General features: G+C 36.7%; 1 pseudogene; it reads right to left on the bottom strand.

The window, feature by feature from the left end:
- Positions 1–35,838: 35,838 nt before the first annotated feature.
- On the bottom strand, positions 35,839–62,295 carry LOC112615217 (annotated as a pseudogene).
- Between the last annotated feature and the right edge of the window lie 9,794 nt (positions 62,296–72,089).

Raw genomic sequence — 72,089 nt, 5'->3', positions numbered from 1 at the left:
TAAAAATCATTTATTACATGACTTTACATGGAGTCAATAATGAAACAAATGTGTATGGATATAATATCCTCTGTATATTAATTCTGTACCATTCATAAAATCATCTTTAAATGCATGTACATTTCTTCAGGCAGCTACACTTGTTTGTTTTCTCCCACTGCTACTGATACTGAGACTCATTTGCTATGGTCTGAATGTTTTTGTCCCTCCAAAATGCATATGTTGAAACCTAGTCACCGATGTGATGATATTAGCAGGTGGGACCTCTGGAAAGTGATTCGTTCTCTTATAAAAGGGGCCCCAGGGAGCTGCCTTGTGTCCTTCTGCCATGTGAGGATGAAGCGAGAAGATACCTTTTATTACCAAGAAAGTGGGTCCTCACCAGGCACTGGATCTGCCAGTGCTTTTATCTTGGACTTCCCAGTTCCAGAACTGTGAGAAATAAATTTCTGTTGTTTATAAGCTATCCAGTTTATGGTGGTTTGTTAGAGCAGTATAAACGAATACACCATTACTGTGTTAAAATGCACAAAACAAATTTTACATAGAAGAGTTTCATATGTTTGCCAACAATTTTCCTTGCAATACAAGTTTGTCTATTATTAAATTCTTTTGATAACCAAATGTCAATGGTACCATAAATTTATAAGATGATACACAAAGCACTTTAATGGACACTAAATAGATTTTCTCATCAACAAGTACGCAGAATTAGTAGCTTATTTTACTAATGAAGGAACTGAGACTTTTAAATCACTAGTTGATATAATATTGTCAATTCAGATATTGTCCAAATAAATGTCCTAAAAAGCTCAGACTCAGAAAATATAAAGTAAATAAAAGATCATGAAAGCATAACTACAAATAGAATGGTAAATCTGAGAAAACACAGAAAAAACAAGGTACAATAATGAATCCTTTCTTTATAAACACAAGTATCTTGTGGCTTGTAAAGCATCTGAGTACCTACTACAATACCATTGATATAGCAAAGGCTCAGTAGACAAAAAGATGAAGGAAGTGTTATAAAATAAATAGACCATCGACCTTACAGACAATCATGGCTTTGCATAAATCCAGCCTGTGTCATCTACTATTTGACACCTAGACACAACACCTGTCAAATCCTGTTTCTTCATTAGCAAAATTGGGATAATGATAATGTTTATCTTTTAATGGTTTTGTGTTTTGTTTGTTTGTTTGTTTGTTTACTTTTAAGTTCAGGCAACAAGTGCAGGTTTGTTATACAGGTAAACGTGTGTCGGGGGGTTTGTTTTACAGATTATTTCATCACCCAGGCATTAAGCATACTACCCATTAGTTATTTTTTCTGATCCTCTCCCTCTTCCCACCCTCCACCCTCTGGTAGTCCCCATTGTGTGTTGTTCCCTTCTATGAGTCCATGTGTTCTCATCATTTAGCTCCCACCTGTAAGTGAGAACATGTGGTATTTGATTTTCTGTTCCCGCATTCATTTCCTAAGAATAATTGCCTCCAGCTCCATCCACGTTGCTGCAAAAGACATGATCTCATTCATTTTTACGACTGCATAGTATTCTATGGTGTGTGTCTACCATATTTTCTTTATCCAGTCTATCATTGATGGACATTTAGGTTGATTCCATGTCTTTGCTTTTGTGAATAGTGCTGCAATGAACATACACATGCATGTGTCTTTATAATAGAATGATTTATATTCCTTTGTGTATATATCCAGTAATGGGATTGCCTGGTTGAATGGTATTCTGTCTTTAGGTCTTTGAGAAATCACCACACTGTCTTCTACAATGGGTGAACTAACTTACACTCCCACCAGCAGTGTATGATGGTTCCTTTTTCTCCACAACCTTGCCAGCATCTGTTGTTTTTTGACTTTTTAGTAATAGCCATTCTGACTGGTGTGAGATGATATCTCATTGTGGTTTTGATTTGCATTTCTTTAATGATCAGTGATGTTGAGCTTTTTTTCATATGCTTGTTGGCTGCATATATGTCTTCTTTGAAAAGTGTCTGTTCATGTCCTTTGTCTAGTTTTTAACGGTTTTTTTGTGCATTTAAGTTCTTTATAGATGCTGGATATTAGACCTTTGTTGGATGCATGGTTTACAAAAATTTTCTCCCATTCTGTAGGTTGTTTTAAGGGTTTAAAATTAAATTAATTAAATTAAATGGCTGTGATTTAGTAAGTGATCAAAAAACATTAGCTCTTCTTACTTCTTGAAGCTAAAGCAAGTAATATGCACAAACAGAAGAATCATCTGCAAATAGTGGATAGTTATCAACCACACAAAAAAGACCTTCATGCATCCAGAATGGATGAAAAAGTTTTCCATACCCTTTGGAATTTTCAGGCAAATACACGAACATTATAATATGGTCAAGAGCATTTCCTTTAATACCAAGAAAAGTAATGTTAATATTTCAAGAAAAAAACATTTCAGTTCAAAAATCCTCACATTTTTTCCAAGTAAGCTATTCAGTTGACTTTGTTTTAAATGGTCCATAGGTAATTTTGTGTAGCTTCATTTTACCATTCATATCATTCCTTAAAATGAAATTATTCAAGTTGCATTTTGATATGCAAACACAGCTACTTTTCTCTTTTGAGCCATCATGATCTATTATCAAGAATTATTAGAGCTTGCTTTATTTTGAAAAGTAACAGATCTCCCCATGATATTTAAATACTTATGTGTAAGTGTAGAATATAGTTTCTGGATTACTCTTTCTCCATGGTTCTCTCATTCATACAGCAAATATTTGTACATGCTATGAATAGTAAACCAAGGTCAAAATGAGTAAGTATCAAAGATGATAACATAAAAATATCCCCATTGGTCCATCAATTTTTAAAATCTATTTCAATCAATATCCCAATTTCATTAACTATGTTTATTTTAAATTGAAGAGTCATTTGGCCAATCTTAGAGGTCAAAACTAAAATGGTAACCATAGTCAATAAATCTTCAAATTGTGATGATTTGCACTCTATAAAACTTGTGATTTGTGCCAAACCTGTAGGGACTATAGGTATATTTCATACCAACATATAATTTATTAATTATACAGGGAGTGCATTTTTGAAAAATAATGATCAGTTTGGCAAACAGCATTATCTGATAAACAGCCTTAAGTTGACTTTAAAACTTTAGGTAAGTTGATGTGACAATGCGCTTTTGTTCATTAACTGGTTTTCAAAGAACCACATGATATCAATACTCACATATGAGCTATGCAGAAAAAATAAGCTTTAACAATTTAATGTCTAGATTAAAATTTTTTCAAAAACAATTCACATATATTTTCTCCAGGCTTTGAGATCTAACATGGCTGTCAGGCTGGATAAAGAGGATCCCTCCTGAGCAGTTGCTTTTGCTCTTCCTAGCAAGAAGAGGGTCCTTAACATAGTCAATCTTGACTTTCACAAGTGATCATATCTGCCTGCTAGAACTCATGGTGAGATGGTCTAGCATGGCTACGCTGGTCTTGTCATGCTAATCCTAGGCTGAAGACTGATTCATTTGATGGGAAAACTTTATCTCTTTATCTCTATTTTCTAAATCATCCAATCACTTTACCCAATTACCTCAGGTGAGCAGTACTTTACAGTGAGTAAAATACAATCATCTTGTTATTCACTTCTAATTCCAGATGCATAACAATCAGAAACTAGGTAAAGAAAGGAGAATTAAAATGGAACTTTGAGCCAATAAGTAATAACTACTCAGTAATGAGTTGTTATTTACATTTTTTAGTATACCAATTCTCCTCATTTCCTAGACAACTGTTAACTTTGAAAGGCAAATGCTTTTATTCTATTTCCTTCTGACTTTTTGACTGCCTTCTGACTGCCTAACTTTGAGGCATACTCTCTCTATAATGAAAGGATGAAATTATGTTTTCTCAACTATTAAATTTTCATTGGTCTGAAAACTGAAAGAGAATCATATCTGGGAATAGAAACTCTTGAGATTTATTTCCAGTATCATTGCTGGTTGTGACACTTAAGACAACTCATTTACATTCTTTTATACTCTCATTTACAATGTGCTCATGCACTTGCAGTTTCTGTCACCAAAATACAGGCAGTAAGAGATTTCCAAGTAAAGAAGATAAAAATGGAAAATGCATTATCTCAAGAGACAAACATGGGCATGTAAACACAGAGACTAGCCCAGGTATTTGGGTCTTCACACAACAAATCATCCATTCTATAAAAATTCTGAAAGTCTCTCAACTACCAAATTGGTCCTCCAGTCCTTGAGCTCATAGTGGAAACCAAGAACAATATAACAACGGTTAACAATAAACATGTTTATTCTTAAAACCACCAATAAACATACTGACTCAAACATTAAAAAATACTATAATCTCTCTGTCTGTCATGTACTCATTTGAGTGTGGTTCAAGGGCATTGAATATTTGGCACTTTGCTTTGTGTCCTTGCTCATTGTCAGAGTGCACAGACATCTTATTCATGTATGGAAAGTGATCAACCAGCCAGATAAATGCACTGAAGGTAATAGGCAAATCAACAAATGAAAAGTAGCAAAAGTTATCCCTTACTGTTCACCAAAATATTGTACTTTTCGTGGCTTAATTGTGCCTCATAACAGCATGCTCATGGACTATATTATGTTTGAGTGAAGGAATAAAATAACTCACAGTTCAAAGGGGAGGTAAGAAGGGACCCAAATTCTTCCTACCAGATGTACAATGCCATATCCACCTAATAGTTAACATTTGTAGCATTTACCATATGCTAAATGCTTTGTTGATATTATTTCAATTGATCCTCACAAAACCCTTATTGAGCAGGTATATTATCATCCTCATTTTACAGCAAAGGTAACTGAATCTAAAATACATTAAGTAACTTGCTCAGGATAAACCAACAGAATTAGGGAAATTTGACTCCACACTCTGTCTTCTCAACCACACTATCACCTCCTTAGCCTTCTTGGCTTTCTGTCCCCATTGCTCCACCTCAGGGGTTTGCAAACTTACGCTTTTAACCACATGGGTTCTGTTGAAACTACTCAGCTCTGTGTTTGTAGAGCAAATCAGCTATAAAAATACTGAAACAAATGCCCATGGCTGTGTTTCAATTAAACTTTATTTATGGGCTCTGGAATTGTGATTTTGTATAATTTTCTGTGTAACATAGCATTATTACTCTCTTGATTTTTCCAATGGTTTAAAAATATAAAAACCATTTTTAGCTCATGGGCCCTATAAAAACAGACAATAGGTCAATGGTGCCCGAAGGCAGTAGTTTGTTGACTCCTAACTTAGCTGCTACAGAAGTGGGTTTCATAATGTATACCTATAATTATGTGTGTGCCCTACCTGCCCTGAAACCTCCTTCCTTATACCTTATGGCCAAAGATGCCATTTAGGTTGGCTTTCAAAGACATTTATTTTCTAAAGCTCCTTTTGTGACCAGTCTCATCTTCTCTTTGACACACAGCCTTCGGTTTCTTAAATTAACACACTTCCCCCTTTAACTATAACATCAGAAAATAGCTCAAACTTTTGATAATGACTTTTTCAAAGGATTTTTGTGTGCCTTTATGTGGTAGGATGGATAAGAATTCTATTAATGGATTGATCAAGAGGAAAAAAAATAGACCCATTATTCTAACTTTGTGCTTCAATGTTTGACATCACCATAGTGCTCCTTGAGGCTCTTCAGTGTCATTAGAATCACCACATACTGAGCTTAAAATACATGTGATTTTAAGAATGCCTCCTAAACGTTCTATAGGTAATAATTGTAGTTTTATAAATAATGATTTAAACCTCAACTATTTCCATGGTAAAGGCTATGAGTAAGGGACATAAACATTACTTGAGAAGAACTGGCTTGTACTACTGTCTCTATCCCTCACTATCATGAGTATCCACTTATTTTGCCTTTTTTGTTTTATTCTTTTGAACTGTTTTCTCTTGAGCCCTTTCTTTTTCTCTTCTTCCATGTCTCTGCTTTGTAACTTTTCCTCTATTATTCCCAGCTAACTTCAGCATGGGGTTGTGGAAGGAGTCCTGAACTTGTACAGTATTGTAAAGAATACATGTGTCGGTCAGAATATTTTCAATTCTAAGAAATAGAAACCAAACCCAAACTAGCTGAATAAAAGAGGGAGGTGGGGAAGGAGGAGAAGCCAGGGGGCATGTTTTTATGCACAGTGAAATCCAGTTGAAATGATAGCATTAAAACTGCTTCTTTTTCAAACTCTTGGCTACAGCTCTGCTTATTTCTACTTGCCTTCTTTCCCAGAGGGTTTTCCCTATGTGGCAACAAGATAGTTGCCTCAAACCCATGTTATTTTTAGAGGTCCCAATCCTAGATAAAATGATAGTGTATTTCTTAATAGCTCTTATAAAGTTCCAGGGTAAGTTCTGATGAGGCTGCATTGCATCACATGGCTATTGCTGAGCTAATCATTCTGGCCAGAGTTATGAGAAACAATTTTTGGCCAGGTCTGGGCTGTCCTCACCCCACATCCCTGTGGAAGACCAACGTAAATGAAAGCACATAAACTTAGCAGAATTATAATGCATTGAGGCAAGAGTGGTTCTTCAAAGGAAGGTTATGTTGAGAAGATTAATACCTGTGCACGAACTATGGTTTGTGAATTACTTCTACTAAAGCAACTGTATGACACCAAATTATTCAAGGTTCACTATAAATTTGGGAAACTGCATATGCAATGGCTCCAAAATATTTATATCTACAACATATACAAGAGATTACTGTGATTTAGACCTGTCAGTGGACTGTAGGGTTATCCTGAGAATTATTTTGCCCTTGGTGAGTAAAGGGATCTAACTTTTATTGGTTGCTTTCTTAGACTTGGAGATATGTAAAAGGTGGGCTATTACCAACCACAAATCTCTATTTAGAGATTAAGTCTATTTCATGTTATCCTTTAAGACTATTATATTAGTATCTCAATTTCATAAATAAAGAAATGAGACTCATAAAGCTAACTAGGTAGTAGAGCCAGGATTCAAACTCATTGTTATTGTTGTTTTTCCTGCATCTGTTTGAATCCAAATTTATGTTCTTCCCTGCTGCTATGTTATCCTGTAATCCTTAGTGTTAAGTGGGGAATTGGCTCCTATAGATGAGTTTTTATAGCATTTACAGACACATATGATGTGTATGCTATAGAGTAACTCTGACAAATATGTTTCTATCATTTATTTGGAGAGTAAAGTAGATGCTTCTATCATTTATTTGGAGATAAAATAAATGATAGAAATATGTTTCTATCATTTACTTGGAGAGTAATGTAGATGCTTCATCAGAACAGTTGCTTGTGATTTAAAAGCTAGAGAGGTTTCGGGGTGTGGGTTCCTGTAATCTACCCACAATGTTTCCTTTCTCCTATTATAGGAAATGTTTGCTGAGAAAGGATGAATAATCAAAATCTTATACAACAACATCTTTCCAGATCTTTATTCTAATCAGATAAGAAGTATATGGTAATAGTCTATTTACACTATACAACAATTCTATCTTCATATCTAATTAACTCCAACTCAGCAATTAGAATTTTCTCTCATGGATCGCCAAAGAAAGTATTGTACATAAATAAAATTATTGAGAAAGCAGAATCTTTCCTGCTTTCTTCCTTGGCCTTAAAACTGGCAGCATTTTAAAAGCATGCTTTTTTAGCTTAGACTTACACAAATGGTATTCTTAAACCAGCAGAAAACTCCCTTTAAAAGTCTTCTTGCAGTCTGCTATATTCTTATAATTATATTCTGAAAAAGATAATTATACTCTATTTGCAGATAATATAATCCTCTCTATAAAAAATTATTTTAAAACACTTAAAAACTATTAGAACTAATAAGCAAGTTCAGGAAGGTTGCAAGATACAAGATCATTATACAGAAAAAATTGTATTCCTACAAAGTAGCAATAAACAATTCAAAAATGAAATAAAGAAAACAATTCTAACATAATCAAAAACAAAATAATTAGGAATAAATCACACAATAAAGATACAAAACTTTGACACCCCAAATGACAAAACATCATTGAAAGACATAAAAGAAGAACTAAATTAATAAAAAGACATCCCCCGCTTATGGATTAGAAAAGTTAAGATTGTTAAGAAACTAATACTCCCCAAATTAATCTGCAGATTCAATACAATCTCTATCAAAATTTCAGCTGCTTTCTTTGCAGAAATTGATAAAGTTATTTTAAAATTTATATGGAATGGAAAAGGACACAGAAGACCAAAAATAATCTTGGAGAACTCAAATGTCCTGATTTCAAAGCATACTACAAGGTTATAGTAATCAAGACTGTGTGGTATTGGCATAAGGATAGACATATAAATCAATGGAATAAAATTAGAAGTCCAGATATAAACCCCAATATTTAAGACTAATTGATTTTCAACAAAAGCGCCAACACAACTTAATGGAAAAAGAATAGTATTTTCAACAAATGATGCTGAACAACTGGATATCCACATGCCAAAGTATTAAGCTGGACCCCTATTTCATACTTTATAAGGAATTAACTCAAAGTGGATCAAAGACATTAGTGTGAGAGCTAAATCCATGAAATTCTTAGAAGAAAACATACCTATGAATATTTATGACCTTGGATAAGGCAATAATTTCTTATGACACCAAAAGCACAAGCATCAAAGGAGAAAAATAGACAAATTGAACTTCATCAAACATTTCTTAAAAACTTTTCTGCATCAAATAAGTGAGAGGACAGCTCCTCAAAAATGGGAGAAAATATTCACAAATCAATACCTGATAAGGTAATTGTATCCAGAATATAAAAACTTGCAACTCAATAACATAAAGCCAACTATGGCAGTTTTAAAATGGGAAAGGAGCTGAATAGACATTTCTCTAAATAAGATACACAAATGATCAGTAAACACATGAAAAGATGTTCAACATCATTAGTCATCAGAGAAGTGTAAATCAAAATTACAATAAGAGACTACATCACATCAACTAGAATGGCTGTAATAAAAAAATGACAGACAATAACAAATGTTGGTGAGAATGTAGAGAAATTAGAATCATCCTACAATGCTGATTGGAATGTAAACTGGCACAGAGGCTTTGGAAAATAGTTTAGCAATTCCTCTAAGCTAAAACATATAGTTACCACATGACTCAGAAATTCCCCTTCTAGGTATATACTCAAAAGAAATAAAAATATACATCCTGGCCAGGCACGGTGGCTCATGCCTGTAATTCCAGCACTTTGGGAGGCCAAGGCAGGAGTGTCACTTGAGACCAGGAGTTAGAGATTAGCCTGGGCAACATAGTAAGACTCCATCTCTACCAAAAAAATAAAATAAAATAAAACTTTTTAAATAATTAAAATAATTCATCCACATGAAAACATGTACGCAAATGTTTATAACAGTATTATTTATAATAGTCAAAAAGTAGAAAGAACCCAAACGTTCATCAATGTGTAAATGGATCAACAAAAAGTGGCATATTCATACAAAAGAATATTATTTTGTAATAAAAAGGAATGAAGTACTGATACGTGCTAGAACATGGATGAGCCTTCAAAACACTGTGTTAATTGAAAGAAGTCAGTCACAAAAGGTCATATATTGTATGATTAAATTTATATGAAATGAATAGAATAGGAAAATCCATAAAACATAAAGTAGAATAGTAGTTGTCTAGGATAAAAGGAGAGCAAGGTTACAGGAAAATGCAGAGTAACTGCTAATATGTAAGGGATTTCTTTAGGGAGTATTGAAAGTGTTCTGAAATTGATTTGGTGATGGTTGTACATTCTGTGTGCATACACTAAAAACTATATACTTTAAATGTGTGAAATATATGGTAAGTGAAACATATTTCCATAAAGTTGTTATTTTTAAAAATGTAATCATAATTAACTTGCACAAGTCATATTTGAGTTATTTTGAACTAAATATTTTTAGCACTCTGAAATCTCACTTAATTCAACGTATGCTTATTGAGTACCTCTGTCACAGGAGATATAAAGATGAATAAGGCCTAATATTTACCCTTAGGGTAATTTCAATCTAAGAGTGAGACAAGACAATCAAATAAATAATATAAGACAAGCTAATATAAGACAATATCTGGTATACTAGTTAGGGTCATACTAGCTGCTTTAGCAAACTCCAAAATTTCAATAACTTCACACATTTATTTCTGCTCATAAAATAATCCAGTGCAAGCATCAACCTTCAGTACAATTATTTCGGCACTCCAGTACCTTTCTCTTTGTAGCTCCAGCATTCCCTAGATCCCCAGAGTCATCTGTATTCAGCTGATAAAAGGTAAAAGAGAACAAGCAGAGAAGGTCTACCTGTTGTATTCCTTCCATTTGCAATAACTGGTCCCAAGGCCCTACTTAGATATGAAAGTAGTTAGAAAATACAGTTTCCAGCTAGACAGCCACTCCCAAGTGATAATTGTCTGCAAACGACAAGTTTAATCCTACGGAAACTAAAAAGGGAAATTACTGGTTTATATAACTCAAATTTATGAGTTTGAAGTCATCCCATTAGTCTATTTTTGCTTTCACTGATTCCACTTTCAGGGTCATAGCCAAAAAATCATTATCCAAACCAATGGTGCATAGCTTTTTCCTAATGTTTTCTTCTAGTAGTTTTATAGTTTTAGGTCTTATATTTAAGCTTTAACCCATTTTGAGTTGATTGTGGTATACAGTGCAAGACTAGGTTCCAACTTTATTCTTCTATATCTTGATATCCAGTTTTCCCAACACTATTTATTAACGAAACTATTGTTTCCCCATTGTGTATTCTTGACACACAAAATATTTGCAAACTATACATCTGATAAGGGATTAACATCCAAATTATATAAGGAACTCAAATAACTCAATAGCAAGAAAATAAATAATTATATTTTTAAAAAAATGGGCAGAGGACCTGAACAGACATTTCCTGAAAGAATGCACATAAATGGCAATAGATTAGTGATAAATGCTCAGCATCAATAATCAAAATGCAAATTAAAACCACAGTGAAATGTCCCTTCACACCTGTTAGGATGGCTTTTAACAAAGAGATGAAAGATAACCTTTGGTAAGGAAGTGGAGAAAAGTGAACTCTTGTACATTGTTGATGGGAATGTAAATTAGTACAGGCATTATGGAAAACATTATATGGGTTCCTCAAAAAAACTCAAAATAGAATTACCATATGATCCAGTAATCCCACTTTTGGGTGTATATCCAAAGGAGTAAAATTAGTATGTTAAAGGAATATCTTTACACTCATGTTCATTGCAGCATTATTCACAATAGCCAAGATATAGAATCAACCTAAGTGTCCATTAACAGATAAACAGATTTTAAAAAATAGTATATATACACAATGGAATACTCTTCAGCCTTAAAAGGAGATAAAATCTTGTCATTTGCTACAACATAGGTGAATCTGGAAGACATTATGCTAAGTGAAATAAGCCATACACAGAAAGACAAACACCACCTGATCTCGCTTATACTTGTTGATAAAAGGGTACAAAGTTTCAGATAGACAGGAGGAATAAGTTCTGAGATTTATTGTACAGCAGGGCAACTATAGTCAATAATAGCATATTATATATTTCAAAATAAGAATACATTTCAAATGTCTCACCATAAAAAATGATAAGTATGCAAGATGGATATAGTCACCTGATTTAATTATTCCACATTGTATACATATATCAAAACATCACACTGTACCTGATAAATGTATATAATTATGATTTGTCAATTAAAAATAATAGTAAGTAAAATAAATAGAATTTATAAGGATAGTCTTCCTTCAGGTGTGGCTGGATCCCAGATGCTCCAGCAACAAAATCAAGATTCAATTTCTCTCTTTTTAATCTCTAATTAGCTGTCCATTAGATTCATTTTGAGATAAGCTGTCTTCACAATATGGTAAAGATGTCCCCTTGCAGTTCATGATTCACATACTGTTTAGTACTCACTATCTTAGAAGACTAGAGACCTACTTTCTATCAAAATCCATACCTACAAATAACTTTCATTGGTCTGATTTGTGTCACATAGCCAATCTTGACTTGATCGCTTTTTCTATGGTGACGAAGTGCTCTCATTGGCCAAGTCCGGCTCCTGTGCCTACTTGATTGCAAGTAAAGGAGGATCCCTTGATTGACAGTTTCACCAGGTAGTGGGAGGGATCATTCGTAAAAACCAAAATGGGATTCTTAACCAGGAAAAACAGAGAAGGAATGTAGATTAAAAAATAAAAATTTGTATTCACTTTAGGTTGATGGCTTAAAACAGTGTATGAGACCTCTGGCAAGATTAACTGGAAATTATATTTTAGACCTGATTAAAATCTAAAGTTGTAACTCTCAAGATCTAGAGACTTACTAAGTAGAACATGAAAAAGTTTTGAGGTTTAGAAGAGACAAAACCATCTAGTCTAGTGTCAGGGACATTACTGTGGTTCTTTGCCTTAGACAGAATAGGCACTGGCTATTCTACTTAATAGTGATCTCCAAAGTGGAGCACATAACATGATCCTTGGGGATGCAAGAAGAAAAAGATTTCACTTATAATTTACAGGATGTCATTTATGCACTTAAAAAAAAACAGACCAATACATGGTGACATATCTTCAATACATATATGGTGAGTGACACAGAAACTATTTTGTATTATGCAGAGGTTCTTTGATTACCTTGAGACGAAGTACTTAAAGAAGTTTTAGAACTTAAAGATGCATTAGGCATTTTTCTTTTACTAAAAGGTAAGTGTTTCAAGTGTGCTGACCTTTACTCTGATGACAAAAGGCTCTCAGTAATGTGTTACTTAGAACGTTGTTTAAAAATGAATAAACAACCCATCTACCTTCAAAGGAAAAGTGATATTGTAACAATAATAAAGAAGACATCCCATTTTCAAAAGAAACTCACATTATGGAAAGATAATCTTTAAAAGGAGTGTTTGAAAATATTTCTAACATTATGTGATTTTATTGCAGAAACTATGTGTGCCACCTATAAAAACAAGTAAAAGATTTCTATCTGCACCTTTAAAAAATTGAAAACGCAATAGAAAAAATACAAAAGACATAAACAATTCACAGAAAAAAAAAACAAAGAGTTTTTGTATGTGAGAAAACACTCACTCTCACACCTAAGATATTAAAATTAAAACCATACTGAGGTAGCATTTTTCATATACACTGACGATAAAGTTTGTTAGCTTAGTGTAAAGAAATAGTCTCTTAAATTGCTGGTAAGTGTGCAAATGTTTAAACTCCCATGGAGAGGCATTTGGCAATATCTACAAAAATTCTGTGGTTTTAGTTTTTGATCCAACTATTCAACTTCTAGGAATCTACCTCATAGATACAACTCCAAAGGAATGAAACATATGCCCTAGGTTATTCATTGCAGCATTATTTGTAATAACAAAAATTTGAAACAGCTTAGATATTCACTCATAAGGCACTGGTCCAATGAACTATGATACAGTGACAAAGTGAGGTACATGAAACATTTTTAAAGACTGAGGATGATTTGATTTGTTTTGCCAAAAATGTATGGAAGGATGGAAGAGCTAACTAGAAACATCATAAACTAATGAAAATGGAGGATAGGTGGAGGGAGCACGCCTTCTCTGAGTATTCTGAGTGTATCTTTTTATATCGTACTAACTTGATTAATTTATTTTTTGAGACAAGGTCTCACTCTGTCGCCCAGGCTGGAGTGTAGTAGCATGATCTCGGCTCACTGCAACCTCCACCTCCCAGGTTCAAGTGATTCTCAGCCCTCAGCCTCCCGAGTAGCTGGGACTACAGGTGCATGCCACCGTGATGCCCAGTTCATTTTTTGTATTTTTCATAGAGAGGTGGTTTTACCATATTGGCCAGGCTGGTCTTGAACTCCTGGCCTCAAGTTATCTGCCAGCCTTGGCCTCCAAAAGTGCTGGGATTACAGGCATGAGCCAACATGCCTGACCTCTTGTTAATTTTGAAGTATGCATATGCTGTAATTTTATTTCAAAAATAAAATTAAGTTGGTCCAGGCATGGTGGATCATGCCTGTAATCCCAGCACTTTGGGAGACCAAGGCAGGTGGATCAAGAGATGGAGACCATTCTGGCCAAGATGGTGAAACCCCATCTCTACTAAAACTACAAAAATTAGCTGGGAGTGGTGGTGGGCACCTATAGTCCCAGCTACTTGGGAGGCTGAGGCAGGAGAATCACTTGAACCCGGGAGGCGGAGGTTGCAGTGAGCCAAGATTGCGCCACTGCACTCCAGCTTGGGTGACAGAATGAGACTTCATCTCAAAAACAAATAAATTAATTAAATTAAATTAAATTAAATTAAAAATTATAAAACAGGCCGGGCGCAGTGGCTCAAGCCTGTAATCCCAGCACTTTGGGAGGCCGAGGCAGGTGGATCACGAGGTCAGGAGATCGAGACTATCCTGGCTAACATGGTGAAACCCCGTCTCTACTAAAAATACAAAAAACTAGCCGGGCGTGGTGGCGGGCGCCTGTAGTCTCAGCTACTTGGGAGGCTGAGGCGGGAGAATGGCGTGAACCCGGGAGGCGGAGCTTGCAGTGAGCCGAGATCACGCCACTCACTCCAGCCTGGGAGCACAGCGAGACTCCGTCTCAAAAAAAAAAAAAAAAAAATTATAAAATAGAAATTTGTCAACACAAATGGAAACATATGAGCATAAATATATATGAAAAATAATCATACAGAGAAAATAATTATTCAAAATAATTTTTAACACAATACTCTGCCTGTGCATCCTTAATTAAATATAGTAAAAAGACAAAAATAGCTGCAAAGAAAACTCAGTAGGTTTGTTTTTATTTTTAATATTGATTGTAATTTTGAAACTAATTTAGATATATTTCAGGATAATGTAAATAAGTGTGTGTGTATGTATACATGTGGTTAGGCACCGATATTTTCAGAGTAATGAGAAGAAATATAATTTTTTAAAGGAGGAAATTCTGTCATTTGTGGCACCATGGATGAATTTGGAGGACGTTATGTGAAGTGAAATAAGCCAAACACAGAAAGACAAATACCACATGTTCTCACTCATACATGGAAGTTAGAAAAATTGATCTCATAGACGAAGAGAGTAGAATAGTGGTTACTAGAAGTGGAGAAGGGTAGGGGATAGGTGGAGATAGCTAAAGGCCAGTTAACAGGTACTAAAGTACAGCTAAAGAGGAGGGATCAGTTCTAGTGTTCTATAGCACTAGAGGGCGACTGACTAGAATGAACAACAATTTTTGATATATTTTCAAATAATTATAAGAAAGGATTTTTAATGTTCCCAACACAAATGATAAATGTTCGACGGGATGGATATACTAATGACTCTGATTTGATTATTATACATTGTATATATGTATTGAGATATCACACTGTACCCCATAAATATGTAAAATTGTTATGTGTCAATTAAAAATAATAATAAAAGCAAAAAAACCCATAATAGAACCCAATTATAACAAGTACATGCAAGTAGACCAACTTTATATTCAGCAAATAAATGATATGTTGTTTACTTGAAATAAAATATTGAGAAGGACGAATGGTAGAAAGCACTCCATGAATCATAATATCGTGTTAAATGTATATATTTGGTGATTGGGTAATGCCACTGGCTCCCATGTCACTGTGTTGGAGGGTAACAATGATCTGAAATTTATATCTGTTGTATATTTTCTAAAGTTTCAAGTACTATTTCAACATGAAAACAAACATTTTGATTTAAAAATGGTAAAAAAATTTTAAAAGATTTTAAAAATGAGATAGAAGTAATGAATAAATTACAAAAAAGCTCTGCAACTTAAAAAAAAAATGAACTGAAAGCCACTATGAAAAACAGTACAAATCTTCCTTAAAAAATTAAAAATAGAATTACCATATGATCCAGCAATCCTCCTTCCCGGTGTGTCCAAAGGAATTGAAAGCAGGATTTTGAAGAGATATTTGCACAGCGAAGTTCATTGCAGCATTATTCACAAATAGCCAAGAGGCAGAAGCAATCCAAAAGTCTGTTAATGAATAAACAAAACTTGGTATATACATACAATGGAATATTATTCATCCTTAAAAAAGAAAAAAATATTGTCATATGCTGCAACATGGATAAACCTTGAGGACATTATGCTGAGTGAAATAAGCCAGTCACAAAAGGGCAAACACTGTAAAATTCTACTTATTTGAGATATCTAACATAGTCAAAATCTTGGAAACTGAGGGTAAAATGGTGGTTTCCAGGGACAGGGGGGAGGAGGAAGGCGGAGTTTTATGGGTATAGACGTTCAGTTTTGCAAGATGAAAGTACTAGAGATCTGTTTCTGTTTCACAACATTATGAAAATGTATGTTTAAAAATGATTGGGATGGTACATTTTATTATGTGTATTTTTACCACAATTGAAAATAAAAAGATGACAGTATCAAGATGAACTCATAATTTTAAAAAAGCGTTTTTCCTAGTTCTGGCTGTTGATAGTCCTAGAAGTAAGTAATGACACTCAAGAAGCCTGAGGCCCCCCTGGCCACATTTGAAACAATTTGAGTGGGAGCTTCTTCAAGCTGGATCCTGTACCCTTGTGAGGATCCTGTACCCTTGTGAGGTGACGTGTCTCTATTTGTCTTCAAGCACCACCTTGTGATCTCTGAAACAAGATGTTTTAGTCTCATCTTGCACTTTCCCTGCCCCAGACATGGAGAAAGGTAGATAAAAGGAGATCACTTATTTCCAGAATACCAGTTAATAAATTAAACGTAAAATAAATGAGAAATTTAGAAAACCACTATTTTGTAACCTCTAAAGTAATCATTGATCAAGGCAATGATTATTAATGAATGCTAAAGCAGTTTAGTGAAAAGTTGTTGTGGAAAGAATATTGGCCCTGTGGAACTATGCCTGGGGGGAAGTGCATTTATAGTGGAGAAGTCTGGAGGTCACCACCTTAAGCAAACGATCAAGTGTACTGTCACTAGTATAGGGGCAGCCAGATCTGGTGTGCCTATCAATATAGTGCAAATTGAAATAAATGATATTGCCTTTAAAATATTCCTGCTGAAACATTTAACCTTAATTTAATCAAGCTTCTAGAGGCCTTACTCTTAGTTCATAAGAAATACATGTGACTTGTAAAAAGTTAATACCTGGAGGAAACAATAAGACAAACCCAGAATCCAGGATATTCTACAGGAAAGCAATCTTAGACTAAAAAGTAGTCAATGTCATGAAAAATAAAAGGAATGAATGACAGATATTCTTTCCTGAGAGGCTAATAAAACAAAAACAAAAATGTAATATGTGAATCTACATTGCCCATTGGTTCAAAAAAAGCTATAAAAGATATTCTTGGGACAATTGTCATATTTTTCATATGGACTATATTTTAGGTAACATTAGAGAATTACTGTCTTTTTTCTTAGGTGCCATATTAATATAGTAGTTATATAAAAGAATGTCTTTATTATTAGTAGATACAAGCTGAATGTGAAAAGAGAAAGTACTATAATGTTTGCAATTTACTTCTAAATTATTTAAAATAAAAAGAAATGTATCAACGTAATTTAACCAAAACCTTTACAAAATTGGTGGTTGGAACAAAGAATTGAACATCAGCATTTAATAAATGCAGCCAACAGTGCAGTAGGTTTTTTGACTATAATAACCATTCAAACCAGGTATCAAGATATACTAAATTTAGAACCAGACCGTTAAATCATTGCATCATAAACTATTAAACCAAGAATTTAAAAGTGATTAACTACATCCAGTAGCATAGCTCTCACTAAAATATAATCTATATGTAACATTTATAATAACATTAGTGAGAACAAAAATGTTTTTTACTATTAAAAATAAAATATCGAATATTTTCAGGCATTTTTATTCCCACTTTATCTCTTTTCTCATTTCTGTTGGGATAGTGTGCCCTAAGATGTGTGTTGACTGTTATTCCACTAGTACATGTACATTCCTGAGAATCATCCTAATAAAAACTCATCTCATTTATTCATAATTTTTAGTTTCACTAAAGGTTTTGACTGACTTAAGTGGTGAAATATGAGTTAACGTAGAAGGAAAGCTTAGCCCTTTATATGAACAAATCTTAAAACATATGAAGTTTTGAGAAAGAAACTGCATCAGTTTCCTAGGGCTGCTGTAACATAGCACCACAAACTGGGTGGCTTAACACAACAAAAACATACTCTCTCACAGTTCCGGAGGCTAGAAGTCTGAAATGGTGTCAGCAGGAATGGTTCGCTCTGAGGGAAGATCTGTTCCGTGCCTCTCTCCTAGCTTCTGGTGATGGCTGGCAATCCTTGGCATTCCTTGGCTTGTAGGTGCACCACTCAAATTTCCGCCTCTGTTGTTACATAGCACTCTTTTTTTTTTTTTTTTTTTTTTTTTGAGACGGAGTCTCGCTCTGTCGCCCAGGCTGGAGTGCAGTGGCCGGATCTCAGCTCACTGCAAGCTCCGCCTCCCGGGTTCCCGCCATTCTCCTGCCTCAGCCTCCTGAGTAGTTGGGACTACAGGCGCCCGCCACCTCGCCCGGCTAGTTTTTTCGTATTTTTTAGTAGAAACGGGGTTTCACCGTGTTAGCCGGATGGTCTCAATCTCCTGACCTCGTGATCCGCCCGTCTCAGCCTCCCAAAGTGCTAGGATTACAGGCTTGAGCCACCGCGCCGGGCCATAGCACTCTTCTTAGGCGTCTGTGTCTCTTCTCCTCTTCTTATAAGCACACCAGTCATACTTCTAAGGGCCACCTATCCCAGCATGACCTCATCTTAACTAGTTACTTCTGCAACAAACCTATTTTCAAATAAGGTCACAATCTGAGGTATGGGGGATTAGGAGTTCAACAATCTTTTTGTGGGACACAGTTCAACCCATAATAGAACCATAATTGATGCTTTCTTCAAATTGTTCTGTGTGGTAATTCTCTTAGTCTTTTCTTCCATTATTTATGCATTCACACATTTGGCGGAGAGGAATCAGAGGAGAAAGAGAAAGAAAAAAACCCAGCCTCGATATGTCTGAAGGCATATTTATTTTGTGTTGTGATTCATTATATAGTTTTGAACTAGAAATAATTATTTTGAGACTGCTAGAATTGTGATGTCTTATCACAAAATAGATTTTTTTCTTTTTTCCAAATAACAGAAATTAGGACTGTGAATTCTATCCTTGCAGTTTCCTAATCCATGTCATAAAGCATGACTCTTTTTTATTAAATTTTCCCTGGTCTTTAAATTCTCAGCTTCACCCTTCAGCACTATTATAATTCTCATTCTCCTCAAGCGATCAAATCCAACATGTACAGTGTCTCTTTAAAATGACTTTTCTGAAGATTATTACCTTCAAAGTCTGATTTATCTTCCCTTAAACTATGGATCCTATTTCCTTTGACATGATATGTTCCTACATTTCACTTCTAAACAATAAATCTGAAGGCTCATCAGTGTGTGACCTGTTTAATTGATTGGATGTATTTGCAACTGCATTCCTAATAGATACATTAGGATCAAGCTAAAAGAAGGAAATGTTTAGTTTGTTGTTGTTGGCTTTAATAAATTCAGAAAAGTGGGCATTGATTCCTGTACCCCAGTCTGCTTCAAGTTATTCTGTGTTGTTTAATATGGTTTCAATTTGACAGGCAGCAGGAAAATCCTATTTAGCACAGAAATGTAAAGAAGAAAAACCTCTTCTGTAAGAATAAAGCCACTATGGTGGCTATTTAATAAATATTAAGTAATAACAGCAGTATTCATGGGGAAAATAGCACAAAATAGTCTCTTATTGTTGGACAAAAAAAGCAATCACACATTTTAAAGGCCAAATGACTTGGAAAAAGCATGCTATATTTATAAATTCTTAAATAAGCATTTATCGCATTTATTGAAATACCCCTTTTAAGGTGTAAAGAATATTGTATTTAGAAAGTCGTATTTTCTATTCCCAAGGTGAGTGCACTGTGCCAATTCCACAACTACACATTACACTTCAAAGATTTCTACTATTTCAGGCCGTCAAAAAATTTGTAAAGTGTAACTTGTCTTGGAGCTATTTTTATTCTCCATTTTTCCTTCTTTCTTCCTCCTTTCATACTCTCCCGCACTGTCTATAGCCATCAAAATCTACCCTCTGGTAATGATCTGACAGTTCCTTTACAGTAAGCCAGCGGTTCTTAAAATGTGTTCCCCGGGGCCATCACCATCAATGTCACCTGAGAATGTGTTAGAAATGCACATTCTTAGGCCCTATCCTAGACCTACTAAATCAGAAACTCTGGGGGTGAAGCCCAGCAATCTGTGTTTTAACAATACCTCCAGGTGATTCTGACGCACCCTGATGTTTGAGAACCACTGAACTTATCCAAAAATCACCTATAGGTTTTTATATGTTAGCCACACCAGGAGTACTTGGATTTTTTTAGAAAATAAAAAGAACTGAATTTCTAATTAAGTGATTTTAGTCGCCAGCTAATCAGTGGGGGAAAGTAAAGGTTAAATAAGTGTTCTTCTTGATTTTCTGACACCATTTCTATTCTTAAGACATCTCTGCCTAACATATGCAATTTAAGTCAGTCATCAAATATTTATTTAAAGATTCATTCTAGTTGCTTGAGACGTAACGACTCAGTCCTTGCCCTCAAGATACATCACATTCAGTGACAGAGATTGGCAATCTAATAATTAGAATACAATATTGTAAGTACACTTAAAGACATAAACACAAAGTGCTAGGCACACACAAAGGAGGGATCAGAGGTGAGATGCATTGAAGGCCAATGACAGCAGGACTTTGGAGACAGTCCTGCCACCTCCCTGGCTACATGAGAGTTGAACGATCCTAGGATTCCTGACTAGGTTTATCAAGGTCCCCGAGTTCGAGGAGACAGGAGACATTGTTGTCTAGTGATCCTAAAATTAGCAAACTTCACATAAAATATGATGCTTTTTATAGTCAATTTTGACAGGGGAGTGAGGATTATCCCAGATAACCAAGAACAATTCTCAAAGTGATCACAATTGCTTGAGCTTAAAGGCAGGAGTTTTCCTAAAAATACTATTCTCCTGCGTTAGCTGCTTATGTGTTATTGTTGACTTTATAATTTGCACATATCAAACTAGAGTTCCACTAATTTCTCTGAGAGAAATTGATTTGCCTTTCACACCATTAGAATTAATGTTTTAATGGCAAGAATAAACCATCTGGGCCCATAGACCATTTTACTGTAATAGTAAAATGAATTAGGAGCATTTTCTATGCTGAGTATGGCTGATTTAATCTTGAGACCCTGATTCCATACCATGTAAATTCTGCCCAGAATGCATAATTATTCCCCCATTCACAGGCTTTTAAATAATAGGCTTAAAAATTAAAACAATATTTAAAATGTTTTAAGGTGTCTATTATTATCAACTCACATTGAATTTACGGTGTCTCTTATAAACTTTCTTGTGGATTTTAAATATTAAAGGAATCCTATAGACCTTTGTATACACCTTGAGGTACTCTTAAATATAAACCTATTATTTCTTTATACTTAAAGGCTTATTTATTACAATAAAGAACAGTCCTGTGATCTGAAAGTTGGTGTTTCTCCAAAATTCATATGTTGAAGCTTACTCCCCATTGTGGTGGTATTAACGATAATGTTCCCCTTTCTACAGCCTAAGGAGAAACTACTACAGGCCTTTTGGAGGTGATTAGGTCATGAGAGCAGAGTCTAATCCCTAACCTATTAGGGATTAGTGCCATTATAAAAGGATATTGAGGGAGGCTGCTTTTCCCCTCTGTCTCTTCAACTATGTGAGGGCACAGAGGTGACATCTGTGAGAAACAGACCCTCACGAGACACCACATTTGCTGGCATCTTCATCTTAGACTTCTCAGTCTCCAAAACTATGAGCAATAAATTTCTATTGTTTATAAATTACTGTCTAAGGTATCTTGTTATAGCAGCCTGCATAGTCTAATACAACCAGTAAATACCTCAACTATGATCAACACTCATTCAACAGATATTTGAAGGCTTGCTGTGTGTACTTACCCTATTCCATATTGGCTTCATGATGTAAGCAATGCCTATCTTTTGTTTGTTACTGTTAAATAAATAAATGACTGGATAAATGAGCAAAGGCTATGAGCTGTGGGAATATAAATGCCTAGTGGTGTCTGCCTTTAAGAAGTGTATAGTCTGGGCCGGGCACGGTGGCTCACGCCTGTAATCCCAGCACTTTGGGAGACCGAGGCGGGCGGATCACAAGGTCAGGAGATCGAGACCGCGGTGAAACCCTGTCTCTAAAAATACAAAAAAAAAATTAGCCGGGCATGGTGGCGGGCGCCTGTAGTCCCCGCTACTCAGGAGGCTGAGGCAGGAGAATGGCGTGAACCCGGGAGGCGGAGCTTGCAGTGAGCCGAGATCGCGCCACTGTACTCCATCCTGGGTGACAGAGCCAGACTCCCTCTCAAAAAAAAAAAAAAAAAAAAAGAAGTGTATAGTCTGGCCAGGCATGGTGGCTCATGCCTGTAATCCCAGCACTTTGAGAGGCCAAGGCAGGTGGATCACCTGAGGTCAGGAGTTTGAGACCAGCCTGGCCAACATGGTGAAACTCCATTTCTACTAAAAACACAAAAATTAGCCAGGAGTGGTGGTGCACGCCTGTAATCCCAGCTATTCGGGAGGCTGAGGCAGGGGAATCACTGGAACCCAGAAGGCAGAGGCTGCAGTGAGCCGGGATCGCACCACTGCACTCCAGCCTAGGCAACAGAGCAAGACTCTGTTTCAAAAATAAATAAATAAATAAATAAAAAGAAGTGTATAGTCTTATGGTGTAGATAAAACACAACTCATTTACTAAATAATTCATATCTACCATAAGAGAAAAACAGATCATTTCTCTCGGCTTTCTGAAGAGTGAGAGACTACAACAGGCTAAGGAATCAGAAAAATCTTGGAGAAGACAAGTTTGCATTTGGACTTGAAAAATTTGAATATGTGGAAGTGCGACTGAGAGGCATTTTAGGCATAGGAAACAGTTTTGGGCAAAGAAACTGAAGCCGGAAATGCAGGACCTGGGTGGGATACAGGGCATTCAAAAGGGAAAAATGAGAAACAAAACAGAAAGGGGCCGGGGGTGCAACCAAGAGAAATACTTTTGAATGCTTTTAATCATCAGTAGGTAGCAGGTGAAATTATCTGACCAAAAAATGGGAACTACTACAATAACCTGATGATAGAGATGGCCCAGACTAGCACAAATATGGGAAAAGAAAAAAAAAAAGACAGACTATATTAATCTTTCTCTGATGAAGATTCCGTGGGGTCCTCATGCCCCTAAATCCTCACTAGCTTTTACTTGTCCCGGTTTCCTGAGGTTAAAACTTACAGAGAACACTCCAGCCAAATGCACGTACTTCTCTTAGTTCGGGTTTTGAAACCAAAATTATTTCCCTGGTGTCAACAACGGGCCATATGTGAATCTTAAGAGGCTTGGTTTTGCCTGCATACCCTGACCCTAGCCTTCTAGATGTTACCACCTTGACTACAAGCAGCACAAAATAGCAAAGCCGAAGAAAAGTTCCCCCTTTCTACAGCCTAATGAGAACCATATACTTTCTTCCTCCCTGTCCCTGAGCCTCACATAAACAGGAATCAGTCAATTTTACCTTGAAATATAAGGGGGCAAGTTTAGCGAGGAGATCAGATCCCAGGAAAGATAGAGCTTTTAACCCCTTCATTTCTCCTAAGAAAAGCACCATTTCCTACTAATCCCAATAAAAGGAGTTTGGAGTAATGGTGAAAAGTAAGGAACATTGATGCCAGACTGACTGGATTCAAATTGTGTTTTTGACACTTACCATATGTGTGTCTTTGGACAAAATACTTAAATTTCCTCTGTCTAAGTTTCTCTATCTTTAAATGGTGACTAAAACAGTACACAAAGTTTGACGTCATTGTTATCATTAAACAATACAATGTCAATAAACTTAGAATGGTACTTAGCCCTTTCCATGTTTACTTGAAGTAAATTGCTGCTTTTTAAATTGTGAGTCCTCTTATTGATATTTGTCTTTTTTAAAAAAATCTATTTCAATAGTTTTGGGAAAACAGGAGGATTGTGGTCACATGGATAAGTTCTTCAGTAGTAATTTCTGAGATTTCTGGGCACTCGTCATCCGAGCAGTGTACACTGTACCCAATGTGTAGTCTTTTATCCCTCACCCCCCTCCCAACCTTCCCCCTAGGTCACCAGAGTCCATTATATTATTCTTATGCCTCTGCATCCTTATAGCTTAGTTCCCACTTATAAGTGAGAACATATGGTATTTCGTTTTCCATTCCTGAGTTATCTCACTTAGAATAATGATCTCCAACTCCATTGAGGTTGCCGCAAATGCTGTTATTTTGTTCCTTTTAATGGCTGAGTAGTATTCATATATATATATATATATATATATATATATATATATATATACCACATTTCCTTTATCCACTCATTAGTTGATGGGCACTTGGGCTGGTTCCATATTTTTGCAATTGCAAATTGTGCTCCTATAAACATGCATGTTTTTCATATGATGACTTTTTCTCTGGATAGATACCCAGTAGTGGGATTGCTGGTAGTTCTACTTTTAGTTCTTTAAGGAATCTCCATATTGTTTTCCATAGTGATTGTACTAGCTTACATTCCTACCAGAAGTGTAAAAGTGTTACCTTTTCACGACATCCATGCCAACATCTGTTTTTTGTTGTTTTTTTTTTTTTATTTTTAAATTATGGTCATTCTTAAGGTGGTATCTAATTGTGGTTTTGATTTGCAATTCCATGATAATTAGTGATATTGAGAATTGTTTCATGTTTGTTGGCCATTTGTACATATTCTTTTGAGAACTGTCTATTCATGTCCTTTACCCACTTTTTGATGGAATTATTTGTTTTTATTCTTCTTGATTTGTTTGAGTTCCCTGTAGATTCTGGATATTAGTCCTTTGTCAGACGCATTGTTTGTGAATATTTTCTCCCACTCTGTGGGTTGTCTGATTACTCCTCTGATTATTTATTTTGCCATGTAGAAGCTTTTTAGTCTAATTAGGTGCCATCTATTTATCTTTGTTTTTGTTGCATTTGCTTTTGGGTTCTTGGTCATGAACTCTAAGTCAATGTCTAGAAGAGCTTTTGCCAATGTTATCTTCTAGAATTTTTATGGTTTCAGGTCTCATGTTTAAGTCTTTGATCCATCTTGAGTTGATTTTTGTATAAGGTGAGAGATGAGGACCTAGTTTTATTCTTCTACATGTGGGTTGCCAATTATTCTAGCACCATTTGTTAAATAGGGTGTCCTTTTCCTACTTTATATTTTTTACTGTTTTGTCAAAAATCAGTTTGCTGTAAGTATTTGACTTCATTTCTGGGTTCTCTATTCGGTTCCATTTGTCTACATGCCTATTTATATACCAGTACCATGCTGTTTTGGTGACTATGGCCTTATAGTATAGTTTGAAGTAAGGAATGTGACGTCTCCAGATTTGCTCTTTTTGCTTAGTCTTGCTTTGGCTATGTGTGCTCTTTTTGATTCTGTATGAATTTTAGGATTGTTTTTTTCTAGTTCTGTGAAGAAAGATGGTGGTATTTTGATGGAAATTGCATTGAATTTGTAGATTGCTTTTGGCAGTATGGTCATTTTCACAATATTGATTTTACCCATCCATGAGCATGGGATGCATTTCCATTTATGTCTTCCATTTGTGTCTTCAGTGATTTCTTTCAGCAGTGGTTTGCAATTTTCCTTGTAGAGATCTTTCACCTCCTTGGTTAGGTATATTCTCAAGATTTTTTTTTTTTTTTTTTTTTTTTGGCAGTGGCAGCAGTTATAAATGATTTGATTCTCAGCTTGGTTGTTGTTGGTATATAGCAGTGCTACTGATTTGTGTACATTGATTTTGTAGCCTGAGACTTTACTGGATTCATTTATCAGATCTAAGAGCTTTTTAGATAAATCTTTAGTTTTCTCTGGGTATATGATCATATCATTGGCAAACAGTGAGAGTCTGACTTCCTCCTTACTGATTCAGATGCCCTTGATTTCTTTCTCTTGTCTGATTGCTCTGGCTAGGACTTCCAGTACTACGTTGATTAAAAGTGGTAAAACTGGGCATCCTCGTCTTGTTCCAGTTATTAGGGACAGTGCTTTCAAATTTTCTCTGTTTAGTATAATGTTGGCTGCGTGTTTTTCATAGACGGCTTTTATTACCTTGAGGAAGGTCCCCTGTATGGAAATTTTGCTGAAGGTTTTAATTGTAAAGAGATTCTTAATTTTGTCAAATGCTTTGTCTGCATCTATTGAGATGATCATATAATTTTTGTTTTTAATTCTGTTTATGTGATGTATTATACCTATCGACTTGCATGTGTTAAACTATCCCTGCATCCCCAGAGTGAAACCTACTTGATCATGGCATACTATCTTTTTAGATATGCTGTTGCATTCAGTTAGCTAGTATTTTGTTGAGGATTTTTGCATCTATGTTCATAAGGGATATTGGTCTGTAGTTTTCATATTTTGTTATCTGCATTCCTGGATTTAATATTAGCATGATACTGGCTTCATAGAATGATTTAGAAATAGCAAAAAGTAAAAAAGAAAGGAGGATGAAGTTAAGGTGAAGGGTTTTGTATTAAATCTAAGACCTCGAAATATGAAACTGCTACCAAAACCAAAAACAGCAACAACAACAACAAAAAACACTGGAGAAACTCTCCAGGATGTTGGTATGGGCAAAAATTTCATATATATATATATATATATATATATATATATACACACACACACACACACATACACATTCTTATATTTGGAAACACCTAAATAATTCCACAAAAATAATAATAGCCTACAAACACAAGTAACCAAAGCAAAAACAGACAAATGGGATCACTTCAAGTTAAAAGGCTTCTGCACAGCAAAGGAAACAATCAACAAAGATGCAGTGCACAAAATGGGAGAAAATATTTGCAAACTACCCATCTGATGAGGATTTCATCACCAAAATATATAAGGAACTCAAACAACTCCTTGGGAAAATGTCTAATCATCTAATTAAAACATGGACAAAAGACTTCAATAGACATTTCACAAAAGAAGACATACAAATGGCAAACAGGTGTAGGAAAATGTGCTTAACATGATTGATTATCATAGAAAGGCAAATCAAAACTACAATGAGAAAGGAAAACTACAAAACTACAAAGGAAACCAGTATATCAAAGAGATATCTGCACCCCTATGTTTGTTGCAGCACTATTTACAATAGCTAAGATTTGGAAGCAACCTAATTGTCCATCAACAGATGAATGGATAAAGAAAATGTGGCACATATACACAATGGAGTACTATTCACCCATAAAAATAATGAGATCCAGTCATTTGCAACAACGTAGATGGAACTTGAGATCATTATGCTAAGTGAAATAGGTCAAGCACAGAGGGACAAACATCGCATGTTCTCACTTATTTGTGGAACGTAAAAATCAAAACTCATGGACAAAGAGAGTAGAACGATGGTTACCAGAGGCTGGGAAGAGTAGTAGGGAGTTGTGGGAGAGGTGAGGATGTTTAATGGATACAAAAAAATTAATTAGTTAGAAAGAATGAATAAGACCTACTATTTTATACCACAACGGGGTGACTATAGACAATAATAACTTGATTGTACATTTAAAAATTACTTTAAAAAAGTGTAATTGGATTGCTTGTAATGCAAAGGATAAGTGCTTGAGGGGTTGGATACCCCATTCTCCATGATGTAATTATTTAGCATTGCGTGCCTGTATCAAAACATCTCATGTACTTTATAAATACATGCATCTACTATGTGCCTACAAAATTAATTTTTTAATTTAAGAGCTAAATCAAACGCACTTATCGAAATAAAAATACAAACAAACAAAAAAGAATTAAGAAGGTATGACAGTCAAATGAGATGCCCAAAAAGTCAGTACATTGCTCTGTAGGGGGAGAGAAAGAAAAACACGGGTTGCGTGTGTGTCAGAGACAGAAAGAGAGAATAGAGCATTTGGCAGTTCAATTAGGAAGGGAAACAAAAAAAAACAGTCAAATATCATAGGGAATGTCTAAGATTGGAGATATAATAAATCATTATTATAGCCAATACCTTTGGAAATCTTGAATACCTTTGTTATATGGAGGAGATGGAAAGGTTTCCCAGTTAAGATTTCTTGAGATGCAACTTCATAACAGACCTGTGGAACAGAGCTGAGGTTGTAATCCCAGCACTTTGGGAGGCCGAGGCAGGCGGATCACAAGGTTAGGAATTTGAGACCAGCCTGGCCAGCATGGTGAAGCCCTGTCTCTACTAAAAATACAAAAAGTTAGCTGGGCGTGGTGGCACACGCCTGTAATCCCAGCTACTCAGGAGGCTGAGGCAGGAGAATTGCTTGAACCCGACAGGCAGAGGTTGCAGTGAGCCGAGATGGTGCCACTGGACTCCAGCCCAGGTGACAGAGTGAGGCTCCATCTCAAAAAAAAAAAAAAAATAAAAATAAAATAAAATAAAACTCTCATTGACTTAGTGCCTGCCCCTCCCATTTACATTTAATCATCTTCTCCCTCAAAACGTTAATGTATTATTATTTATAAATGAAGTTAATTTAAATTTACTCTATGCTTCTAGAAATGGCAATTTTATACAGGTATAGAAACATATTTATTTATGACACCCTAAGAAACTTTAAGATAATCATTATCAAAGCTTTATGAAGTAAGACTGTGTTCTGCTCTCTTGCACTGTTCATGATTATCATAGTGCTTCACTTATAGTAAGGAAGCCAACTGATGATTCTTGAGTGAATAGAAGAGTCATGGTTGTATTGCTGTTGCTCACTATTGTATAGTCATTTGAACACCCAGTAAATCCAGCAGTTGTATCTCTTTGGGCCTTAATCTTCTCATGTGATAAATGTCAGATGGATTATTCAGGATCCTCTGCAAGACTGCTGAGAAACAGAAACACAGGTGTCAGATAGTTCATAGTCATAACATTTGATGGCTTACGTAGAAGTAAAGTGGTACAGTGGTATTTTAAGTTAAACTTCTATTAATATGTTTTTCAAATCTTAGTACTTATTATTTAAACAAACATCTGCAATTGAATTTTTGTATTATAGAATCATCCTAGATTTATATGATACTAAACACTCCAATGTAAACTGAAAATACTGGGAAACTATCTAGATATTGTCATGTACTCAGGAAATTGCTACCATATATATAAATTAGCTGTACATTTTAACTGTGGAAAATCTGACCTCTAATTATGTGTCCTAAAACTGACAGGTGGAATATAAAAGAAGTTCTGGAACTTGGCAAAGCTTTTCAGTTTTCATGTATGGCTTTGGCATAATAAAAGTTTAACTACAGAAAGCAAAAATCCCCGCTATAGATTCTTTAGAAGTTTATTTCTTCATGACTTAGCAAATATCATCTCCTGCATCCAAATAATGTATTTATTTCTTCATACTAGGCAAAAACAAAAAGACCAGAACAATTCCATATTTTTAAGCTACAATTTCACACATGTATAGTAAAGCATAACTATTTCTGACAGTTTTAGAAGTTTTGAAAGTATCATTCTCAAACAAAGCTTTAAGAAACGAGAACATGTTTTTAGCTTGTCCTTTGTTTCTGTATTTGTTGTCGTTTATCCAAATCACTGCAGTTAACTGAGGACAACATTTAACAAGGTCCCTAGCACATTTAAATATATGCTGTTGGAATATCAAACAACTTATCTATACTCACAGAAAGTAGCAACCAAAGGACAACAGGGGTGGTGGTGAAGGGTTGCAGTTAAAATTAGACTCTCCACTTACATTAAGATTGTTAATTTTACCACAACATAATTTCCTGGCTATCAAAAGATTAATTGACTTTCTTTTTACAAGATTACTTAAATTATGTATGCATCCACTAAAAATAGGAGTATTATATTTGGGAAATAATCATCTACTATGAATAAATCTGATAAAATGTTTAATGTATATGAAGACGCCATTGCCTACTGAACTGTCAAATCAGAGACAGTCAAATGGAATTCTTTCTTGGACCTTTGAAATCATTTAAATTCAACCTTTTTTGTCATTTGTTTCAATAGCTAGAATTTAATATGCACAGCTTATGATAGGTACTAATATACTTTAAATGTTTCAGGTATTGAGTATACTGTATCACAAAGCCATTTTCTTCAAATTAATAATACAAAGCTTTCAACTTTGTTTAATTTGGCATGTAGACAAAAATACTGAGGGAGAGCATAAGGCACTCTAACTATAATCCTTTTTCCACCCTTCAGACCAGGCAAATGTACAAACCATTTTGAGGCTCTTAGAGCTAATTGCTAAGCAGCATAGATGCCACTTAATTAGAGAAAACTAGGAGGAAACAGTAATCTAGAAACCACAATTTGATTGGAAGTAGGAACCTCATTAATGGACACAATTCCCTTTCTGCACATTAAGTCACGGTAAAGCAAAGGGAAGGAAAGTGCTTCCGGAAAACTAATCTCTGTGATTCCTAAGAGAAAGAAAGCCAATGCAACATGAGTTTTATAAAGTTTAGCAGCATTTTACTGCCCTCCATTTAGAATAGTACGTTAGTTGCAGAATCATGATTTTCTCCTGGCTATCCTTTATGTTGCATATGAAGAAGTCTCTGGTGTGTCTGCTTGGGCTGTTTTCTTTGTGTGTGTGTGTGTGTGTGTGTGTGTGTGTTTAAATGCTGTTTAGTGGTAAAGAACAAGCAATTTTGTTTGCCCAGAGGACTGACTTCGTACCCCATATCAGCTCTGGTTCTTCACTTTTTCCCTGCAGTATCTTCTGACAATGTACTTGAAAGAAACATCCAAATACCCTAAGTACAAGATTGCCTGTCTTTTCTATCCAGAAGTATGTGGTTTTTCAAGACAAACTATAACATAATAGCGTTGTCACATTTAAATTTTAGGTTGTGGGGCCTCGTGGTAAAAGCATATCAAATCTGGGCATTATACACGATGCTGTTAGTATGTAAGATACTGTCTTGCATCTATCAGGGAAGCAGTGCACAGGCTGATGAGACTTGGAGTGAATAAACAAATAATAGTTGGTCATGGAGGGTGAAGGTGTGTGCAGAATCAGCACAATCCATGAATAGAGCTTGGCTCTAGTCGACTGATGTCTGTACCAGTGTTTCAATGTGTGTTGGTTAAAAACACTGTCAAGACTGAGCCTCTAGGGACACATCCTTTCAAACTGGTGTTTGCCAATAAATGTGCAGCTGTCAAGTTCTACAATTTATTATGAGTTTTGATAGCACACAAAAAAATGTTTACAGATTAAAAGAAAAAACTCGTGTGAGCAGGGGTACAGGCAGGGAAACATGGGTAAAGTGAACACCTTTATCCCTGTTGCTACCTTATTTAATTATAAATACATCCTCAGAAAAATAGAAAAGCTCATTTCCACATCTTCAAAATGGCATCCACTCATAAAGTAACCATATTAGAGATCAGACAGCAGGACAGGAACCGGAGCAAAGGCTAAAGATGAGGGACAGAAAATTGATACCATCAAAAGAGGAAAGAAGTAAAATAGGAAAGGCTAAATAGAAACCTTGTTTTTGTTTGCCTTGCAAAACCATGTGAGGCGGTAATGAGGATGCAATTCCCTATGGGCAGGTACAAGGCTGGGACCAACTAGGAAGTATATCTGGAAGGAGCTCTGGTATTCTCTAGCTGAGTAAAGTAAGGCAAGATGAGAGTTGCTATTGTTCAGCTATTTCTTCAGAGAAGCCCAACCAGGTATGTCTCAGACGGATCCACACAATAGCTACCTGCAAGCTAGCTAGGAGTTGCAAACCTACACTGGTCTTTTTGATCCTTGCTCTTAAAAAGGAAAAGGAATATTCCTGGTGGTAAGTTTAACCTCTGATTCCCCAGCTTGGGGGATTCTAATGGGGGGCTGAGTTACAGTGATAGTCATTTCTAACTCTGATCTCAATTTAAAAAAACCCAGAATCCAATCCCCTCAAGTCCTTCCCTTACCACCCTCGCAAGGTAGCTGGGTAGCTTGGTGTCTTATGCCTTTTCCAGGATTGGCACTATAATTGTCCTGAGCAGCTGCTAGCATTCATTTATCTCCTCCATCCCAGTGCAGTCTCTGCTCCAATGATGTCAGCTGACCTTGATATAATCTGGTCATTTGTCACTGCTTCATTGTCATGACTCCGCCTATCATCAGATGGCCCTTGTTATTACTAATTAGGGTCACCATACATTCTGGTTAGCCCAAGACAAGCTCACATTAATTCTGTTGGCCCAGCATAATTATTTATAGTGCTCCTTTTCACTCTCAAAAGCGCTACCTCTTACTGGAAAAGGACTCTCTTCCATCAGTTTATAATTCTTGTTTAATGAAGCTCCCAAATAGAATATTCTAACTCAGTTTCCCACAATCCTCATACTTTTAGAATTCCTTTGTTTTTCTCATTCTCAGATTCTTCCAACCCATGATGTAGCACAAAAAGCATGCATTTGGGAACCCAATACATTTGTGTTCAAATCTCAGCTCTGATACTCTCTAGCTGAGTAAAGTAAGGCAAAATCTCAGTTTTCTCATCCTAAAACTAGAATAATAATATGACCTAGCTTATATGATTGTTTTGAGGATGAGTCAAACATAACATAAAAATAAAATCTAGGACGGTATCTAATGTATTATAGGAAATGAATTAATATTAGTTCCCCTTTTCACGCCCTACCTCTACAGCAGGTGATATAAGATAGATTCTCCAAGGCTTCACATAGAAAACATTTCACCTGATGACATTTAACGACTTACTCAGATTCTCTGTTCTTACTGACAATTTCTCCTACCTGATAGTGAATAAATTCTTTACCTACTGAATTATTCCCTGAGTGGTTAGAAGTGACCCCTACCTCTCTGTCTCTGATCGTACTGCAACTCTTTAGTATTAGATAGAATCATACATTTCAGTGTGCCCCATTGCTATCTACCTAGGAGATCAACAGAAACCTTAAACAACAACAACAACAAAAAACTCTTGGGAGTCAGCTGCTTCAGTTAGACCAGGGGGCAGCAAGCTTTTTCTGTAAAGGGCCAAATTATAAATATTTTAGGCATTGTTGTCCATAAAGTCTCTGTCACAGCTACTCAACACTGCTACTGTAGCACAAAAGCAGACACACATGATGCATAAATGAATGAGTAGCTGTGTTTTTATAAAACGGTAGTTATGGACACTGAAATTTAAATTTCACATAATTTTCCTGTGTCATAAAATAGTATTTGTCGTTTGTTTTTCTTGTTTATTTCAATCATTTAAAAATGAATACAACTATTCTTAGCTCATCGGCCATACAAACATAGTCAGTGAGCTGGATTTTGCCCATGGGTTGCAATTTGGTTATACATGCTCAATGTAGTTTGGTTATAAAAAGCTCAAATAAACTTAATTAAAAAGGAATGTATTGGTCCTCCTAATCAATATATTTCAGGTACAGCTTGATCCAGGGGTTCCAAACAATGTCACCAGACCCTGTCTCACAGTTTCTCAATCCTTTATGTTGACTTCATTCTCATGTTTCGATTGTATGGTGTGTGGGTGTCCATATTTCCAGGACTTTTGCTTCCATGTTCGAACTCAGCAGGAAGGAGAGTGAATATTCCTCTTTCTAAAAGGGCTAACATAAAGAACTGGGTCTGATTATCAGACCTTTGTAGTAAGTCATATGCCCATCCCTAATGCAATCACTGTGGCCAGAGGCATGGGATGTTTGTATTGCCTTAGGCCAATAAGATAACCCTATCCTGGAGGACTAGGTGAGATCAGTTCCAACTAAACTATGTAGATCAATGATTCCCCAAGGGTATTTGAAGGTACTGCTACCATAAAATAAATGGGTGGGAGGTGTGCCAAAGTGTAACAAATGTGTACTGTACCATGTGCCATGGAACATGCCTGACTTTTAAGGGTATTCAAATTTGGCCCTCTCTGATTCCCTAAATAAAATTAATATAAATATTTGGAAAATAATATTAGTTCAGTGGCATTAGGTTGAATGCTCAGAGGTCATTTTATGTATGTATATAGGTAGGTATATGTTGAATAAATAAGCCTTAGCTTTTACCTATAATATGAAAAGGTTAAAATTAGTCTATGGTAATTTTTCTTTAAAAGAGCAGATGAAAACTAAGTTGGGCTTTGCAGACCACATGTATAGTTATATATCCACCCCGCTTCCCCGACACACACACTTACGACCCTCTTAAAATGTAAAAATCACTCTTAGGGCTGTATAAGAAATAGCCAGATTTGGCCTGCAGGTTATAATTTGTATACCCTTGAACTACATGGTCACTAGGACCCCTTAAAGCTATGTTAGGTTTCTGTTTTAGCAGGCATAGCTCCTACTGCCTCTGTTCAAGAAGGACTCATTCTTTCACAGAAGTGCTCAAATGCCAATGTCACTATTATCTCCTGTCCCAAGAAGCGTGGCAAAAATATATAAATGGTACCATGCTTGCCTGTATCCTTTTTGGCCCTTGACTACCTGGGTATCTGTAGTTTAACTGTTCCCACAAAATACACCTAACCCTTTAACAACATGGGGGTTAGATATGCTGACCTCCCACGCAGTTGAAAATTTGTGTATAACTTTTGACACGGCAAAAACGTAACTACTAATAGCTTAGTCTACCAGACGCCTTGTCTGCTATAATAAACGTAAACAGTTTATTGATACATAGTTTGTATGTTATATGCATCATAAACTGTATGCTTATAAAAATAGTGTTTTGTAATAAATACAGTTTTTTACAAAAATATAGTTTTTATATGTATCATAAACTGTTTTCTTACAAAAATAAAGCTAGAAAAGAAGATGTTATTAAGAAAATCATAAGGAAGATATATTAGTTCATTCTCATACTGTTAAAAATAAATACCTGAAACTGGGTAATTTATTATAAAAAAGAGGTTTAATTGACTCACAGTTCTGCAGGCTGTAGAGGAGGCATGGCTGGGGAGGCCTCGGGAAACTTTCAATCATGGTGGAAGGTGAAAGGGAAAAAGGAATGTTTTACATGGCCCCAGAAGGAGGAAGAGAGAGAGGGGAGAGGTGCCACACTCTTTTAAACAACCAAATCTCATGATAACTCCCTCACTATCAAGAGAACAGCACCAAAGGGGAAATCTTCCCCCATGATTCAATCACCTCCCACCAGGTCCCTCCCTCGACACGTGGGGATTGCAATTCGAGATGATTTGCATGGGGACACAGAGCCAAACCATTTCATCATATATAACGAATTTGTTCTGTATATCAACAAGAACATGCTTTAAACTTCCATGCCAATATACAGCCCCTATACTGTACCAGACAAGGTCAGTGGCTATTGAAAATACCACCAGGACAGGGCTATCTAAAGACACATTTGGTAGTGTGTTAACTATACACATAAGAGACACTGTACATTTTATAAACAAATCCTAGACAGCCTGATATTTCCATTTTTTCTTTACAAGGAGTAAATTATGTGCAGGGGTGTTAAATGCTTTATAGAGAAGAAAAAAACTGTTTGAACCGACTTATTCATTATCATCTTCATCTTTATCATCCTCCTCTTCCTTCTTTTTCTTGTTTTTTTTTCAGCCTTGGTGACTCCCTTTTTTGCTGAATCAGGTTTTTCTTTAGCATTTTTCCTTTAGTATTTTTTCTTCAGCTTCATGGCCTTCTTTTCATAAGGGCGCTTGTCATCTGCAGCAGTGTCATTCCATACCTCTTCCAGTTTTGTTGCAACATCACCAACAGATAGGCTGGGGTGTTCTCTTTTGATATTGTGGCAATATTCAGAAGAGAACAAGAAAAAGGCTGAAAGATGCTTCATGAGTACATTGGGATCCTTGTGTTTCTTTTTGGTTCCCTTTTAGGATGAATATATGTTTTTACTTCTCGTTCATAGTGGGCCTTGTCTGTCTTTTCTGTCATCAACTTTTCCTTTCTCTTTCACATACATGGTCTTCTGCATCTCAGAGCACTTTTTTGGAAACTCTGAGAAGTTGCAGTGGGCCAAGAGCACGCCATTGCACTCCAGCCTCGGTGACAGAGCGATATCTGTCTCTCAAAAAACAAAAAGCAAAAAAAAAAAAAAAAAAAGAAAACTGAAAAGTTGACTGAAGTATCTGGGTACTTCTTCTTGTGCTCCTCCCAACAAGTTTGCAAAAAGAATGCATATGATGACAGTGTGCCTCTCAGCTTCTTAGGACCTCCTTTGCCCACATTTAGTTATTTTTGCTCAGCAAGACACAGAGTCACCCATTGCCCATCTGGCTCTCTCTTGCTTGCCTCACTGCTATCTCTATGGAGCTCAATGTACTGCAACGGCTGTCTATACTCTCTTCTTGTGGTTTTCTGGAAAACAAAAAGAAACTTCTGCCAGGTCAGAGGCATGAGGTAGCAGCTAAGAATTACCTTTCTAAAACACAAGTATGATATCACTTCACTAACAACCTTCACTGACTGTCACCACCTACAGAGCAAAGGCTGTACTTCTTAGAACTACCACTATCTAACTTTACCTAGCTTTTTAGCCTTACCACTCATGACTGCCCTCAAATGCCTCATTCACTACCTACTCCAGTCTACTTACATTGTCCATACTTGTCACACATTGGATGCTTTTATACCTTTGCATAGTGGTTGACTACTCACTTTGCCTATAATAGCATTTTTTTAAATCTATCTCTTGAAATCTTACTCTTCATAGGCCATATCCTTTTTGAAACCTTCACTTTACCACCCTTGGGAAGAATTTAATCCCTCTTGTACTCCATTATGATCATATTCCTAGTTAGTTAAACAGAAGAATCAAACCTCACTTGGGAGTGGGGTTCTAAAGATCCAAGAAGAAAATCAAAAACTCATATAGTTTCAAATTAATCTTGAAAAGAAATGTCTCAGGAAGTTTATCCCTTAGGTTGAACAGTAGATAAAGTAATTAACTTGCATGTAGGAACCAGATTGTACAAAAAATAGAAACCTTAAACCCAAGAATCACACTCAGCACAGAGAGTTGTTCACCCTGTGACAGTTAAGCGGGGACTGTGACTATAGAATTTCAATTTTCTATCCTCCATTATCATGCTAATCATAGGGCATTGCACACTAAATAGTGGAAAGGCTACATTTTCTCTCTCTCTCTTTCTCTCCCCACTCGCCCACTGCTTATCTAGTTAAATATGAGTATTTTAATTATTGTGTACTCTGTAGTTCTCCTTTCTCCTTTCAGTTTGAGATTATAAGATTTTTGTGGGCAGGAATTATGTCTTCTTTACTTTGGATTCTCAATACATTGCCACCATAACAGCTCATAGGTGCTTATAGATGCAGCATCATAGGTGCTCATTAAATGGGAAATTGGATTGAATTTCATATTCCTTGAGTGGTTTCAGTGTCTTCTTGTTTCCTTTCATGCTAAACAAATTAATTTAAAATAATTTGCTGATGGGGTGGTGGACAATCTTGTGTGAAAAAGGGAAACTTTAGGCACTTGTCCCTTCCAAAGTAACCTAGGGACAGTTCAATTTTGCAAAATGTGAATGACATAAAGCTGCTTTCCTTTACAACTATATGTTATATTAAATAATTAGATAAGAAATGACATGAGACCAAAGTCAATCCATTTTAACTTGACAATAATTACTTCTTACCCTCTTCATCGTGCAATCAAGCACTAAACCTGCTGAATATCCTTACATTTGCTGGCAGTTCAATAACAACATTTTCTAAAAGTTTTGAGTTTCAAATCATTTTAATTCTTCTAGTTCTTCATTTTACTCTTCATATAAAATTAACCTCAAATACCAAAAACTTTTGATACCTTCTGTGTACCTTTCCAAATAACAGGAGCACTTTTGCTATTTTTTCTTACAATTCTAAAATAAAGACCTTTCTTGCGTAGAATCACTTCCTAAATTTCTCAGGGAATGGATTGCGTGCTGATATTTTTAAATAGGGAAAAGTAGTCTATCCTTTTACCTGTTTTAAGTACTTTGACTTCAAAAACACCATAAGGGACTCAGGAGATGGAGGCTCTATCTTGTTTCTATGATGCTCTGATTCTTACTCAGCTGTTTATACTTGAAAATATATTTTGGCTGCCAAAAATATTCTCCCATAAACAATGTTCAAAAACAGTTTAATAATTAAAGCACTAAATATTAAATAAATAGATGAATATGTATGAAAGATATAAATATATAAACATGACTTAATAATTAATTGCTAGTGTTTTCAGTTGGCTTTTCCCTTGTGCAACTCAATCAGAGGGAAGCAATATATCTGAGTCAAAACTCATATAACAAACTAAAGGACTCCTTTCATGCATAGACTAGAAATTACCCTAGATCTGTCTATGTCCCCACTCGTTTGCCTCTGTTCCTGTTGTAGTATTAAACTGTGACAAAAGATGAGTTGGTAATGTTCGTTGTGTGATCAAGCCTCAGAAAACCGCAGATGTTGTGGCTTACACACGCTAAAGTTGTTCAGTTAGAAGATGGAAGAGAAAGGAGGCAAACCCAGGTTCCTATAATTATAAAGCCTTAGTTCTCAGTGCTTTATAATGTCTTTCCACGTAACCTGTCTTCTTTTGTTTCCTGGCTGTATAAGGGAGACTCAAACCTGTATAGAACACATGATCATTCTAACCTGCCATGAGATACGAAGATAAACATACAAGTTAATGTTTTGGTTTCTGCCTGTTCTGGAACTGGGTCAATGAGACACAGCAAAATAGACTGTGAATGATTTTTCACATTTGACAAAGCTGCATGTGATATCTGATGGTTTAAAAGTATGTAGCACTTCCCTGCTCACTCACTGTCTCTCCTGCTCCACCATGGTAAGATGTGCTTGCTTCCCCTTCGCCTTCAGCCATGATTGTAAATTTCCTGAGGCCTCCCCGTCATGCTTCTTGTTAAGCCTGAGAAACTGTGAGTCAATTAAACCTCTTTTCTTCATAAATTACCCAGTCTCAGGTGGCTCTTTATAGCAGTATGAGAATGGACTAACACACCCATCATTAAGGGATACATGACTGTATTGTATTCCTTTTCTACAAAAAAATCATGTTGTAGAATTCTATTAATTGTCAGAGGAAACAAAAGACTGTGCTGACTGCGTGATAATTTTCAGGTATAAAAATAGCGTTAAAATCTGCAGATCCTGATGATTTTTATTCCAAAATTCTATAAAAATAAGGTCAAAGTTTTTGTAGGGTTATGGTTAGGGTATATTTATATATTTATATTTATCTATTTTCCCTAAGAGGAAAATGATTCTAGAAATAATAGACATCTAAGCTTACCTTATTTTCCTGTATAAAACAAGTTTGGAAAAATTGCCCCAAATCTATATTCAGGCCATTTGAATGGAAAAAGAAATTAAGTAATAGGTTTGTGAAAACCAAATCCTATCAGAATAAATTTATCTCTTTATACAGTAGACCAGATAGACTGAAAAAGGAACTTTTTTGAGGCTGTCAACTCTCTCCTGCTGACACAACCATCAATGAAATGGAAAAGTGTGATATGAACCACATAGCCATTAAACCTGACCACAGTTAGTTGGAACATTATATTTAGAAAGTGTCATCTTGGCAGGCATGGTGGCTCATGCCTGTAATTCCAGAGCTTTGGGAGGCTGAGGGAGGGGGATCGCTTGAGCCCAGGAGTTAAAGACCAACCTGGGTAACACAGGGAATCTCTACCTCCTAAAAAAAAAAAAAAAAAAAAAAATTAGCTGGGCTTTGTGGCACACACTTGTGATCCCAGCTATTTGGGAGACTGAGGTGGGAGGATCGCTTGATCCCAGGAAGTCAAGACAGCAGTGAGTTATGATCACACCACTGAATTTCAGCCTGGGCAAAAGAGCAAGACCCTATCTTAAAGGCAAAAAAGAAATAAAGAGAGAGAGAGAGAAAGAAAGAAGGAAGGAAGGAAGGGAGGGAGGGAGGGAGGGAGGGAAGGAAGGAAGGAAGGAAGGAAAAGAAAAAGAAAAAAGTGGTATCAATCTAGGTAACATAATAATTAGGGATCCAAAGTGTCCAGTCCCAGAATTTTAGAAAACAACTTCTGAGACTCTTAACAACATTTCTATCAGTTGAGCTAGAAATTAAACTATTATTATCCCTGCACTTCTTAATAGGTCAGAACTTTGACATGGATAAACAAAATACTCAAACAATAACATAGAGAAATGGATAAGCAAAACAACTGAACTTTCAGATTTGTGCTTTGTGCTTAGCAGAAATTCAATAAACATTTGCTGATAGATTTAATGCATGTGTTTTGATACCATAGCTGCTAATCATTCATTCATTCCACATATATTAGGGGACAGTTTACTACACACCAAGCATTATTCTAGGTGCTGCAGATCCAGAGGTGTCTATTAGTAGTCGAATTTGTCTTCATTTGTTATTCTCTTTGTCTGTGGTGTTAGATGTTGTATTACTCTGCTAATATCTGTATGCAGCATTACTTCTAGTTTATTACTTAAGCACTAAAAGCTCAGAACACAAACAAAAATAAGTATTTTTATTTTCCACCTCTAAGATAGCAACCAGGCTTTTTAATTGACATTGATATCTCTGAAAATGTTGAAAAATTATTTTGAACTGAATAGTTGTCAGTACTTTTAACCAAGCAAGTACTTCAGCCCTGTGATAAACCCATATCGAATAAGGTGCATACGAAGATGGCAAGGATTCCTTACAACTCCATTGCCATTTTTACATGATATAATCATTTCCCATAAGTACTATATCATGTGGCTCCAAATCATGGCCTTTTCTTGCTCCTTTTCATTTATCTCCCAGGAAAGTCAGAGGTTGAGAGAGAAGGAAGGATCATTAAGACCTCAAAGAATGATAGTATGTTATATGTAGTAGGGCCTGGTCTTCAACATATGCCCTGGTCTTCTACATATCGGGGCATCTGTAGACTCATTGAGATGTGTTCCTGCTCAGAAACAAAGTAATGTCATCAAACCTAGAGTGACTGACAGTGCGAGAATGCCCAGGACTGTCCCAGTTTTAGCAGTGCAAGTACTACTATCTGGGAACCCTTCCAACCCCAGGCTAAACAGATCACTCAGTCACATTAGACTTCACTTAATCTTATTTTGCCAAAAACTTCCATCAGGATATGAGATAGGGTTCCACAGGTTAGGACCACTTTGTCTTATAATTGTGTTTGCTAGATTTAGTGGGATGGCAGGAGGCAGAGAGGTCATCTAACTCTGACAATTTGTTTTCTTAACAGCTCTATTCACCTTTATCAATTTGTTTAGCTGTCTTCTATATATATGTAGTGTCAACTTCCTTACATTTACATGGGGTAAAATAAAATGTAGGAAGCTGTCCACTAGAGAAAGTGGAAGACTTAGTCAAAATCAGAAATTTGGTACATACCTGGACTACACTAAGGCATTTCCAGATCAAATGTGCCTGCTTCTAAGTGAACAAATCCTTAGGTGTTGTCCCAGCATTGTTTAACGAAAGGAGCTAGAAACGGAATGGATTTTTGTCTACAATGTAACTGTAACAGCAAAAAGTTTTTGAGTGTTTTTGTGGCAGAAGGCCATGCTTGAAGACTAGGGTGTCCTAAAGGCTCTATTAACTGATAATTGATTTTTCAAAGTTATGAACCACTCTGAATGTCCTTCAATCTGCCATTTCCCAGCAACTGGTAGAGTCAGAGATACACTAGGCACAGAAGCTTTCTGTGTTGAATATTACAGCATAGTTGCAGAGGCAGATTAACTCTGCTGGTACTTATAACCTTGACCTTGGCAGTGATAACAGGACATCAAGGAAAACTAGGCTTTAGTTTAGAAAAATGTCTTAATACTTTGTCATGTTTTCAGTTTGCTCTAACTCTCAGGACACAGCAAAGGAGAAAAATAACCAATAGTCAAGATTCGAAATATACTTTCCTAATCCTCAGAAGAAAAAGCTTGGTAAAAGCATAAGGTAGGGAATCGCAGAGAATTCATTTTGTCCCAATTAGAAATTCTTTCTATTCACTTTAGATGATTTTCATAATCCTAGAATTAAAAGTCGACATTAGTATTAAAGAATACTGAAAAAGAAAATTGACTCAAATTCTGAAGCAGGTTGGGAACCAAGAGAACTGAAGTCAAGTTTATTTCACTCCAGGAAGTTGAAAGATAAAAGGTGATTCATTGATTTGAAATTCATTCACACAATTCCACTGTTCCCTTGAATTATAAATGAAGAGAAATGCTGAGGGCTGGGGTGGGGATGATAAAGAAATTATACCATGGATCAACTATAAATACTATTAAGCTTGGTACAAAAGTAATTGCAGTTTTTGCCATTGAACATAAACATTTAAACCGCAATTCATTTTGCACCAACCTAATAGTAATCTCAACTTGCATTACTGAACTGCTTGAAATTAATAGAAAATTCTTCTACATCTTGTCCAAAATTTAAGTGGAAGCCACACTGATTGCTTAAGTGTGCTTAGAAAACTGCTAATTTAAATAGCATCTACCCTCGAGTTTTATACAGATGACCCAGGGCACCTTATCAGCACATTTGCCAATCACCATAAATTAACCAGAATACCAGGTACCAGAACAAATTAAAAGAGACAACTTTAATAACTTAATGATCCATTAGTATGTCTAATTTTGATGACGCATCATTATATGAGAAGTAAAAATGAGCTGCTTTGTGTAAGATTACATTTGTACCTCTGAAATCTGTAAGCACTAGCTCCAGTTTCCACACTGAAATCATTTTAAAAGTTCTAAAAATCAGTGAGACTATTTGATTTGTGTAGCAACCTACTCTGTAGTGGAAGAAAGAAAATAATATTCAGTAATCTCAAAATTCTTTAAATCCATTGATGTAAAAGCAAACTATATCTTAGCCACCTGTGGTTGGGTCTTCAAGAATTTTTATCAGATGGAAAAACTTGTATTTGCACTTCCATTGTTTCCCATTTTTGCTTGAATACTGGGTCATATCAAAGGTTTCTTATCTTCCATAAAAATCCATTATGGACTTATCCTCCACAACTGATTAAAATGCTTCTTGAACCTATTTATGTTTTGGGGTTGGTCATTTATCATTCTAATTACTTTCATAGATTTACTACCTGCTTCATGAAAAGATCTTAATTTGCTCTTAAATTAACCATCTTCAACTGCAATATTGTCCCTTGGCTCTAGTTTTTCTGTGATTTGTTTAAACAAGCCCAAATTAACCAACCTGTATGTTTCATAATGTTAAAAGTTGCAATCATGTTCCTATATTGTCCCTACAAAATGAAAGTTAATTTCATTTTGTATAAGCAGAGCCTATGTGTAGTATAATTTTAAGATCCTGTTTGATGTTTGAGGCCCAGAGTAATAATTTGTTTATTTGTATTTAGCAATATATCCTCACATCTAGGGTGGTGCAACAGGTTTGGAGAAGTGAAATAGTGTTGTGAGCATGGACACCAAACCAGTTTTGCTGCCAAGAATAGGATCTGAGCTTAGCTGTTCAATCTAATACAGAGAGGTTTCAAGCGTAGTTTCTTCCTGGCTGTGTCAAAATCATTAGTGATTGGGGTGCTGGAGAAAATACAGATTCTGACTAAGTAAGTCTGAGGTTAAAGCCCAGAAATTCTTGTTTTTAATGAGCTCCTATATTAATTCTGATTAGCATCCAAGTTTGGGAAACCATGTATATAGTATATCATTGGTATCAACTAAAATACAATGAGGAGGGATGGTGCTATGCTATTTTCCTACTCAGTCCCAACTATGTTGTCTCCAGTATCTCAAATTCATAGCATATAGTACCAATCTCTGAGAGACCAGAAATAATTGAAGAGCACTATCGTATTTTTCTTAATCCTTCACATAATTATTTTAAGATATATAATGTACAGCATGAGTTATATGTAGCCTTTTGAAGAGTGGATCCTATTTTTTAACAAAGGTTAATCTTTTGCATTGGAAGCTGCCTTGTAATACTAATCCCAGTGTTTTATTTTCAGGAAATGTCCATGTCGACTGAAGACATGTAAATCAGCACATACTGTGCCTTAGCACAGCTGAATTATAAACCCATTAAGGGCCGAAATTGTGAAACTGATGACCTAGTCTTCCGTGTGTGTCCACCATTCCATACCTCGGACTGTTACATATCCAGGCTACAACAGGAATATTTAAGCACGATCCTGGGAGAGCTTCAAAAAGCTTAAGAAAACTCTGACCCAAATAATTTAGTTTGGTTTTAACTAATTGTGTAGGGTGTGTGTGCCTGTGTACTGAGGGGGGGTGGGCATAAAAAGAGAGCAAGGAGCGACTGAGAATGGAGCACTGTAAAATTTTCTTCAAACCAACATCCTGAATAAGGATGAATGAAGAACAGCATAATTGATTGGTGAAATGGTTTTATTTAATTCAGTTAGGCACACATAACCCATGCCTTTGAATTTTTGTTTTAAAAAGGTTGTGATTCTCAATTCATTGATTTTTAATTTACAATATCAGAAAGAAAGAATCATGTTATATAATTGAATTGAAGATCTCATTGGGAAAATCCTGTCTTGGCAACCTAAGCTAAGAAAGAGGGTGTGATGCTGGGGCAGTGCATTTTGTTGTTGTTGTTGTTACAAAAGAGAAAATTGTTCTTCCAGCTATAGCAATAGTGCCTAACAGCAACTGCTTCCTGTGAAATTGTTCCAAGCACATTTCCATAAAGAAGGGTTCTATTCTACTCGAACCCTGCTTATATTCCAACTCTATCTACATTCCACTCCAGGCTTTCATGTGTTTCTCCCCCCAACAATTTGGCTATTTAATGCTCACACAGGCCTATAATTGTGCTGATGTCATCTACCCAATCAATCATAGAACTATTCATTAGGATATCTGCAATCAGGGCAGTGTCAAAGTGAACTACATTCATTTTGCTACTAAATATCAGATGATGGTAAATTAAACTCTTATTGTAATGATGGTATTAAAGTGAATGGTGTGCAATTATAATTTTTCTCACCATTGTGCTATTTTTACTAGAGAATAGTAAACATGAATTTTACTGGCTTTAAGATTGGAGCACAGCTCAAAGAAAGAGGGCAGGGGAATTATATTTCCACATGAAAAATCCCTTATATTGAGTTGATGGAAAACAAGGCACTAAACACTGTATTTTAGAAAATAAGAGTGTATGAGCGTGTTTTCCATATATAGTTCAGTCTATGACCATGTGCCAGTGCTAAAAATAGATGAACGTAGGTGCACTGAATACTCCACCAGCAACACAAATTCCACAGAAACAAATTGCTAGTTATAACCAAAGAAAAATAATTCACATGCTTATACATTTCCCTTCTGCAAAAATGTGCTCCTTTCAAAGTTAAGGTTAATATAATATTTTATCATTGAAAAACTATACCATATTCTTTCATAAATTTACCTTCTATAAAAAGTCATTAATAAAAAGTGGAAAATTGAATAGCATTGGTAAGAATAAACATTTGGTATTTTCTCTCGATTTTCCAAGCATGTAAGAGTCAAATGTTAATTAAACTAGCTTAATAAATAAAAAGAAAATTTTAAAGTAAGTTAAATGTATCCTTTGCAGCTATCCTTTCCTTGAATTGCTTCAAGATATATTAGAAGCTCTCATATTAGAATCATTAAGGATGGTTTAAAACAGATTTTCACAGCAGGAAGTATGTACATTTTAGTAAAATTTTAATAGGAGATTTTCACATGAGGCAAAATGGAAAACAAAGAATATTTTAAAATGAAACTATTAATTAACCAACAATTTTCTGTTGTTCTGATGTTTCTTTCTTAGCAACATTCCCTTTCTTCTAGATTCTACAATAAGGTAAAAATAACTCTCCACTTATCTCATTATAGTCACTTTCTTTCCGTGTCTCAGTTTCTGGACGTGATTTCACTATAGAATGGAATAGAGGAAGATCAGTTGTACCATGGAGAATATTTTCTTTATCGAAATAAAATTGGACAAAAGCCAAATTCACAAGCACCACTATGAAAATCTTGGCATAAAAAATAATTTTCTCTTAAATACATTCTGAAACATCTTCTGGTATATCACACTATGGCAGTGTGTCTCTAGTTCTAAAAATAATTTTATACAATATATACATTTTAAGAATGCAGTTAAGAAAATCACAAACTTACTTATTGGACACATATTTAGCCAGTAATCAATCAAATCCAAATTTTCTCTAACATGAGAAAAAAAACTTTATAATTTAATAAAGAAAAATATCTTTTTAAACAATGTCTTTTTCAATCAGGTTTACTAAAAAGAAAAATACATTATTGATTCTAAAATATCATTCATTAAGGTGAACAAAACTGTGCTATCTCTGCAAAAGTTATCAACCAAAAGTTCTTTTCCTTGCTTTATGTAGTTCTAAAACCATGGTGTCTCAGTAATGGCCATTGTTCCCCTTTTTACAACATAAAATTATTCCTTCTCAATATTCTAACTGGTAAGCTTAACGATAACAAATATCCCATAATTTTAATGATTAACAATACGCCTGTTTAATGCTTAGGAAGATAGGATAAAATTTATTAAAATATGCAAATGCATACAGCAGCAAGGAGAATCACATAGATGGAGGCTACAGTCCTCTTTTCTGTACGTGGTCACAAGGCCACAATTGGGGTTAATGGCTTTCTTCCTCTGCTTCCCGTTTCACTTTTTCTTTTCTCTCGGCCAGCATCTTTACTTGCTAGGGTTCTTTACCTGTGAGTGACCAAATGTTTATTCCTGAAGGATCTAAGCCCTCAGTGGTTCTGCCTTGTAGGGGAGATAAAAACAAATATTGTCCTCACTTATTATAAGATTAATGGCGGAGGTCCCAATAAAAGAAGACAGATGAACAAGACAAAAGCATACAAATTTATTTAATGTAAGTTTCACCTGATAAGGGAGCCTTCAGAAATGAAGACCCAAAGAAACAGAGAGGTGTATATATTTTTATGGACAGTCTTGCAGAAGTATGATTGAAGGACAAAAGGGTATGATATCATGGTAATAAACTAATGGGTGGGGGATACTGAGCAAGGCCTGTTCAGATTTTTCTTGGTGTCTTTGTCTGACATTCCTTCCCTCTGGGTATAGGGCAGGACACCTATCACATGAGAGTCTTCCGGAAAGAAGGGAGGCAGAAGGTCAGAGGATGACTTTCGTAGCTTTTACGGCCTGCTCCAGGGAATAAGCAGTGGCCTGTTTCAGAAGAAAGGGGGCAGGAGAAGGTCAGAAAAACTTTCCTGCTTCTGCCCTTTTTTTTTGAATTCCAAGGTATCATATTTGTGGGTAGTGTTTTCTATTTGATTAGAGTTTTAATATTATTTCCTTTTATCACTGACCATTGGATGTAGCTATACTAAGAGCACCCTCATGGATGCTACTTCTCTCTACTTAAATTGTGTAACAGCAATCTTATCCAAGTTACTAATGTAATTCCATATTTTGCTTGTTTAACCCATGTAAATAAGGCACCTGAAGTGAATGGTTGATATTTCAGTTTTCAATTCAGTGTAACCGTTATTATTTCTCCAGGTGGAAATATTACCCTTTTGAGTACTAAGATCTTTCAATCAACAAACCTTAGAATTGAAGAAATGGGAAGTGAAAATCATGAGTGTTTTATTAGGTGTAATAATGAGAAAGAGATGCCATTCCCACTTTCTCCCATTGGTTCCCAGACCTATGGGACCTATAATTATGGAAGAAGCTGGACCATACATTGATCACTGGTTTAGATGAAATACTACATCCCATAGAAGGGTACCCCAACCTCACATATCTGTCTCCTAATTGGCATAATCATTGTGTCTTTAGTACAGTGTATCATTCCAAAAACCAATTTGCTTCTAGGTGGCAGTTTTTCACAAGAGCAGTGAATCACATGGAAATCAGCCAACTCATTGCCTTACTTCTTTTCTTTTGCTAAAAGATAAATCTTTTGTTAAAGGTAATATTGTGTGGGATATTATGACTGTGTTTATGGCATTCAATACATGAATGATGGTGCTAACAGAAGCAAGAAAGAAGATCAAAATATTTTATCCCAGCAATAATAATAATAATAATAATGATGTAGCCACTTTGGGAGGCCGAGGCAGGTGGATCACCTGAGGTCAGGAGTTCGAGATCAGCCTGGCCAACATGGTGAATCCCCGTCTCTACTAAAAATACAAAAATTAGCAGAGTGTGGTGGTACACACTTGTAGTCCCAGCTACTTGGGAGGCTGAGGCAGGAGAATTGCTTGAACACCAGAGGCAGAGGTTGCAGTGAGCGGAGATCATGCCAATGCACTCCAACCTGGGTGACAGAGACTCTATCTCAAAGAAATAAATAAATAAAATTTAAAAAAATAATAATGCAGCCCTCTTCATGACAAACTGCACTGTTGTCACCTGTTACTAGGTGGCTGACTGGTCCCCGGGTGTATAAGGCTCAGAATCAGGTGTTACTGTAGGCAAATTGGGCACTTAGTAAGGCCAACCTTGGTGAGAGAGATTTCCTGTTATTGATGCCAGGCAGAAAGTTCATTCCTGCCATCATGGCCATATTTTTCATTAACCCACTGAATGAGCACTGGAAGACTGAGGAAAGGACTCCAACTGTTATTATAAGAAAATGACATTTTTTGTATGATTATTGAAAGCCTGTTCTGCCAAGGATGACTTTGGGTGAATGTTTACATGAGATACAAACATTCTCCCAGTTGGTGCCAATTCTAAGTGATCCATGCAGAAGCCTTTTACTTAAACTTTCTTATCACCAATCCTCCCATTTTATTCTTTCAAACTTTCTGATCACCCAGCCAAACCATTAGCCACTACCCATGAATAACTAATGATCCACACCTGAGGCCATATATCCTCCCAGGCAAAGTGAACAATGAGATATACAGCTTGAATTTTAGCCAATTGGAAGGATTTCTCTTCATCAATGTCTTTCAGGGTAACCTCTAAGTGAGCCTGTAATACTGCAGTAGTCCACTTTTTACTAGTGTCAGCACATTATTCAGAGCCATCTATAAACCAGGCTAAATTTTTTTTCTCCTTTGTTAGCTGGTCATCAAAAAATCTCCAGGAAGTCAAAGGTGTCATTTGCAAGAAGAATGCCAGTGCAGCTGAAATAGGCATATTGGGAGTATGAGTCATCTACCCATACAAATTACTTAGGCCTTCAGGATCTCTTCAATTCTCATCTTGTGTATACCACTTCTCCTGAATTATGAAATGCTGTTGTATGTCCAAGTATATGACTTAGTGAATCAAATTACACCTGTCTCATGACTAGCTCAGGTCATATTAGTACTTGATGTGGAGCCAAGATCAGCAAGTTAGGAGCTGTTTCTCAAAGAGAAAATGATGACTTGCCAAAATAAACATAACTGTGTTCCAGAACCCTTTGGGTCTTCATTGAGTTTCTTCTTGCTACAGGAAGTTTATCCCAGGATCCATCCTGACCTCAAGTGATCCACTCGCTTCAGCCTCCTAAAGTGCTGGGATTACAGGCATGAGCCGCTGTGCCTGACCAATAGTGGTTTTAAATTAAGGCAAAGATATATGAAAGTACTTGATCATATGGGGCCTTGTAGGCCGTTGCAATCACTTTGGGTTTTATTTTGAGTGACGTAAGAAGCCACTTAAGGGTCTAGACCAGAAAAGTGACATAATTTGACATGTTTTTTTTATCTTAGCTCAGGTTATTATAACAAAATACCATAAACAGATAGCATATAAGTAACAGAAACTTATTTCTCACAGTTCTGGAGGCTGGCAAGTCCTAGATTGAGGTGCTGGTTTATTCAGTGTCTGGTGAGGGCTCCCTTCCTAGATGGTCATTTCAACTTTATATGGCAGAATCAGGGAAGGTTGTTATCTTTTGAGTCTCTCTAATAAGAGCACTAATCCCATTAATCCCATTTATAAGAGTGGAGCCTAATCACCTCCCAAAGATTATCCAATTCGTAAGAAAAAAAATTGGCCAGAAGTTAGAATGTATGTGAACTTACAGGCAGTGGAAAATGGCTTGGCTGTTTGGTCAGGAACCTAGAAGAAAAAAGATTGAAAAATCAAAGATAAAGAGGTCAGTGTAAGAAACATAGTGGACTGACCTATGGGAATTGGCATGCAATGTGAAGATATTTGTTTTGCATTTTAACACTTACCAGAGGGCATGAAAGAGGCAGTAAATAACAAAAGAAAACATAATTAGGCCAATTAGGCTACTCCAGTCTGGTACAATGGACACATGAATGAAAAAGCCCTGGTCACAAGTATGGAGGCTAAGCAGGGGCTAAACATCGTTGAGTCTTACTAACCAAGACTGATCTAGCTACTGCTGCTGCCAAATGTAGAACCCCAGCTATAAACGAGACTTTATCTGAGTCACTATCATGGCACTTTCCTTCAAGGAGACCAATCAACCCCTTGGTGGCAAGGGAATTACATCAGATGCCTTCCATCCCAGACTGTGGAGGCAATTTTCTTCATTATTGGAACTGGCATATATCCTAGCTATGAGATTTCCTTTCTTCCCTTGGCCAGCATGACTATCTGGGAACTTACAGAGTGCTTGCTGCCTCAATAGGATACCACACGATTTTGTTGGAGATCAAGGACCAGCTTGACAGAAAAGGGATTTTAGTAGTGGGCTTATATCCATGAAATTATCTGAGCCTATGACATACTGCATAATTTAGATGCTGCTCACCTATAAATTGATGTAATAATAAAGAATCAATTGAGTAGCCAGCTTGAGACCATATCTTAAAAGGATGGGGTACAACCCATAAGGATATGGCCTTTATATAATGACCTTTATATAATGACCTTTATATAATGCCATGTCCCTAGTAGGTATCATACATGTCTCTGAGAGCCAAAAGGTAAAAGTAGGAATGGCCCTGCTTATAATCACCCTCAGTGACCCACTTGGCAATGTGTGCTTCTTATCTCTGCAACTTCAGACTCTGTGGATGCATTCATTTCCTATTGCTGCTGTAACAAATTTCCACAAACTTAGCAGCTAAAAATGACACAAATGTTAACCCATAGTTCTGTAGCTAAGAAGTTATGGTTGGCTCTTTCTATCAAGGGTCTCATAAAGCTGATATCAAGGTATTGATTGATGTGGCATCTTATCTCAAGGTTCTGGAATAGAATCTGCTACCAAGATTTTGAGGTTGTTGGACGAATTTAGTTCTTTATGGATGTAGGCCTGGGGTCCTCATTTCTTTGCTGGCTCTCAGCTGGAAACCTGTTTCAACTCATTAAGGTCACCTGCATTCCTCATCACGTTGCCTCCTCCATCTTAAAATCAGCAACAGCATATCAGGTCCTTCTCATGCTTTAAATCTCTGACTTTTTCTTCTAATGTCTCTCTTCTAATGCACCTTTCTCTATTTAGAGAACACTTTACTGCTTTTAAGAATCCATGTGATTAGTTTGGGCCCACCTGGATATACAGAATAATTTCTCTCTCTTAAGGTCAGCTGATTAATAACCTTAATTACATCTGTAAAGTTCCATTTGCCATGTAATGTAACATAGTCACAGTGACTAGGGATTAGGATATAGAAATTTTCAGGGGTCTAGAAAACCTGGTTCCAAGGGAGAGTATGCTTAAACCAGGGATATAGTAAAATCCTTATTAACTTTAAGTTACAGCTGCCATCTGGTAACTTTAGGCTCCTAGAACCAAGAGACCAACAAGCAAAAACATTAGTTATCATATTGGCAGGGGTATTTGACTTTGATAACCTGGAGGAGATAGGATAGCTATTACTTAATGGGAACAGGGAAGGATACATTTGGGATTCTATTCATCCATTGTCTATTTGTACTCTCCTGCCCAATATTGTAGTAAATGGACAAGGGCAGAAGCCATGACCCGAGAAAGGCATAGTGACTACTATGGTTAAATGTGTCTCCTCCAAAATTCACGTTGAAATTTAATCCCCATTGTCATGGTATTGAGGTGGGGCCTTTGGAGAAGTGATTAAGTTATGAGAGCTTTGCTCTCACAAATGGATTATAAAAGGGTTGGAGGGAACTAGCTTATGCCCAGTTTGGCTCTTCTCCTATTCTAATATGTGAGGACACAGCATTCATCCCCTTTTTTGCCCTTCCACCTCCCACCATGGGAAGATCAGCAAGAAGGCCCTCAGCAGACACTGTATGCCACCACCTTGATCTTTGGACTTCCTAGCCTCCAAAACTGTAATAAAATAAATTTCTGTTTATTATAAATTACCCAGTCTCTTGTATTTTGTTATACTAGCACAAATGGACTAAGACAGTAACATAGGACCTAGAACCCTTGGGGATGAGAGTGTTTTAGTCTTCTAGAGCTGTATTAACAAAATATCACAGTCTAGATGGCTTAAACAACAAAAATTAATTCTATAATTCTTGAGGCTAGAACTCCCAGATCAAGATCTGGAAAAGTTTAGTTTCTGGTAGGGGCTTCCTTCCTGGCTTGCAGACAGCCTCTTTGTTCTCACATATCTTTTCGTTGGTGTAATTGCATGAAAAGTGAAAGAAATCTCCTCTCTTCCTCTTCTTATAGGGCCAGCAATCTTATCAGATTAGGGCCCTGTATTAGTCTGTTCTCACATTGCTGCTATAAGGAACTACCCGGGACTGGGTAATTTATGAAGAAAAGAGGTTTGACTCACAGTTTCACAGGCTTAGCAGGAAGTATGACCAGGAGGCCTCTGAAACTTACAATCATGGCAGAAGGCGAAAAGGAAGTGAGCACATCGTCACATGTCCAAGCAGGAGAGAGAGAGTGTGAAGGGGGAAGTGCTACACACTTTCAATCAAACAGATCTCGTGAGAACTGTTTCAATCAAACAGATCTCGTGAGAACAGATCACAAGAACAGCAAGAAGGACGACTGCCCCATGATTCAATCACCTCCCACCAGGCCCCCTCCCCTGACCTGTGGGGATTACAATTAGACATGAGATTTGGGTAGGGACATATAGCCAAACCATATCAGTCCCTATGCTTATGACTTCATTTAATTTTAATTACCTCCTGAAGGCCCTATGTTCAAATACAGTCACACAAGTGACTGGGGTTGGGACTTCAACTTATGAATTTTGGAGGAACACAATTCAGTCCATTGAAGAGATCATGGGTCATCTCACCAGGTAAGCCCCCTGGATCAACAGGGGTACTAACTGATGGTAAAGGTAATCTAGCAAATATGAAAAAAGACGGATTAGGAGTATCAGTTTTGGCCTCAAGACAGCTATAGCAACAAGAACTCATACCACTAACCTTCTTTTTTTTTATGTTTTCTAAGAAAAAAGGACAAGACCTTGGTGGTGTTTTCTCTGACACCACTTCTGAAACCAATTGCGTACATGTTTTATTCTGACACCAATAACCAATTCTCTGACACCAACTGGGTGTCCAGTAATTCAGGTTAACTCTGAAACTAACTCCCAGAGTTAGCACATAAACAACAGGTTAAGGGCTTAGTCCCACAAGACTTCCCCAACTTCAGATACCAGTTACAAGTCCTAAGAACCACCTATACTCCTGACCAACTGGCTATAAATTCAGGCGTTTCCACAATCCCAAATACCTCCTCAGGTTTGATAATTGAGCAGAACAACCCACAGAACTCAAGAGAATAGTTTAGTTAGGTGTACTGGTTTATTATGAAGGCTACAAAATGGAAATAGCCAACTGGAAGAAATACACAGGGCAAGTTATGGTGGGGGGGGATATGGAGCTTCCATTCCCATTATGAATGCACCATTCTCCTAGCATTTCATTGTGTTCAACAGCTCCAAAGCTCTCTGAATCCCATTGTCCAAGAGTTTTCAGATAACTCAAACAGCTTCCATTCCCTCGCCAGATGTTAGGAGATGGGACTGAAAGTTCTAACCCTCTAATCATGAGTTTTGTCTTTCTAGTGACTAACCCCCTACCTAAAGCTATCTAGGGGCCCAATGCTTAGTCACTTCATTAGCATAAACTCAGATGATGTTAAAAGAGACTCATTAAGAACAACAAAAGGCACTACTGTCACTCAGGAATTGCCAATGATCTGCGCCAAGAACTGAGTACAAAGATCAAACATATTAAATGATGTATTATATAAAAATATATATTGTATGATATATATTTATTTACATCAATTCATGTATATGATATTTATTTAAAATATGTTTCATAAATATATATTTATATAAAGTTAATATGTATATTTATTTAAATAAAACTTATTTATTTATTTATTTTAACAATGCAAAGAGACTCTTTAATGAGTTTCAATGGCCTTTCTTGGCATTTTATAACCTTGACATCCAGCTCCATCCAGCTTTAAGCCCAGTAGAATCTGAGATTCTGACTGGTCATCATTGAAAAACTTCAGCACCTTGGAATAGCCCAGATTAAAATGGAGGCTACAAAAATGATTGGTGAATGAATAGAAGAATGTTATTTAAAACATAAAAATAAAAATACACCCTTTGACCAAAGTGAAATCTTTCCAATTTTAATTTTAACTCCCTTCTGTTTTTTGTCCAATTGGTTAACAACTTCATTATCAAAAATCTGAAAGCAGTAATGTACAAGTTCCTTACGCATCTCTTCTCTATGCTAATCCATCTCCAATTCCTTTATCTTGTTCTTGTCTTTGAATCAGTTTATAAATATATATGTGTGTGTGTGTGTGTGTGTGTGTGTGTGTATTTATACTTTAAGTTCTGGGATACACGTGCAGAACATGCAGGTTTGTTACATAGGTATATATGTGCCATGGTGGTTTGCTGCACCCATCAACTCGTCATCTACCTTAGGTATTTCTCCTAATGCTTTTCCTCCCATTGCCCCCACCCACTGACAGGCCATGGTGTGTGATATTCCCCTCCCTGTGCCCATGTGTTCTCATTGTTCAACTCCCAGTTATGAGTGAGAACATGAGGTGTTTGGTTTTCTGTTCCTGTGCTATTTTGCTGAGAATGATGGTTTCCAGCTTCATCCATGTTCCTGCAAAGGAAATGAACTCATTCTTTTTTATGGCTGCATAGTATTCCATGGTGTGTATGTGCCACATTTTCTTTATCCAGCCTATCATTGATGGGCATTTGGGTTGGTTCCAAGTCTTTGCTATTGTGAATAGTGCTGCAATAAACATATGTGTGCATGTGTCTTTATAGTAGAATGACTTATAATCCTTTGGGTGTATACCCAGTAATGGGATTGTTGGGTCAAATGGTATTTCTGGTTCTAGATCCCTGAGGAATTGCCACACTGTCTTCCACAATGGTTGAACTAATTTACACTCCCACCAACAGTGTAAAAGCATTACTATTTCTCCATATCCTCTCCAGCATCTGTTGTTTCCTAACTTTTTAATGATCACCATTCTAACTGGCGTAAGATGGTATCTCATTGTGGTTTTGATTTGCATTTCTCTAATGACGGGTGATGAGCTTTTTTTCATATGTTTGTCAGCTGCATACATATCTTCTTTCGAGAAGTGTCTGTTCATATCCTTTTCATGGGGTTGTTTGTGGTTTTTTTTTTTTTTTTTTTTTTTTGTAAATTTAAGTTCCTTGTAGATTCTGGATATTAGCCCTTTATCAGATGGATAGATTGCAAACATTTTCTCCCATTCTGTAGGTTGCCTGTTCACTCTGATGATAGTTTCTTTTGCAGTGAAGAAGTTCTTTAGTTTAATTAGATCCCATTTGTCTATTTTGGCTTTTGTTGCCATTGCTTTTGGTGTTTTAGTCACGAAGTCTTTGCCCAGGCCTATGTCCTGAATGGTATTGCCTAGGTTTTCTTCTAGGGTTAATATGGTTTATAGGTCTTACGTTTAATTCTTTAACCTGTCTTCAGTTAATTTTTGTATAAGGTGTAAGGGAGGGGTCCAGTTTCAGTTTTCTGCTTGTGGCTAGCCAGTTTTCCCAACACAATTTATTAAATAGGGAATGCTTTCCCCATTGCTTGTTTTTGTCAGGTTTGTCAAAGATCAGATGTTTGTAGATGTGTGTTGTTATCTCTGAGCCCTCTGTTCTGTACCATTGGTCTATATATCTGTTTTGGTACCAGTACCATGCTGTTTTGGTTACTGTGGCCTTGTAGTATAGTTTGAAGTCAGATAGTGTGATTCCTCCAGCTTTGTTCTTTTGGCTTAGGATTGTCTTGGCTATACGGGCTCTTTTTTGTTTCCATATGAAATTTAAAGTAGTTTTTTCTAATTTTATGAAGAAAGTCAATGGTAGCTTGATGGGAATAGCATTGAATTTATGAATTACTTTGGGTAGTATGGCCATTTTCACGATAGTGATTCTTTCTATCCATGTGCATGGAACGTTTTTGCATTTGTTTGTGTCCTCTCTGATTTCCTTGAGTGGTGGTTTCTAGTTCTTTTTGAAGAGGTCCTTTGCATCCCTTGTAAGTTGGATTTCTAGGTATTTTATTCTCTTTGTAGCAGTTGTGAATGGGAGTTCACTCATGATTTGGCTCTCTGTTTGTCTATTATTGATGTATAGGAAAGCTTGTGATTTTTGCACATTGATTTTGTATCCTGAGACTTTGCTGAAGTTGCTTATCAGCTTAAGGAGTTTTTGGGCTGAGATGATGGGGTTTTCTAAATATACAATCATGTCATCTGCAAACAGAGACAATTTGACTTCCTCTCTTCTTATTTGAATACCTTTTAATTTTTTCTCTTGCCTGATTATGCTGAATAGAACATCCAATAATATGTTGAATCAGAGTGGAGAGAGAGGGCATGGAGAGAAAGGGCATCCTTTTCTTGTGCCAGTTTTCAAAGGGAATGCTTCCAGCTTTTGCCCATTCAGTATGACATTGGCTGTAGGTTTGTTATAAATAACTCTTAGTATTTTGAGATATGTTCCATCAATACCTAGCTTATTGAGTGTTTTTAGCATGAAGGGGCATTGAATTATATCGAAGGCCTTTTCTGCATCTATTGAGATAATCATGTGCTTTTTGTCATTGGTTCTGTTTATGTGATCAATTACATTTATTGATTTGTGTATATTAAACCAGCCTTGCATCCCAGGGATGAAGCCGACTTGATCGTGATGGATACGTTTTTTAATGTGCTGCTGGATTCAGTTTGCCAGTATTTTATTGAGGATTTTCGCTTTGATGTTCATCAGGGATACTGGCCTGAAATTTTCTATTTTTGTTGTATCTCTGCCAGGTTTTAGTATCAGGATAATGCTGGCTTCATAAAATGAGTTAGGGAGGAGTCTCTCTTTTTCTGTTGTTTGGAATAGTTTCAGAAGGAATGGTACCAGCTCTTCTTTGTACCTCTGGTACAAGTTGGCTGTGAATCTGTCTGGTCCTGGGCTTTTTTTGGTTTGTAGGCTATTAATTACTGCCTCAATTTCAGAGCTTGTTATTGGTCTATTCAGGGATTTGACTTCTTCCTGGTTTAGTCTTGGGAGGGTGTATGTGTCCAGGAATTTATCCATTTCTTCCAGATTTTCCAATTTATTTGCATAGAGGTGTTTATGGTATTCTCTGATGGCAGTTTGTATTTCTGTGGGATCATTGGTGATATTCCCTTTTTTATTTTTATTGTGTCTATTTGATTCTTTTCTCTTTTCTTTATTATTAGTCTGGCTAGCTGTCTATCTACTTTGTTAATCTTTATGTATATAATATAAAATTAGTATGCATATTTATTATCTAAAACTTTTATATATTTATATAAAATTAATGTTTATTATAAAGAATGTATCTATATATAAAATAAATACAAGTATATAAAATAAAATGTATTTATATAAACTAAATATATATTTATATAAACTAAATATATTTGAAATAAATATATTTTTAGAAATATATTTAGTTCAAATATATATTATATAATATAAATATACATTTAGTTAATATAAATAGATATTAATATTTACATATAAATATTTATAAACACATTTATTTATATATAAATTTATTATATATTTATATTAGCTAAATATATTATATAAATATATGAAATATATTTATATATTAAGCAAATATCTATAATATGTATTTTTTTCTCATTGAAGTTTGTTTTATGGGTCTCAAAATTCTATAACATATTTTTTTTGGGCAAGTTGTTTCCATTAAAAGTACTCATTTTACATAAATAGAACTAAAAACAAAAGCATATAATCATCTCAATAGATGCCATAAAGGCTTTCAATACTAATAAATTCAACATCCCTTCATGTTAGAAACCCTCAACAAGCTAGACATCAAAGTGTATACCTCAGAATAAGAGCCATCTATAACAAACCCACAGCCAACATCATACTGAATGGGCAAAAGCTGAAAGCATTTCTCTTGAGAAACAGAACAAGACAAGGATGCCCACTCTCACTACGCCTATTCAAGATAGTGCTGAAAGTCCTAGTCAGAGCCATCAGGCAAGAAAAAGAAATAAAAGGCAACCAAATAGGAAGAAAGAAAGGAAGTCATACTATCTCTCTTCCCAGATCATATGATTCTATACCTGGAAACCCCATAGTCTCTGCCCAAAGACACCTCAATCTGATAAACAACTTCAGCAAAGTTTCAGGATACAAAATCAATGCACCAAGCTGAGAGAAAAATCAAGAAAGTAATCCCATTCACAATAGCCACAAAAAGAATAAAATACCTATGAATACAGCTAACCAGGAAGGTGAAATATTTCTGCAACAAGAATTATAAAACAATGCTGAAATAAATCAGACATGACATGAACAAACGGAAAAACATTCCATGATCATGGATAGGAACAATTGATATTGTTAAAATGGTCATAGTGCCCAAAACAATTCACAGATTCAATGCTATTCCTATCAAACTACCAGTGACATTTTTCACAGAATCAGGAGAAAAAAAAAAAAAAACAAAACGTATAAGGAATGAAAAAAGAGCCTGACTAGCCAAAGCCATCCTAAGCAAAAGGAACAAAGCTGGAGACATCACCCAACCAGACTTCAAACTATACTACAAGGATACAGCAAACAAAATAGCATGGTATTGGCACAAAAATAGACACATAGACCAATAGAACAGGTTAGAGAACCCTGAAATAAAACCACACACCGACAATCATCTGATCTTCAACAAAGCTGACAAAAACAAGCAATGGGGAAAGGATTTCCTATTCAATAAATGGTACTGGGATAACTGGCTAGCCTCATGCAGAAGATTGAACCTGGATTCCTTCCTTTCAACAAATATAAAAATCAACTTGAGATGGATGAAACACTTAAATGTAACACCTAAAACCACGAAAAACCTAGAAGAAAATCTAGGAAGTATCATTTTGGACATAGGCCCTGGCAAACATTTCATGATGCAGACAACAAAAGCAATATAAAAAAAAAAAATTTGACAAGTGGGACCTAATTAAACTAAAGAGCTTCTGAACAACAAAAGAAATTATCAGCAGAATAAACATACAACCTACAGAATGGGATAAAATATTTGCAAACTATGCATCTGACGAAGGTCTAATATTCAGAATCTATATGGAACTTAACAGCAAAAAAAAAAAAAAAAAAAACACATTAAAAAATGGGCAAAGGACATGAACAGATACTTCTCAAAAGACAAAATAGATGCAGCCAACAAGCATATGAAAACATGCTCAACATTGCTAATCATTAGAGCAATGCAAATCAAAACCACAATGTGATACCACTTCACACCAGTCAGAATGGCTATTATTAAAAACAAAAAATAACAGATACTGGCAAGGTTGCAGAGAAAAGGGAACATGTATACACCACTGGTGGGAATGTAAATTAGTTTAGCCACTGTGGAAAGCAGTTGGAAATTTCTCAAATAATTTAATACAGAAATACCATTTGATCCAGCAATCCTATTGCTGGGTATAAACCCAAAAGAATATTAAATTGTTCTATCACAAAGACACATGCATGCATATATTCATCCCAGCACTATTCACAATAGCAAAGACATGAAAGCAACCTATATAACCATCAGTGGTGGACTGGATAAAGAAAATGTGATACATGTACACCACAGAATTCTACATTGCCATAAAGAAGAATGAAATCATGTCCTTTGCATTGATATCAATAGAGCTGGAGGCCATTATTCTAAATGAACTAACAAAAGACAGAAAACCAAATACTGCATGTTCTGACTTATAAGTGGAAGCTAAACATTGAGTACACATGGACACAAAGAAGGGGACAATAGACAATAGACACTTGGGCCTACTTAAGGTGGAGGGTGGGAGGAGGATGAGCATCAAAAACTACCTATGTGGTACTATGCTCATTGCCTGCGGGACAAAATAATCTGGACATCAAATCCCCATGGCACACAATTCACCCATGTAACAAATCCACACATACACTTTCTGAACTTAAAAAATAAAAGTCAGAAAAAAGAAAATAAAAAGTACTGATTTTAAAAACTAATAACTTAAAACTGCCACATGCAAAAAAATAAAAATAAAAATAAGCAAACCCAAAATGGTCCACAAAACATTCTCCTTTTATTTTGAAGGTTTTATGATGCATTGTTATTATTAACCAGTCTTTTACTATTAAATGGTCAATTGAAACAAACAGTTCTGGGACCATTCTTCTACCACTGATTAAGACTGGGGTGGCAGGTATTAGAGATAATATGCGTTTAGCCTTCTGAGCTTTCTGGGAATATTTGGTGACCTTGCCAGCTCCAACAGCAATCTGGTCCACTGCTTTGATGACATCCACAGCAACTGTCTGCCTCATACCACAAACAGCAAAACAATCCAGAGGAGGATAGTCAGAGAGACTCTCAACACACGTGGGCTTGCCAGGAATCATATCCATGATGGCAGCATCGCCAGACTTCTAGAATATGGGGCCATCTTCCAGCTTCTTATCAGAACAGCAATCAATCAGTTCCTTCAGCTCGGCAAACTTGCAAGCAATGTGAGCTGTGTGACAATTTAGTACAGGGTCATAGCCAGCACTGACTTAACCTGGATGGTTCAGGATAATCACCGGAGCACTGAAGCCAATTGATTGATTATGTTTGCTGTCACCAGCAATGTTGCCATGATGAACATCTTAACAGACAAATTCTAGATACTGAAGCCCAAATTGTCACCAGAAAGAACTTCACTCAAAGCTTCATGGTGCATTTCAACAGACTTCACTTCAGTTGTAACATTGACTGGAGCAAAGGTGACCACCATGCCAGGTTTGAGAATACCAGCCTCCATTTGGCCACCAGGGACAGTAACAATACCATCGATTTTATAGACATTCTGGAGAGGCAGACAAAAGGACTTGGCAGTTGGATGAGTTGGTGATAGGATGCAGTCCAGAGCTTCAAGCAGCATGATTCTATTAGCATTGCCATCTTTACAGGTGACTTTTCATCGCTAGATCCAAGGCATGCTAAGCACTTGGTTCCAGCATATTGTCATCATTCCAACCAGAACTTGGCACACATGCTTCTGTGTTGGAGTTCTAGCCAATTTTGTTTTCTTTTTTGTTTTTTGTACCTATGCCACTTCTTCCAAGAATGCAGCCAATTTTCTTAATGTAAGTGCAGACTTCCTTAATAAATTCTTCATATTTCTTCTAACTGCAGGGTGGCTTAGTGGAATCCATTTTGTTAACACAAATAATTAATTGTTTCACACCCAGTGTATAAGCCAGAAGGGCATGCTTACAGGTTTGCCTATTCTTGGAGATACTAGCTTCAAATTCACCAACACCAGCAGCAAGCATTAGGACAGAATAGTTAGCCTAAGATGTGCCTGTAATCATGTTTTTGGTAAAGTTTCTGTGTCTTGGGGCATCAGTAAGTCATGTAGTACTTGCTGATTTCAAATTTCCATAGGGAGATATCAATAGTGACACCACATTCACACTCAGATTTCCGTTTATCTAAGACCCAGGCATACTTGAAAAAGCCCTTTCCCATCTCAGCAGCCTCCTCAAAGTTTTCAATGGTTCTTTTGTCCACCAGATGGCCAGTAGTGGTGGGCTTGCCTGAATCTTGATGTCCAATGACGATGATGCTGACATGAGCCTTTTCCTTTCCCATTTTGGCTTTTAGGTGTGCTTTTCATGACACCTGTGTTCTGGTGGCAAACCCATTGCTAAAAAGCCAAATACATTTTTTATAATACCACAGAGAGCAACCAGAATCCTGAAGGAGCTTTCCTGAGATGAGCAAACTTGTCATATGAAACAATTAAATTCAAGCATCACAGGGATAAAACGTAGTGAATTTACATACAAATTCATAATGATGGAAATGATCTAGTAATGATGGAAAAAAACAGATTTAAAAAAGGGAGAAAAATGACACCTTAATTGTCCATGAGCCAGTAAGTGGCAATGCAATTGAGTGTGCAGGTGAAAAGGCTGCCCTCTACCTATGTTAAAAGCATTCACATCTTTTTCATGAAATACCAGATAATGAATTCCAACAAATTAAAGGCATCCTTTGCTTGACTTTACTCTGAATTCTTGAAGTTTGTTTCCTGGCTCTGAATGTCACTGACCTTGTCTCACTTTTTTTGTCCTTAATCACACCACAACTGCACTGATTAACCTCAATCTACAGTGGAGGACCAATCCTGTCCTTAATCCTATCCTTAATCAGGAGGTAATGAAGTCTTTCTAGCCCATCTCTCAGCTGTGAGTGACATTTCTGCTAGTCCAGTGTAAACCAGATGCCTCTATTCTGAAAATTGGCTTCTGCCATTTCCTTGAGTCTTGTTAATAAACCTTGAAGAGTAGCAGAATATACCAACCCCAAAATGTGCCACTTTGACTTAAGGATTTTCTTGAGGCAAAAGCCGTTGGGAAGAAGCAGATAACAAGATACAAAAGCTCTCTGCCTTGTCCCTATTTGCCTAAAAGCAGGGTATAAATCTGTAAAGGTGTCTCCCCTCACCACTCAACCAAGAAAAATTGAAATTAATCATCACAGACAACTCTAGACCCTCAGCAGCCTAGGGACACCCCAAGATGAATCTTCATAACAAATATTACTAACTAGCCCTTATCTTCCATTGGTTTCCCCCGTGTGTTTACCTTCCCCAAATTTACTTTCCTAGAAACTCGAAGTCCTTTTCCTCTGTTTTGCCACTTCTCTAAATATTTATTTTTATTTTGTTAAGATGTTATGTAAGCCCACATTTTAACCATTCCTTTGAGTTTCACATCATTAGTGTCTGTTGCTCGATGTGTATATATGGGGCACATGTTAATCAAATCGTTTGCTTTTCTCCTGCTAATTTATCTTTTGTCAGTCTAATTCACAGGTCCCAGCCAATGAACCTAAAATGGGTAGGGGGAAAAAGGTTTTTCCTCTTCTATAGCCCGTTACTCAGATCTCTATAGGACTGGGGACTTCTTTGTCTTACCAGTAATGTTCATCCGTGGGATTTGCCTATAGCCCATGAACCCTCTTATGTTATGGTAGACTTCCTGGAATGCTGCACACCTCCTAGCTTTGATCATACAATATCACTCGAATCAATATGCTTTGACCATCTGCAGGGATATCCCTTTATTCTCTCTCTTTCTCTGTTACTGATTCCTTCTCTGGGCATACAATAATGCATTCTATAGCTATATCTCTGCCTGGTGGTCTAGCAGAACCTGAAGCCGTCTCAGTCACCACAGGGTCTATGCATTTTGCAGTCTGTCCTAAGCCACTATAGATACTTGAGCCATGCTTGGCTATGTCATGAAAAATTATACTGGAATCATTGTAATAAACTAATAAAATACTTTAATTGCCATATTTTTGTAGGAAAACTAAGTCTCAAACTACCACTCAAATCCTGCTGTCATTTTCTGTTTTCTGCCAAATCAAATAAACGTAGTCAAAACTATTTCTCATGAGCCTGTTGGCTTTATTTTGGCATATAGAATATTTTCAATAATCTACATCATCTTGCTCACATAGAAATACAGTGGTTGACTAACTGGATTAGAAGTTAGGTAAACATTGCCAGCTGTGATTATAAACACAGTGTAGGCCTTCTTGTGACACTCCCCTCCTTCTGCCCTTGTATTGTGCTGTATTTATATTTGCCATGTTAACTAGAAATTTGTTTTAGAAAGTGAACACTGCTTCTTGAGCTTGACCTTCATATTGAATAATTCTAGTTGCTATCCTTTGTAAAGCTTAAATCACAAAGCAGCTTCATTCCATTTGCTTATAAATCTTTTACATTATTTCAGATTTGGCTATTTTCAAAATAGAAGTGTCTTTCTTTTTCTTCAAATTGAGGTATATCTTTTCTGTTCAGCAATACTGCTTTCATTTAACAATTAAAGTGCGAAGGAACTAAGACTATGAACAATTGAGCACAGTTGCTGCTATGCTTAAGATATTTTCAAAGTTTATAGACAGCAATAAAAGTCTTCACAATGAAAAAAGTATGCAAATGTGATTAGTACTCTTAAAAAGAGAGCTGAAAGCCAGCATATCAACACACAAAGATCTCGCCTGTAGCAACTAATCTACATTGTTAATTATCAGTCTCACTCTGGAAACTGAGCCATGATATCAATGAGATCAATGATTTTAGTGGGCTGCTAAATATGCAGCAAATAGGTCTTTACCTTAAATATAATCATTGGGATTAATTTGAACAGTTTACCAAAGAGTACAGTTAAGTGTGTAGTCTATTCCAGTGGGAAACAATGGAAAATAAAACATAAATTTTATCCTTTTTAACTTACTTTTAAAATATAGGAACAAATGAAAAATATCTTCAGGTTGATCAAAAGAAATAACAACAAACTAGATCTCAAAACAAAAATCCTCAAATTCTTTCTGTTATAAATGGCCAAGGATCTTGAAGAAGATCAGAATATTCCACTTTAAAGTAAGCCACTTTGGCATAGAGATTATTTTGAGCTAAAGGAAACTGAGAAACAGTAGATGCAGGAAGAGCTTTCTGTCCTCCCCTATCTGCCTAAAAGCAAGGAATAAATTTTCCATTAAAAAAGGTGCCCTCCCTGAACGAGGAAGGGGAGAGCAACACTTATCATCACATAAGAGTTAATGCTAAGTCTGCATAAACCAATCTTACTAAGACAAGCTTTATCTTCCATTAGTTACTCTATTTCCTAGTCACTTTCCCACAATTTATCACTCCTAGAAAATGAAACTCTCTTTTCTTTGTCTAGTCAGTTGTCTACAATGTATTTCCTTTTGTTAAAATGGTATAAGCCCCCAAGTCTAATTGCTTCTTTGAGTTTTTACTTGTTTTCTGTGAGGCCTTCACCCACACAAAAATATAAGCTTTAAAAAAAAACTGTGAAAGGAAAATAAATCTTGGAGCCCCCAAATTACTAAACTAAAGGAAAAAAGTCAAGCTGGGAACTGCTCAGGGCAAACCTGCCTCCCATTCCATTCAGTCACCCCTCCGCTCACTGAGATAAATGCATATCTGATTGCCTCCTTTGGAGAGAGAGGCTAATCAGAAACTCAAAGGAATGCATCTATTTGTCTCTTATCTACCTGTGACCTGGAAGGCCCTTCCCCGATTCCAGTTGTCCTGCCTTTCCAGACCTAACCAATGTTCATCTTACATACATTGATTGATGTCTCATGTCTCTCTAAAATGTACGAAGCCAAACTGTGCTCTGACCATCTTGGGCACATGTCGTCAGGATCGCCTGAGGCTGTGTCACAGGCATGTGTCCTCAACCTCGGCAAAATAAACTTTCTGAATTAACTCAAGACCTATCTCAGACACTCGGGCTTCACAACCGCATACCTTTTCTTTTGCTCATATGGCTTTTGTCAGCTTAATTTACAGGTCCCGGGGCCTGAACGTAAGAGGATAGCAGAAAAGTTTTTTCTTCTCTACAATTTATAAAGGGAAGATTCATATTTCTACAAAAAAGAAAAGAAAGGTAATACTGTCAGTCTCTGTTCTTCTTCAGTGACTGAAGGAGGTAAACTTTAGCAAAGGAAATTACTAGCACCATTATTTTCCCCCTTACCCTTAAAAACCTTCATATTTGATAATGCGGTCAATATACAGAGGAGAATGACGTAACTCTGTATATAGTATTATAATTATAAATACATTCTCGATACAGAATCTTTTCATAAGTGTTTCAGTCAATAAATATTTATTGAACACCTATTTGATACTACATGCTGCACTAAACACTGGGTAACAGACATGGTCCTTGTTCTTACGGAGTTTACAGGAAGACAGACATGAAACAAGTAGTTACAATACAAGATGATAATTATCGAGTGCTATGATGTCAAATAAAAAATAAACCCAGGCTTAGGTAAGAAGAGAGTTTATTGCAAAGGATTATTGCAAGATGGTGGACAAGAACTATGACAGAAGAAGTGGATGGCTATTACAATGGGGAATATGCTGACCTCTGCAAGCATCTCAAAAGCCAGGCAGAAAAGGGCTTTACTTTTGTAGGGAGAAGTGAACAAGTCTAGAAAAAAAACAGTACTGGGGAGTAGGATGAGTGTGTGGATGTGGTATGATCTGACAGTACACCATAACAAAGACTATCTTCTTGACCAAAATTTACTCAGGCTACTCTGACCATTCTTAACTGGGCCTCAACCTTGTTCTATGAAAGCTGTACACTCTCAGCACAAACAATTTTATGTATCTCTCCCCCTCCATACCAAGAGACTTGAACAAACACTAGCATAGTGTCTAACAGCTCAAGGCCATGTCTTTAGGATGATGACCCTAGCACCCTTAAGTTCCCTCATGAGAAAGCTCAATGCTGCCAAAAAATTTTCCTGAATGTTCCAACCCAAAACTAACTACAGGCCCCTGACCTCCCTTTTCTTAGAAGGATTTACTTTAAAAATAACGTACACTGCAAACCCTTTTTCTGTCCCCTTTGAGACATATATGTATCTTCTACAACCCAGGAACATCTTTCTCAATGATCTGAGAGCCATTCCTTTGAAATATAATCATCGGGAAGGAGAGAGCCCCTGTCTCCTAGTGTCTGTGGGAAGATAGGCCTAATTTAGGTATGTGTCAATTAGCAAACACAGATGGCCTAACTGCATTGACATTGACCAACACCCTTACCTGCTTTTTGTAATTTTTCACATCTCTAACTTTGTTCAGGCCCCTTCAACTCCATCCCCATCCCATCCCCTGCCCAAGTCATTTCCCCTTACTACTCCTTTGTTCTCCCTTTGAAATGTCCTCAACTTTGGTCCACCCTCAGCCAGAGCCAGCACACAACCCCCTCTTAGTGGCCCTTCCTAAGATAGACTGACCTCCGGGTAAAGCAGTCTCTGATAGTTAAAGAAAAATGAAGTTGGATACTAATTAAAGGTGGCAAAGATAGAATTTACTTAATAATACTGTTACTGGTGGCAGGTCCATCTGGGTCTGCAGCAACCTCAAATCTTGCCTTGTTGGAAGAAAGAATTGGACTGAGGGGCATAAGACTGAAGGAAAGACTGAGGCAAGTTTCAGAGTAGGAGTGAAAGTGTATTAAAAAGCTTTAGAGCAACAATAAAAGGAAAAGGCCCAAGCAGGCAACTTGAAGGACAAGGGCATGGTTTGACCTTTTGACTTAGGGTTTTATATGCTGGCCTACTTCCAGTGTCTTGCATCCCTTTTCCCTTTATTCTTCCCTTGGGGTGGGCCGCCTGCATGTGCAATGTGTTTACTGGAGTTGTAGGCATACTGACTTGAGGCGTTGTCTCTTTACCCATGGAATGTCCTTGGAAGGCCATACTCTGCCATTTTGCCTCATAATGTGCATGCTTGAGCCCATTCACCCAACTCCTGAGATCTTATCAGGAAGCTGCTGATCCCCAGTTTTAAGTGTTTCCTATCAATATAGGAAGACTGCCTGTCCCTGGTCCCAGCTGTGACAAATTATTATTTTAGAGAAACAGTTAACAACCGCCTGACCATCATCTGATGGTCACCTGACTTTCCTAGTGGTGTGCGTGGGGGAGCCCTCTCCTGCCCTGCTTATGCCTGACTAGCTACCTACTGTAACCAGTGCTACTCTAGTATAACATGAGCTCAAAGTTGAGGGGCCTGTGGAAAGGAGAGAAGCTCAACTAAAGTTTTCTCAAGTCAGATTGATGGGCATTTTGTTCCTGTTGACCAATGGGGACAAACAGTTCCACTATTCATGAAACAAAGAATGGGAATCTGGAGGCTATGATAGTTAATTTTAGATGTCGACTTGACTGGGTTAAGGGATGTTCAGGTAGCTGGTAAAGCATTATTTCTGGATATGTTCATGAGAGTATATTCAGAAGAGACTGGCATTTGAATCAATAATCTGAGTAAGTACTGAGGTACAAGTAAAAATATTTTTTAAAAATAGGCTAAGGAAGATCTACCCTCACCAATGTGGGCAGGCATCTGTCAATCCATTGAGAGCCCAGGTAGAAAAATGGGCAGAGGAAAGGCCAATTCTCTCTCTCTCTCGAAGGTGCGACATTCATCTTTTCCTGTCTTCTGACATTAGGATTCCAGGTTCTCAGGTCTTTGGACTCTGGGACTTACACTAGCAGCCCTCTTAGTTTCCTAGGCCTTTTGTAATCAGACTGAATTATGTCACAGGCTTCCCTGGTTCTCTAGCCTGTGGATGGCACATTTTAGGACTTCTCAGTCTCCATAATCATGTGAGTTGTCTCACATAATAAATCTCCTCATATCTCTATCTATCTATCATCTGTCTATCTACCCTTCCTATTGGTTCTGTTTCTCTGGAGAACCCTGATTAACACAGATGGCTTTTGTCTTGCCATAAGAAAACAACCGGAGCATCTATGAGTCACTTCTAATTTCTGACGGGAAGGGTGGTTCCTTGCAATAAGCAAATTCCAGGAACACAAATATGAGGGAGGATTTCTTAATTGTTACTATTTTCCAGGAGCACAGGGCTCCGGTAAAATTCAACATTGTCAATGGAAATACATGGCAAATCACCTATCTGTGTTCGGGGATTAGGAAACAGCACCGAGTTCAGAGATGTAAGTTGTTTGCTGAATGATGGGTTGGAACAAGCAGGATAAATAGTTAGGTAGAAAATATTAGCCTGTGGCAATACAGATTAACACCTGTGTGAGGAATTTCAAGTTCAGTCTTCTTGCAACAAAAAACTGAGAGAACCAAGTAATGTAGTGACAATGGCAAATTTTTCTTGTTCTCCTGGAAAACAGAGAAGGTTAAAGTATTCCTCCACCCTTTGTGTTCCAAGAAAGTGTTTACTTACTACAAAGAACCACCCTTCTCCTTATAACTTAGTTAAGACTCACTGATGCCCCCTTGTTTATCTATGACAAAGCCAGACACAGAACCTTCAAAAAAATTTCTGTTTTTTGCCCCATAATTGGTTATCTATTTTGTTCCTACTGATCAATGGGAGCAAAATGCCTGTTAACCAAAGTTTGATTAAGATTCTCTCCCTTCCCCAGGTCCCTGAACTTTGGCCTACCCTCAGCCTGTGTGAGTGACAGAGATAGGAGGCAGCCAAGGGTCCCCGGAGAAACCCCGCCTTCAAGCCTAAAACAGCTTGAAGGCTGAAAAACCAATCTGCCGGTCCCAGATGAAGCCCACCCTTTTCCCGACTGATTCTTTCTGAATAATGCCCACATGCGCACTAGCGAGGACAGGCTGGAGCCTCTCGAAGTTTGCGCCCTTTGAAGGGGGGAGGAGCCTGGCCTCTCCAGTTCCTGTGTGGTAACCTGAGATTCAATCTGTGAGGCAGGAAACCTGCTAGCAGGGCTCTCTCTCTCTTTGCTGTGGGTTCCTGTTTACCTTTTTCTTATATTTTTTCCTTTTCATCCAATAAATTCCATTCCCCCTCACCCGTCAAAGTGTCTGTGTGCCTAACTTTTACTGGTTGTATGACAAGAACCCAGTGTTTTCTACAACATTTTTGGCGTCCGGACGTGGGGCTTGAAGAAGGGTGAGTACTATGCAAACCTTTTTTTTTTTTCCCTTTGGTTTCTACGTCATTTTCTCCTGGGACCTCTTCTGAGGTTAGAGGAAACTGCACACCACCCCACCCCAACGGCTGCAGGCAGGAGCGGGATGAATTGGGAAATGTCGGCTCCTCAGCTCCCCTCCCGGCCAGAACTGGAATGCATGGCCCCAGGGTGCCCAGCAGCAGGCTGACCTGTGCTCCGGGCCCCGAGTCCACAGAGCCATCCCTTCCCCTCGCCAAGAGGAACCGTTTGCATAAGAATAAGAGGGTCTTCCCCAGGCGTCTTTTCTTTTCTCTACCCTGTCAGTAGTTGACTTTTAAGAGAGGCTTTTTTTTTTTTTTTTTTTCCCTCCTTTTGGAAGACGTTTTGCTGGGCCGGAAATGATGGGGATTACTGTTTATATTTTCTGTAGAGTTTTAATTGTAAGAAAGGATTTGTGAGGTTGGCCTTAAGCTGTAGCCAATCTGGTGTGCTTTGCCTGATTTTCTGTATGGTCAGACTTTGCTGCAGGCCTCCATTTTTAGGTCCTTGAAACCAAGACCTACAACCACCAGGCAATTCTTTGTTCTAGGCTCTGTCATTTTACAATGGTGGCCCTGGGTTCAGTCCCAGCTTAGGGAATGAATCCTTTCTGGTTTGATATCTGTGCGACCTCTGCTATTTGTTAATTCTCTTCCCCTCCACGAACCACCTTGGATTTTACCCTTCTCTGAGCCTTTAACAAAGTTTGAAAGCCATAAATATTGGCCACTTGGCACAGCTAGAGTCAGATAGTAAGGGAGTTAAAAGGATTTTTTAAGGAGTGCTCAGCTTAATTAAAAATGGATATCCAAATTATAGGTATATTTAAAAGAACTTTACGTTTTTCCTTTCTTGGACTTTGTTTTGCTAGAAAAAAAATTGTTTTTCAGTTGACTAAATTATTTTTCTCCATTTTGACTTGCCACTTTTAATGCACACATGAGGGGAGAGACCTCTGTTTTCCTCATGGAACCCCAGGAATTAACAGTGGATTGATCCCCCCTCAAAATCTATTTTTGCCCCACCTGTGCCTGTTTATTAGGCCTTAGGAACTGCATATTTTCCTCGTGCTGGCTCTTAAAGGGCTCCACCTGGAAGCCAATAATCCAATTAGGAGATTGGGAAATGAAAGATCTTATGGAGACTGGGTTTTCTTATGCCTGTGTAGTTAACATATGTGTTGTGAGTGTGATGTCTATAAAAAGAGCTCTGGTTAATTGGCCTAAAGGAAGATAAGTGCACAGATCAGATATTTTTTAAAGGGAAGATAAAAGCTGTGGTACCTTTCAGTTCACATGACTTTAATCTTTGAGAAAAATAGCCTTAAAGATTATTGGCAAAAAGCAGATGTTGTCAAAATATAAATAGGTGGACTAAATTATGCAGGTCAGGTGCTAGGTTTGCTAAATGTTTTAAGGTTACAAACCACTTTTTGGGTTTTGAGAACTATTTCACTTGCCTACTTCACAACTGGAAAGGCCTGGGGACATTTAGAACTAACCGTGCCCTTAGTTATGCTGGAAGGCATGAAACCTTGGCTGCACCTAGCACATAATAAAAAAAAACTTACCAGGTTTTACACTAAAGTTAAAAATTGCTAGTAGTTACCATTATAGCATGTAATTGAAACTACTGGGAATAAATTTACATGTGAGATGCATGGGAACAATAAAATATGTTTTTAATAAAAGATTATAAGAAGGCATGGAAATGTAAATTCTTGCCTAGGGTTAAAGTATTGTTTTGGATTAGATAAAATAAAGCTAACAGTTCAAACAAGTGATGGAAGGACTGTAAAAATTAATCTTGCAAAAATTCCATGTGTGAACATATTGACTACATTCAAAAAGTTATATAGTTTTTCTGTAAATTAAACATTGAAA

The sequence above is a fragment of the Theropithecus gelada genome, chromosome X, assembly GCF_003255815.1.
Source record: "Theropithecus gelada isolate Dixy chromosome X, Tgel_1.0, whole genome shotgun sequence".
Lineage (NCBI taxonomy): Eukaryota > Metazoa > Chordata > Mammalia > Primates > Cercopithecidae > Theropithecus > Theropithecus gelada.
Note: the sequence above shows the minus strand (reverse complement) of the source record. Positions and strands in the feature narration are given on the sequence as shown.